The sequence below is a fragment of the Bidens hawaiensis genome, unplaced genomic scaffold (genome assembly GCF_021521415.1).
Source record: "Bidens hawaiensis isolate Kalapana, Puna unplaced genomic scaffold, B.hawaiensis_p1.1 tig00021689_1, whole genome shotgun sequence".
Taxonomy (NCBI): domain Eukaryota; kingdom Viridiplantae; phylum Streptophyta; class Magnoliopsida; order Asterales; family Asteraceae; genus Bidens; species Bidens hawaiensis.
Genome location: NW_027493373.1, coordinates 278,079 through 350,167, shown reverse-complemented (window position 1 = coordinate 350,167; position 72,089 = coordinate 278,079). Strand labels below are relative to the sequence as shown.

General features: G+C 36.4%; 1 protein-coding gene and 1 pseudogene across 2 annotated transcripts; both read right to left on the bottom strand.

Moving 5' to 3' along the window:
* Nucleotides 1-50,715: 50,715 nt before the first annotated feature.
* LOC143564035 (uncharacterized) lies at nucleotides 50,716-53,701 on the bottom strand (annotated as a pseudogene). Its single transcript, XR_013140775.1, has 10 exons — nucleotides 53,531-53,701; nucleotides 53,349-53,443; nucleotides 52,520-52,577; nucleotides 52,225-52,416; nucleotides 52,070-52,146; nucleotides 51,687-51,824; nucleotides 51,392-51,607; nucleotides 51,192-51,300; nucleotides 50,898-50,964; nucleotides 50,716-50,806 (listed from the first exon to the last, which is right to left on the bottom strand). The product of XR_013140775.1 is annotated as an uncharacterized LOC143564035 (transcript).
* A 2,498-nt stretch (nucleotides 53,702-56,199) lies between these two features.
* Nucleotides 56,200-57,524, bottom strand: LOC143564033 (uncharacterized). Its single transcript, XM_077051430.1, has 5 exons — nucleotides 57,381-57,524; nucleotides 56,694-56,849; nucleotides 56,531-56,608; nucleotides 56,377-56,442; nucleotides 56,200-56,277 (listed from the first exon to the last, which is right to left on the bottom strand). The coding sequence occupies exons 1-5, from the start codon at nucleotides 57,522-57,524 to the stop codon at nucleotides 56,200-56,202; spliced, it is 522 nt and encodes a 173-aa protein (XP_076907545.1).
* Nucleotides 57,525-72,089: the final 14,565 nt, after the last annotated feature.

Genomic DNA, 72,089 nt, shown 5'->3' with positions numbered 1-72,089 from the left:
TGTATCTATGAAAACTACTACTCACAACTAAGCTTTAAATTAAAACGGATTATCCTAACTTAAGCTCACACAACCGGCAAGTGTACCGATTGTATGTAGTAAAAACTAAGGAAGTCCGAGTATCGAACACAAAGACACGTGAAAGCGGCTCAGATAATCAACCCTAATCTAAGTCCTGCCTGAATAATATATATCTTTATCTTATTTATTTAAAACTAACTTAACTATCTTAACTAACTAACGGTGATACTTAACGGAACTAACGATAATAAGAAAATGAACCACCTAGGTAAGATGACTTAACGGGTATAGGATGGATGAGGTGCTAACAAGTGTTTTGAAACTGGCTTCTAAAGATGAACTAAGATAGATGAAATCAAAGCAACTGGGTCCCACGATCAGTTTTACCAGAAAACCCTAACAACGTCTACATAGCTTTTAATTCACGATTGTTTGTTTACGTACCATAATGATTTATTACTTGGTCCATATCAAAATCACAATCCTCACTAAGGCTTGAGCTAATTACAAACCTAGGAAGAGAGGGGTAATTCAATAATAAGGTTAATATAACTCAACTTACAAACTACGCTAGTCGATAGCTAGAAAACCGCATGTGGTCTTGCAACGGGTAACTAAATTAACTAAATCAACGGGTAACTAAATCACATTCAAAGTTTGGTGAAGCAGCCGATGAAGGAATCTTAGTTGGCTATGAAGTTGGGACTCCCAACAGGCGTGTCTTTAATACAACGAACGGCAAGGTTGAAGTGGTATGTAACACCGACATTACGAGTTACAGATCGCCAAGACCGAGCATCGGACCTCCTGGGATTTTCGACTATGATAGGCTCTTCAAGTCTTTTAACATACCTGATTTGGTTCGTACAGAAGAAGAAGAACGTGTTGCTACGAAGATGTTCCTAGATGAGGAGGAAAATTTGGCACATAGACAACTATTTGATGATTGTCAACCTTCCTCATCAAATTCTAATGGTTGAAGTGGTATGTAACACCGACATTACGAGTTACAGATCGCCAAGACCGAGCATCGGACCTCCTGGGATTTTCGACTATGATAGGCTCTTCAAGTCTTTTAACATACCTGATTTGGTTCGTACAGAAGAAGAAGAACGTGTTGCTACGAAGATGTTTCTAGATGAGGAGGAAAATTTGGCACATAGACAACTATTTGATGATTGTCAACCTTCCTCATCAAATTCTAATGGTTCCCCTGCTGTCTCTCCTGAAGATGAGTTTATCAATCCTTTTCACTCTCAGCCAGAAACAACCATTGATGAGCTCTCTACTAATTTAGAAGATAATTTGCATGTCGGTGCTGTGCCGACCACGAGAATTCACATAGATCACCCTTTGGAAAATGTTATAGGTGATGTGTCATCCGGTGTACAAACCAGAAGTAGCTTGAATGAGCACACCTGTGTTTATACAAGCATTAAAGAAACGGGTATAATGAACGAATGTTTGTACTCATGCTTTATTAGCCAGATTGAACCGAAAAATTATCAAATGGCTCTTCAGGACAGCTCGTGGGTCGAGGCCATGCAAGAAGAGTTGGCTCAATTTAAGAAGATGGAAGTTTGGACTTTGGTTGAAAAACCAAGGAATGTGCATGCGATAGGCACAAAATGGGTGTTTAAGTGCAAGAGAGATGAAAAGGGGATTATTATAAGAAATAAGGCGAGGCTGGTCGTTAAAGGATTTAATCAGCAAGAGGGGATAGACTATAATGAAGTGTTCGCTCCGGTGGCCAGGTTGGAAGCGATACGATTGTTTTTGGCGTTTGCTGCTTCTAAGAAGATGAAAGTGTTTCAGTTGGACGTGAAGAGTGCGTTCCTCAATGGGAAAGTTGATGAGGTTGTGTATGTTGAGCAACCTCCGGGTTTTCCTGACCCAGACTTTCCTGATCACGTATACAAGTTGAGCAAGGCGCTGTATGGATTACATCAGGCACCTCGTGCCTGGTATTCAACGTTATCGGACTACTTGCTAGAAAATGGTTTTGAAAGGGGTTTGATCGACAGTACTTTGTTTGTGAAGAAAGAAGGAAGTGACTTCCTACTAGTTCAAGTCTACGTGGATGACATCATATTTGCTGCATCAAGAGTCTCCATGTGTCAGGATTTTGAGGCCGTTATGAAGAAAAGATTTGAGATGAGTGCTATGGGTGAACTAACGTTCTTTTTAGGATTGCAGGTTGATCAAAAGAAGGATGGGATGTTCATTCATCAAACAAAATATGTTCATGATGTCCTCAAGCGCTTCAAGATGGAGGACTCTTCTCCATTTGACACTCCAATTTGCGTCAACCACAAGTTGGGAGCTGAAATAGACGGTGACGCAGATGTGGACCCAACTCAGTATCGGGCTATAATAGGTTCTTTGATGTATTTAACTGCTTCTAGGCCTGATATAATGTTTGCTGTTTGTCTTTGTGCTCGTTTTCAGGCAAACCCAAAGGAATCTCACATGAAAGGTGTGAAGAGGATTTTGCGGTATCTCAAAGGCAAGCCGAAGCTAGGGTTGTGGTACCCGAAGGGAGGAGACGTAGAACTGGTAGCATACACAGATTCTGATTATGGAGGATGCAATCAGAGTCGGAAGTCGACAACAGGAGGATGTCAGTTTCTCGGTGGAAGATTAGTTTCATGGCAGTGCAAGAAACAGACGTCAGTCGCAATCTCAACGTGCGAAGCTGAATATATGGCAGCATCCAACTGCTGTTCTCAGGTTTTGTGGATTCAGCAACAATTGTGCGACTATGGTCTGAATTTCTTACTCACTCCTATTTTAATTGATAACACTGCTGCCATCTCAGTAATTAACAATCCCGTGAAACATAGTAAAACTAAACATATTGACATTCGTCATCACTTCATACGGGATTGTGCTGAGAAGAAACTGATCAAGGTCGAAAAGGTCGATACGCTGGAAAATTTCGCTGATTTATTTACAAAAGCATTTGATAAATCCAGATTTCAAAACCTAATTGAGCTAAACGGGATGATCAATCCCGCGTAACCATTTTTTTTTTCTGTGTGTTTATTTAAAAAAAAAAAAAAAAACGTCACTATTGCTTAAAATTAGTCGGTTACCTCAGTTTGATGGACATATCCTCGGATATGTTTTGGTCCTCGTTTCTACTTAGAGAATGAGGGTCGCCATTAACCAGATGACTGAAAGTGACCGGGGCAGTTAAGATGTGTTTTCTTTCTGTCGCTGAAAATTAGTCGGTCATTCTTAGTGAGAAGGACACATACTTGTATGTGGTCGGTCCAGTTGATCCATTGGATCTTCGGGATTGCCGTTTACCTGAAGACTTTGACGTGATCGGGGTGACTGAAGTCAAAATTTTTTTAGGGAAATGAAATTACTTTTCAAGTCTAATACTTCGTAAGAAGTTCTTTGCTATGTTTAACAGAAAATTGATCCAACCTTGGAAAATGATATATATACTAACTTTGTGTGCTTAACTAGTGAAGTTATTAGGCTTAAAAGGCTTTAGGACAATCATTGTATGTCATGGTAACTTTTTATGGTGCGTAAAAGTAGATGTGATACAAATTAAATTTTACTTGATTTTATGTGGAAACTCCTTAAGAGTTTTGTGTGTCTTCATGTATATCTTTCCGAATGATAGGCAGAAAAGTGATTACCCAGTCATACACGAGCCCGTAAGTGTTCTGATTCCCGTTAAGAAGGTGTTTCAAGACACTGCAGTGATCCAGATTCGGGACTTGCAGTTGTTTATTACTCAGAAGTCTATAAGTTGTTTGTAAAAAAAAAAAAAAAAAAAAAAAAAAAAAAAAAAAAAAAAAAATTTGGTACTTATGAAGTTATTGTAACATTCGAGAGTTAAAGATATCGAGACTTCTCAATCATGGAGCAAGAATGAGTACGGGAAACAGATCAAGAATATTTACAAGTTAATCAGACACTATGGGTCGAAGTCAATTCGGGGTGACTTGGGGAAAGCCAAATACGCTCTGAGGATAGATAGGAGGCATCAATATTTCTGAGTTGTTGCCCACTTAAATTTTAAGGATTAATTGAACCTAACTCGTATCACAGAAACGATGAAAACCATCTTAAGTATATTACCTGCTTACAACCTGTCTCTATATGTCATAATACAGCTAAACACGGATCTATGTAACAGTCACGTAGTTAGTATGATTCCTGTTAGGATCTTTTCTGAAACGTGGTGTCCCTGACTAGACTGAAATTTGATCCCTTATTCGTTAAATTTTTATAAGTTTTTCCTATTTTTGTAGTTGTATTATTTTATAACTGGTTACTTAGACATGATCATATTTGTTTAACTCTTTTTGGAAGTTTCAAATGTTAATTGCAAAATTTTCAAACTTAAAGGTTTGATTTTGAAATTATAGGCGAAGTTGTTGAATCAGGTTCGCCTGAACTACACTGACCTTATATAAGGATTTTTAAACAGTGAAATTCATTATTTTCACATAATCCAGCGAACTTAAGCTTAGCTTTTCCGGCGAACTTATCATCTTTTTCCGATTTCGATCTTCGTTTCCAGTTTCTATTATCTGTTGAGGGTACGTGTTGTCGATATACCTCACAAACATGTTCTTTCATGGTCGTTTTTACCCGGTTCGAGACCTCGGGTCGTCGGACCTTCAAAACCGAAACTTTCAAAACTTGTGTTAAAGTGTGCATGGACATCCTTCTCATCTAAACATCCTTAATATCATGTGTTTTGATGTCCTTGATCGTCGAACTTAGCCGAAATCACCGGATTTCCGGTGGTTGGAATCCTAACAGTCGCCGATTCAGATGTAGGCGAAGTTATCCGCAACTTCGCCTGGGCTTAATATCGCTTGAGGCGAAGTTATTCGCAACTTCGCCTGAAGCTTAATTTCGCCTAACACTTATCTTCGCCTGAGGCGATGTTGTGATAAGGCGAAGTTAACATCAACTTCGCCTAGACCATTATACTTAAAATTAATTAGACGAACTTACAGATGAAGCGAAGTTGTTCCCAACTTCGCCTCATCTTTAACTTCGCCTATACATGTTTGATCACAACTTCGCTCATGGTATAAAGCGAACTTGTGAGTTGCTTAACGGTTATCTAACTTGGTTCGTTTAGTGCAGATATGGCTGCTGTTGGAGGAGCTGGTGGTGATGACGGTGACGATCAGAGGCAATTCTTTCCAGCTCATAACCAGTTCATCACTCTAGATCCAGATTCAAAAGGCGTGGAGGACTACAGGGAGATTATTACTTTTCTCCTGCGCTCAAGAATATTTCACGCTATCACAACTACCCTGCCTATTTCACTACCGAATATTGAAGACTTTTGGCAGACGGTAGAGTATGATTGCCGGGTTGAGCCCCCGGTGATGCGAGCCACCGTTAATGGTCAAGTTGTTCAGTTTTCCTCTGAACACATACGGGTGGCGTTGCAATTTGGAGAAGAAACAAGAGATGACCCAACGGAGTTTGTTGCTCCTTTTCGTGATGGCGCGTTCCTAAGGATGGGGTATTCAGGTCTCTTAGGGGATACACAGCGAAGGAAAGGATTTTTATTAGATCAGTGGCGCTTCCTAATGCACGTCATGATAGTATGTATGTCAGGACGGAAGGCGGGCACTGATGGAATGGGTGCGACGATGCAGTCTGCTATGACTGCCCTGACTTACAATAAAAGATATTCTTTTAGTCAGATGATCTTTTACGAGATCGATCGTCAGAGGAGGGCTGTGGCGCGTGAGCGGTTTACAATGTATCCACGATTCCTACAGATGATTTTAAATCATGTGGCTCCGTCGCTACCTCAAAGACGCCCTATTCGATACGTGGAATGTGTGACGAAACGTATCTTTGGTCAGTGTCGCACTTCCAGCGCACGAAGCAAGCCTGAGCTGCGTCCCAGGCATACTCCGCTTTTTGGGTATCTTATAAACCCGGAGTATGTGCCTGCGGCTGGGGACGAGTTTAGGGACCCAAGACAACAACAGGCGGCAGCACCCCAGGCTGTATCAGCTGCGCCTGCTGTATCTACTGCTGTATCTGCTGCTGTGCCAGCTTCTGAGATTGATCTTGACGCCATGTTCGGCGGGCAAGGGTTGTTTGATATGGACCGATTTGATCCACATGAGAATATTCAAGTCTCGGGTCCACAAGCTGATTTTGATGATGTGATGGAAGAGGCCAGACGGATGATGGTGAGGCATGAGAGAACGATGGGTAAGCAGAAGAGAATTGTTGATGACGACGATGAGGAAGATGATGAAGAAGAAGCCGTGCAGCTGGTAAGAAAGCGCTCACGAAGGGAAACGACAGGTATGGATGTAGGAGCCGGAGAGACTTCAAGGTTTGCACGTTTTGCTCCACCTGCCTTGTCTGGTATGTCCCTTGTTCCTACCTCTGTGCAGGTATCGAGTACAAGCGCTACGGTTGTTCCCGTAGTGGCTACATCGTCGGCTGACATTCCATCGGTCACGGCCGTCCAGACGTCGGCTCTAGCAATTGTGTCTCTACCACCTCCAACGCTTACTCCATCGGTGGTAGTAGCACGATTTGTTGAGTCTACGGTCACCACTACTGCAGGAGTATCGGGTACGGTACCACCTGCGGACACGCCCAGTTCTTACTCTGAACGTATAGCTTCACTAGAGCGGATTGTAGCTGAGCAGTCCAAGACTATTCAAAGCCTAGTGGAAGCAAATCAACTGCAGGCATCCCTCCTGGCTGAGCACGGGAAAATAATAGATGCCTTGAAGGTGTTCTTGGCATCTCAGGGGGAGATGAGCTGTAGAGGAGATGAGTTGAGGACCAAGCGTCGAGAAGACCGAGACGATGATCCCAATGCACCGGAAGGTGCAGGTGGTGAGCTGCCAAGAACTTCTCAAGCTCTTGGGGCTTCCACAGCTGAGGGGGAGTCTACCGAAGCGGCTGGTGGTGATGATGTAGTGATGGTGGAGGATGACGTGATCGATGCGCTGAAGGAACTTGATGATGACATGTTCAGCGACGATGTGTTATTTGATGAAGATGTTCTGCCAATCAGTGAGATTGAAAAGATTGGTGCAGAAATTGTGGTTGAGAATGTGATAGAGGAAGGAGAAATTGTTGAAGAAAATGTCGAGCATGAGATTCCTGTGGTTGAACAGTCGACTATATGTGAAGATGCTGAGGTTGACAACACTGAGTGGGAAGAACAGCTAAACTGGAAGGAAGGCTGCGCTCAGTGGTTTGTAAAGACGAAGAAGCCTGCAGTACCAACGATGTTCAAGAAGTCATACAATATAAAGGGATATGCAGAGTCGAAGAAAGGAATCATATGCTGGTTGTACGATGAAGAGTTGAGATTATTTGTGATCAAACGTTACGACGGCATTCAGTACTTCAAGAGGATGTTAAGATCCCTGAATACCTTACCGGAGTGTGAGGTGAAAGACTTAGCGAGACTGGGGCTGATAAACAGAAGTAATGATAATATGGCGAGGATGATTGGGAAAATTGTTTGGAAGGAGGCCATCAAAGATAAAAAGTTTGAACTTCTGAAGCCTCAAAAAGGGAAGTCAGTGGAAGATAAAGATAGAGGGATGAGGGCAGACGGCAAACCATGGATGGTTATGAAGTATAAACCAGTCCGTAATTTAAAAGAAGTGCCGATGAAGGTGATGCCCAAGAATGTCTTAAAAGATTTGAAATGGTGGTACGTGGACTGTGAGACTGCTGAAGCGGTCATGGAGGATGAAGATGAGCAAGAGATTATGAGGGTGTATGATCCTATGCACTTGGTCAATCTGTCTCAAGCTGACTTGCAGGTACTACAAGCTAAGAAGATTTTCTACATTCCTGCTTGGAAAGAGGAAGCTAAGAAGTACCAGAAGCTGGTCTCTGTATGTGTTAGACAGGGAGTGCATGCTTGAGGGGATGCAGAGAGAAGACGAGAGATTACAAGACACAAGCTATGAAGATCAAGATATGAAGCTACTGCCAAGGGGGAGTCTGTTGGTACATAGATGTCAGTAGTTCATAGTCTAGCGTTTGTAATCGAGTCTGTAATGTAATTGTGTTTAAGTTTATCTTTATGTATGTAAGCAAAGTTGTCAACAAGTTCGCTTAGGCGAACTTGTTGAACAAGCGAAGTTGTTGACAAGTTCGCCTAGGCGAACTTGTTCAACGAGCGAAGTTATTGACAACTTCGCCTGAGGCGAAGTTGTCGTGTATTTAAGTAACCTACGGGTTACTGTTTTAGAGTTGGTTTTTTTGGAGAGTTCGTTTTAGAGTTCGTGATAGTGTGTGATCATTTCACGTGTCAAGTGTCTGTAATAGACGTGGTTTGAGTTATAATATAACGTGGTTTCGTTTGTATCGTGTGTTCGTGTTTTACGTATTCTACGCTCGTAACTACCTACGCAGGGATTCCGCACCTGCGCAGATAGCGATATCCCGTGTAAGATCCGTCCGGGAACCTACATAAGGTTTTGGTCCAACTCAAAGAGGATGATCCTACTGACCTAAAAGATTCAAGAAACATAAACCCTAATGGCACGCGTCTACCACAATCAATCAACACACTCAGTATTAACCGAACTAGCAATTAATGACTACACGAAACAAATTCATGAAATAATCAAATAATCGGGGCTCATGCAACCTAAAATACATCTAATGGAAGCAAGGTTCATGGAATAGTATCACAAATTATGAACTTTACAATAACTAAACAATCAAACACGAAATTAGCACCGAAAAGTGATAAATCAACCGTTAAACACCAAACCTAGGTGATTCAAACAAGTTTAGCCAAGCATAATGAATGAACAGCAGATAAAATAGATAAATATGATAAACTTGTTCATTAGAATCTTATTACAACTTGTTTGAATGTCTAAAACTCAAAAACGAACTCACAATTGTTAAAATACTCAAAACCGACAACCGTGTGATGAAATAACGAACCGGCTGCTCCTCCTCCTTGGTATTTCATTTGGAATAGATCTTTGGTGGTTGGAATCGTGATTCAAAATCTTTCATAGGGTATAAACCCTTTATATATATGTTTAAACACCTCCTTCCTAATATAAAATAAGTTAAAACAGGCCCACAAGGTCCACTAGAAGACAAAATAGACGGGGTAGCTGATTCTTGAACATTTTTGGCAGCCTTGGTGACATTTGGGACGCCGTGTAGCGCGAATAGAAAGGCCGGGTCATCGTTTTTCGTTATTCGCTTATTTTACTTGTTAAAACTCGTATACGCGCATCGTCTTCGATCCAATCCTGGGGTGAACGATATCCTTCACTTGAAGACTTATTTTCCATGCTCTCTTCACCCATGATCCTATATCAAACATAAACATGTAAGCACCATCGAAAACAAATGTTAAAACACAATGAAAATTATGACAAAACAAGCTCGAATATGTGTGTATTTCATAGCACATCACACGTATAGAGCCACATGAATTCATGTTTCAGGCACATAAATTTTATAATAATGTGGCCAATAGGGTTGTGTTAAGTGTGCATTGTGACTTATACCGTGTGGATATAGCAAAGCAATGGCCACTTAAATTTAATAATAGTGTGGCTAATTATATCATATGGACACTGGATATTACATTAAAAGTGGCTAAAAATGTTTACTTGCCACTCAAACACTCCTTTGTAGATTATAGTGTGGCTATTGTCTTACCGTTTGTCACATATAATGCTTTTCGTAATTTAAAGTGTGGCTATTGTCAAACTTTTCGTCACACATAGTGAGGTATTGTGTGGCTAATCATATGACACTGGAGGTTATTGTCAATGTGGCTAAAAATGTGAACTTGCCAAACAAACACTCTTTTGTAGTTTGTGGTGTGGCCATTGTCTTACCGTTTGTCACACATAATGCTTTTCCTAATTTAAAGAGTGGCTATTGTCAAACTGTCATCACACATAGTGATGTATAGTGTGGCCAATCATATCATATAGACACTGGAGATTATTGTCAATATGGCTAAAAATGTGAACTTGCCACTCAAACACTCTTTTGTAGTTTGTGGTGTGGCCATTGTCTTACCGTTTGTCACACATAATTCTTTTTTAATATAAAGTGTGGCTATTATCATACTTTTGGTCACACATAGTGATTTTTCCAATGACGTTTGATCTCGTTCCGCCGCACAAACAAAAACCAAGTGATGAAAGTGTGGCCAATGGCTAGTGTGGTTATTATATGCCATTTGGTCATACTTGGTGATTTTTTTATATGGCGTTTTATATGATTCCATCACACACACAAAAAACGAAGCAAGCATGGTGTGGGTAATGGTGATATATAAAATCACGAGTTTTCGGTGTGGCTATGTCACACTTTTAGCCACACATAATTTGTTATCTCAATCAACTTTGCTACCCTTCTGTCACACAACAATGTTTTTGTTGTGGCTAATGGTCATTTATAGACTCTAATTTTTGTAATTTGAGGTGTGGCTATTGTCTTACTTTTGGCCACACATATTTAATGTGTTCTATGTGGCCAAATAGTGTGTAATTAGGCAATATATAATTATTTTAATTTTTTGTGCAGTAATATAAAACAGCTGTAAGCAAGCATGACAAAACAAAATTAGAAACAAATTATATTAAAAATAATATTCACTTTAGCAAATATATATCTTTTTGTAAGATATATGCAAAATATCTTACAAAATACAAAATAACGACTACCTATATACTAGCTATGGCGTCGGTTTTCTTGGCACTGCTCCTTGTCTTCTGTTTGGTCACCTTGTCTATCGTTGTGTACTTTTCCTTTGGCTTCTTGCCAGCTCTGTCTGGTTCTTTTGAATATGGGAGTGGTGGTAGCTAGAACAACATAATATGAAAAACAAATATGTATAATTAATGTCATATTTTGTAATTGAATAGAACAAAATAGAAACAAACCTCCTTGTCACAAAAGATATGATCTCTTGTGATATTTTGTAATTGAATAGAACAAAATAGTAAGCCTGCAAACGAACCGAACGTTCATTGAACTGTTCGTGAACCGTTCGGCGGGAAGTTCGTTTATGTTCATTTATTTAATAAACGAACGAACATGAACACATGTTCCGTTCATTCATTTATGTCCATGAGCGTACGTTCGTTTATGTTCGTTTATCTTTGTTCAGTTATGTTAGTTTAGGCTATAAACAAACGAACATAAAGGAACACAAGTGTTCATTTTTTAAAATAAATGAAAATGAACATAGATATTTTTTCGGTTAAGTTTTCGTATATGTTTAAAGTTAAAAGGGAAAAAACTCCCGGTCTCATAAGATTAGGTGTTCTGGCCAAGCAACAAAAGTACCAGTTGCGTTACCAACAGTCATAATTTCACCAGCTTCACAAGGAATAATTGTTTTTTCCTTTATGGCTTCATCAATACTAACTTTATAGCAACCCTCCGGGATTGCTTTTCCATGCAACTATTATGGAACCGGTGACAAATGAACTCCACCATGTGCCACCTTGTTACGCTTGTCATTCAGACACAAACGACACTCATACACCTATAAACAAGCATGGGAAATTAAGATGGCTTAGTTGAAATCAATATATAAGTACATACCCATGGATATGCCATGTTGGTGGGAAATTAACAATGTTTCGCGCAGTACATACCTTTATTTCAGGAGGTGGGGAAGCTTCATCCGTAGATACATCAACTTTTCTTTTACGGCTTCTCCGTTTTACCTAAAACCATTCAATGAATCAACTTATGGATGGAAATCAATCAACAATTAAAGGGAAAACTCGGAACAAAAAATATGAAACTGTCAAGTACTGTTGGTTTTTTCGAGCCGGTACTATCCGGAGTGTGGTGTAGTTGTGTTGATGTTTGGTCAACATTACAGGCTTCATTGGTAATATACAAGAAATTGTAATTGTTAGACTTATTAGGGTATAAAATATAAAAATTGAAATTGCCAAATACTTATTGATGTCGCGCTATGGGGATCGACTACCATTTGGTCAACATTTTTGTCCACGAACTTGGCCTGCAACTCGGTAATAGAAAATGAGCACACTCACATTGGAAACGAATTATAAAAAGTACCGAAATTGTCAAATACTTACTGATGTCGCTATCTGGGGAGCGAGTACCGTTTGGGCAACTATTTTATCCACATACTTGGCCTACAATTAACTTATGCAAAATCAGCACACTCACATGGAAAGTTAATTATTAAAAAAAATCAATCAAACTGTCAAATGCTTACCTGAGGAGTGGATTCTTGTTGCACAGCCTCACCTGAGGTAAAGATGTTTCCCACAGAACTGGCCTACAAATCAATTTATTAGGTTATGTAAAATAAAAAATCACATGGAAAGTTATAATAAACAAAGAAACTGTCAGATACTTACTGGTTCTGGCATTTTATTTTGCCCCACAGCACTAGTACTTTGGTTATAACCAACCTGATTGGAAACAGGATTTACCTACGAATTGTGACAAAAACAGTGCCAATTATGTATGTTGAATGCATTAATTGATATGTTTATATGTAACATACGTCACTTACTTGACTTGCCGACAACATTCCTTCAAGATGTCTGAACCTGGCCTCAAATGCTAACTGTTCCTTCTCACGGCTTGCTAGAATAGCATTCGTGGATTCAAGTAGAGACGTCAACTTGTTCACCACTTCATCTCTCTACACCACCTCATACTCAAGTTGGGCAACTCGTTCCTTAAACGAGCCTTTTGCCTGACTCACACCCCAATATTTACCTGCTGTCAATCCGTACCCAATCCCTTTTAAAAACCCACATTTCTCTTTGCCGAGCACAAAGGTGACAACATCTGTGCACGGTTCAAGTGTCAGGGCTCTGGAGGCGATCTGCTCCTCATGCTGAACCTGCAAGAAAACAAATATTCTAAGACGCTTGTAACACGCTTATGTACAAAAACATATATAAATATTCTAATACGCTAGTAGCACGCTTATGTATCCACATCAAGTGTTGAGACAAGTTAGACAGACTCAAGTTTGTTTGACGCCAATATAAGGCTGTGTGTGTGGTAATGAATTGACTTGAACATGATTTAAAAAGTTTAATACTAAAACTTACTAATTTGGTTGCCACACCTACGACAACAGCATTCTTGTATGCACCATCTTTGTCCTCCCTTGATTTCATCCACATTAATGCACGGACGAGGATCTCATCCGGTGCAAGTTCCTTGTTTTTGACCTTGTAAGATATTCAAGAGAAAGCAGCTGACGGTAATGCATTAGACACATAACCAACAAATCATTGAACTAGAGAGTGAGGTGATTACCAGTTTCTCTCGAAGGTAGGTATAACCTCCTCGTCCCATGTGATGATCAAAAAAATTGTTTGCTCGAGCTCTCTTTGTTGAAGCCGAGTGTTTCTTCAACCACACATTTTATTATATTTTAAAAAAGACATAAAGTTCTCTGATAGTGTAGAGGATTTATACATGAAACTTCTGTGAGAGTGTGTACTCAACAAAGCGATCCCAGACTTCTTGCCTGATCATCGTCCTGTGTCCCTTGGGTATCGCCTTCAGCTTTAGAGGTTTACCGATGTTCGGCATAATGTATTTGACATACATTTTTCTTCGGAAATTCCGAAGAAGGTGTCCGAGCCGATTCATCACAGAAGGCCTGTGACACGCCTCAATATCAAAATATTTCTGCATAATATAATACAGTAAAGGTAAATTACTTCTCAAAATATTTCTGCATCAAACAACATATATAAAATGCATAAATAAAAATAAAGAATAACTATTATTTGTTCCTACAGTTTATCTCTAAGCTCCTTTGTGACCTCCCTCCAACTTAAATGTCTCAAGCCAACTATTTCCCTTACAACATCCCCTAAAAAACTTGCAAACTTTGATCTGGTTTGGCCAGTGAACCTACCCAGATTATCAAACTCCACTACCAGTCTGACACCACCAGAGTTTGCATAATCGGTACGTAGCTTAGGTAACATCGTCAACCCCCTTGTAGGTTTTTTCGTAATTTCCAAACTGTTGATGGGTTTGATAGCCGTCGTCGCTATATCATCGTCGTCGTTGGCTTCCTCGCTGGAGTAGCCTTCAGTGTCGCCTGATTGAGCATCGTCGTCATTGGCTTCCTCATCGGAGTATAAAACATGTTCTTCTTCGATTGTTTCATCTATAAGCTTCATCTTCAATTTTTTTCTAGAGTAGCCTTCTGTGTCATCTGATTTGTGGAGTGGAAAAGTTTTTTAATAATTTGGAGCCTAATTTTATTTTTGGAGTGTTAAATAATTTGGAGTTTTTGAATATTTGGAGTCAATTTGGAGCTTTTTGTGTTTTGCCTCCCTTTTAATTAAGAACCAATAGATTATTGGCATAGTTTTTAATTTAAATTAAAGGAGATAAGCGTGTTACCAGCGTATTAGGATATTTATATATGTTTTTGTACATTAGCGTGTTACAAGCGTAATAGACTCGTTTAAAAAAATATATAACATATTTTAACCTAATCGTTTACAAAGTGTTTTTTGTTTTATTTTTAAATTTAACAAAGTGTTGTTTACGATGTAGATAAGCGTATCATAAGCGTTTTTAACAAAGAAATAGATAGCCATTAGATGATCCATAAAACATGTTAAGAAAGCATTTTAAGATAATACATTACAAAGTGGTAATAGAAGACTAGAGATCTCCATAAGTCCATATCATAACATCTAACAAGTATCTTAAAGTATATAGCAGTCAGTTTTGAAATCATTCAAATTTGTTGTTGCCTTTTCTTAAGTTCAGCAATCAACTCTTTTCTGGTTAAAGAAGTGTTGTTATTTTCATGGAATACTTGTGCTTTCTTGAAAAGAGTATTTCTGTTTTGGTTTACATCCGAGAGGAGGATTTTGCACAAATACTTTGACCACAACCTATTTAGCTGTTTTTGTTGTTTACTGCCTTCCTTGTAAAAATTACACCCCCATGGTCTCTTCCCATCATATTTCTCCATGTGTCTCATAGCAAAAATACCACAATCTATTCCATTATTTTTTTTCTCCATCCCATCGTCACTCTATTGATTGTTGCTACTTGGATTTGCTGAGCAATGGGGTGTTTGATTGTATTAAGATACATGCAAAAGACGTTTCTCTAAACAAAATAGAAAGCAATTTAAGTATTTTGACAACTTTTATAACAGGTATGTATGTTTTTTGGATTAAAGGTATATATGTTTACCATTATATCAGGAGTCTTTGCGTATCTTTCTTCAAAATTCTCTCTAATTGCTTTTGATTTGTCTTCTAAGCTTTTAAACTTTGCATCAGCTGGTGTTTCTTGATTTGCACTGTTCTCAAGTAATTCTATCACTCCTGTTTGAAGATTGAAGGTAACCACAAAGAAATGATCGTGTTGTAGAACTGGCACGGGCACTATAGCAACCTCCTTGAGTAATATGATTCCAAAAATTGCCATTTGTTGTCTGAAAACACATCCAGTCTTTCTTTGTATGTGTAACCCCTTGACTCAACATAATGGTCACTTGTCTTTATAATAATTAAAATGCAGATGATTAAAGCGTTTATTGAGCGTTTTATATTAGTACAAAGAAAGTAGATTAATTTGTACCAGCACAGTGCTTGAAGCAAAGAATCTGAACAGTGATGCTGCAGATTTTTTCTTTTCTTCATAGTTCATTAGTTCAATGAATGCATCCATTGCATTGGTGGTTATATAAATGCCAGGACAGTAGCTTTCAAAGATCACCTTGAATGATTCTGTGGAAGGGGACTTGTAGACCTCCTCCCAAATGTCTTCAATGTAAAAAAATTATACTCTGAAATTATTTCTTCATCTTTTGTAACACTAGTGGATACGTCAACCTCTCTCAGAAGATATGGAGATTTCAGTGTAATGAGGTTATCACTTGTTGACAGTCCGGTGTCAACTGTTAAACATAAAACAAATCATTTTAAATTTTACTGAAAATAATTGTAACTATAATTAAATACCTTCAACCCCTTTTGTTTTTCATTTATAATTAAATACCTTCTTTGACCCACTCAACCAATGTATTAACAACTTTATCAATATTTGCGTATGAGACATTGTTTTCTTGACCTGCATCACCTGCATCATTTTTTAAAATAGCCAAAGATGTAATATGTTCAAAATAACAGCCTAAGCGTTTTATGAGCGTTTTTAACTGTGATTATAATTAAGCTTGTACATATACCTTTTTGAGCAGCCACTAGACCACCAACACCAACATCTGAATCAACTGCATCACACAAATGTAATAAGTTTAATATAACAACATAAGCGTTTTATGAGCGTTTTAATTATACTTATAATTAATTTAGCCGAAATAACTTTTTGAGTAGCCACTGGATCACCAACACCAACATCTGAATCAACTGCATCACACAGATGTAATAAGTTTAAAATAACAGCATAAGCGTTTTATGAGCGTTTTAATTATACTTATAATTAATTTAGCCGAAATGCCTTTTTGAGCAGCCACTGGACCACCAACACCAACATCTGAATCAACTGCATCACATAGATGTAATAAGTTTAAAATAACAGCATAAGCGTTTTATGAGCGTTTTAGTTATACTTATAATTAATTTAGCCCCTTTTTTGAGCAGCCACTGAACCACCAACACCAACATCTGAATCAACTGCATCACACAGATGTAATAAGTTTAAAATAACAGCATAAGCGTTTTATGAGCGTTTTAATTATACTTATAATTAAATTAGCCGAAATGTCTTTTTGAGTAGCCACTGGACCACCACACCAACATCTGAATCAACTGCATCACACAGATGTAATAAGTTTAAAATATCAGCATAAGCGTTTTATGAGCGTTTTAATTATACTTATAAGTAATTTAGCCCAAATACCTTTTTGAGCAGCCACTGGACCATCAACACCAACATCTAAATCAACTGAATCTATAGTTGCAACTGTATAAATGATGTGCTAAAAACAGTCAATAAATATTAACTAAATTAAACAAGTAATAAAAACAAGACCTAAGACTCAACCAAACAAAAAACAGCAAGTGAACCGGTCAATTGTACTAAGCTAAGTAAGTCCGGAATATCGAACCCACAGGACTCTATAAATTACGTTAATTAACTAATTAGACTTGACTTACGACACGACTATTTATTATTAATGTTTTAAGGGGGATTTTTAAACTAATATTAAACTAAGATTAAACTAAGAAAGTAAATAAACAAGTTAACGAGAAACAAGCAACTAAACACAAGATCAAAACCAATCAGAGAAGGAATCTACCTAGGTAAGAATCCCATGCGTCAAAAATCATCAAGCAATGGACAAATAACATGATTATGGAAACTGATTTCTAAACGTGTTCATCTAACAAACCCTAAGGACCTTTGACTGAATCAAATGAAATCCCAAAGAACAATTATTAGATTATTAAGCAATCAGTTGAATTGATTTCCGCAAAGTCATCAATTAGGGTTAATTAATAGTATCTAAAGCAAGTAATCTTACGAAACACTAAACCCTAGATAACTTGATAAGCTAACATGACATCATGAACATGGATCAACACAATAAGCAAGAATATTGTCACTAACTATCCTAGCATTCAATTGACCAAGACACATGAACAACTCCTCACCTTGCAGCTATTGGAATTTAGCAAAACATTTAAAACCTTAACCAACTATCAACAAGCTTCTATGATCTAATGGACCCATTTTACCATAATAATCAAAACACCAAGTAATTGATTAAACATAAACCCTAAATCTAAAGAACACAATCAAAAGATAAAAGATCTACGTGAAGCAATAGTTAACAATCAATCAAGATAATAAATACTTATACGCATCATGAAAACAAAATCAAGTCTTTTACTATTAAATCAACGAAACCATAATCAAAGCATAAGTCCAAAACAAGAATCAGGTCTTAAACATGTTCATCAAACCTAGGTAGACATGAAGTCTAGCCTAGCATCATTATTAAAAACAATCCTAAATAAGTCTTAAAAACAAAGAGGAAAGACATCAAGAATTATGAACAAGGAACGAAAGTTAGAGCGATAAAACCCTTTGCGATTAATCCTCGAACACCCGGATGAAAGCTCTCTCGATCCTCCTTGGTTCCTAGCTTCAAATCACCTTCAACACTTGGTTATACTTCTCAAAATCGGCTGCCAAAAACTCCCTATTCGTTTAGGTTTGCATCCATTATATAATAAACGAGCTGGGCCTTGGTTTAACAAAGTTTGGCTGGTCAGGAGTCCCTAGGCGCCCCGCGAAGGCATCCTAGGCATTTGCCAAGGCGCGGCGTGGCGCCCTCTTTAGGGAATTTTCGTTTTTTGCTTTTTCTTTTTTATTTAACCATGTTAGATCCCTTTCTTGAACTCCAAGTAACGTTTAGAACCTTCTAGACCTTCTTTTCTTACAAATCACCATCTACATGAAAACAAATCGAAACGCTAAGTGGAACAATCATGTAATCATTAACGAACAAAACGTACTTAAACTTCGCATGAAAAGATAGAAAGAATAAGTAAAACATGCAAGACACCAAAAGAGTAAAAACACGATAAATATATAAAACTTGACTCAAAACCTAAATTAATAAAAGATAAACAAAACTCGAACTTAAACGAACTTAAAACATTACAGAAACACAACTTTACACGGCATTCGAGATGTATAAATAGATGTATATCAAATATCCCCACACTTACTCTTTTTTCGTCCCTGAAAAAGTCTAATACAGTTGGATCAGAATCGGAAAATATAGTCTAACAAACATATAGGTTAAATTTTAAAGCTTAGAAAAACACAAAAACCGCGATCACCGATATTGTTGTCCACTTAAACCCATGCCTTAATCTTTACCGGGACAAATAAGATCCGACAATAATAGTACTCAGTGGTTTCCACAATTAAGACCCGCTTATTTTCAGCTTTTACCGGACCAAACCACCCCAACTTGACTTAAACCTCAAAATTAGCAGATTTAAAACTTTTGTTGCTCTATTTTTTTTTTCATGAATAGTTAAGACGATCAATGGTATTATTTATCCACTTAAGCTTAAGCATCAAAGTCTACCAAGCAGCCATTAGATATTTTTAAGGTTCAATTAATTCATAGCTAGTGTTCCCCACAACATGACATACCCTTGTTATCAAGCAATACACCGAACCATTACCATAGGTGACTATGCAAAATTTCATCTGTAGGGCTTACATGTGGCGTGTCCCTTGTGGCCCGTTTCTTAATGGTAATGAGACGCGAGCAAGGTGCCCCACATGACTAATAGCGTGGATGATCAAGTCTGTAATGTATTTGTACTTTTGTACTTTTTGTGATCATCTTTAAAGACTTATAAGGGTTTGCACTTTTTTTAGCTTTTATTTTAAATATTCACAACCCCATTTGGAATCGTGAATACCCAGATGAATAGTCGGCATACAGACCCATGGTCTCCGGACCGGGGGCATCCCATCAATACAAGATTTAAGGTTATAAAACCATACGCCAATGAGGTGAAAAACACTAAAACTAACAGTTTAAGATTTATATCACAGGCTACACGTCATACTCTAATGTTAAACCTACCCAAGCATCATATGATAACGTATTCAAATTTTTTTAAACTTTTCAAACTTTATGATATTTTCCACTTTTTCATACTAAGAATTGAGGCTTGAGTATGGCTGACCTTTCATTACTTATTTTCTACGGACAAAACGCTTTACCCACAAGAGATTTCTGACCCATTTTATCAAATTGCCCTTTCATTTTCAAGGCTGAGCCTACCGACACATCCCGAGTTAAGTGCGCTTTCTTTTATTTATCTCATATTATTAGTAGTTTGAAAAACCAATTTCTGATAAATATCATCATCTCCCACTTTAACGCAAAAAACTAGATTCAAGAGACATTTTTAAACATTTTAAAATTTTTTTTTTCCGAACAAAAACTCAATTTAAACTACGACTCAAATATCCTATCCCCACACTTAAATTTTGCATTGTCCTCAATGCAAGGATAAGGATGACTCGAAATAAAAATAAAATTAAAATAAAGTCGGACTACAAAAACTAAAAACCTAAAAATAAAAAAAACAAAAAAATAAAAAGTTAACAAGATAGATAATGGAAAAGACTTAGCTGGTAATATACGAACGAAACATGATGCCAAAGTCTTCTTTCCATGAATTCCCTCCAACTACTAACGTGCTCAACAAATGGTAACGCCTTCTCTTACAAACGTAAGCGGCAAAACAAAACAAACATATCTAAAAATGTATCTTATCGTAATGATAGATATTATGCAATTAAAGTACTTCAATCAACCTACAAATATATAAAACATGAATAATCAGCAGTAAATAATAATAAAACGTAAAGTATACGGCTCGGCTGCTCCATCCCCACACTTGTTCGTTTCATTATACTCAACCTCGGGGATCTTCTCTCTAGCTCACTCAATCTTCAATCTAGCAAAACTCAAAAACACAAAACAAAGTCGAACTACAATAACTACGTTAGGGACTCAAAGAAAATAAAATAAAAATAAAAGAAAATAATACAAACTCTACACTTGAGTTTTCACTCAAGAACCCATGCTAAGCGAATCACGTGGCGGACCGAGTGGAGCTTCCTCCACCTCGGTAGAACTCCAATGCCCTCAAGGATTCCAAATTATTATCCGACCATCCATCAACCTTTGTCTTTTTCTTTCTAACTCCACGAACCCTCTCAACCTTACGCTTTCCACCACCCCGTTCTCTAAAATACTTTACCATTACCCGAGAACTTGAAACCTTTCGCTCCTTCCCCACACTTAAACTCACCGAACGGGACTCATCAAGACTTGGATCCATGCCCGAAATAGATGATTATATCGAGTAAACTGGGTGACATGGATCAATGAGACCGTCTTGACCACTCGGATGCCTCATGGACTTCGCCAAATAAGTGGCACTATCATCACCGGCTCTAAGGGTTATCTTACCTTCAACACATCATTAATTTCCCTAGCAGTACGTAAAAACGGACGACCCAAAATAATAGGAACTCTCTCGTCGGCCTCCATATCTAAAACAACAAAATCCGCGGGAAAAACTAAATTATCTACCTTCACGAGCAAATTCTCCACGACACCCCTCGGATACTTAACGGAACGATCGACTAAAGACAATGTCATACGAGTAGGGGTGAGCTCTCCGAGGCACTTTTCATACAAAGAATATGGCATGAGGTTTATGCTAGCTCCAAGATCGGCCAATGCTTGACACGTCGTATCACTTCCGAAAAGACATGGGATGGTAAACACACCGGGGTTGGGTAATTTTTCTGGTACTTTATTAAGAACTACTGCAGAACACTCTCCATTCAGCGGTACAGTCGATAGCTCCTCCAACTTATCCTTTCTTTTAAGAATATCTTTCAAAAACTTGGCGTACTTAGGCATATGTTGAAGGACTTCGACGAACGGGAGGTTGACATTTAATTGGCTAAAAATATTAAGAAAATGTCCGTAATCCTTCGTATACTGTTGATGCTTTAGACGAGCGGGATACGGGACATAAGCAGGGTTAATGATGTGTGGTGGTGGCCGGACTCCAACCGGATTCTTTTCAACTAGTGGCTCAATAATTGGTGTTTTAACTTGTGACTTACCCGGAGCCTCTACCTCTATCTCCTCATCTACCAATTCATCGTCCCCATCTTTCTTAATTTCTTTACTAACTACCTCCGGACCAAAAACCCTACCACTACGAGTGGAGATGGCTTTCAATTGAACAGCCGGATTAGTTTGAGGAATACTCGAAAACTGACATAGGTGCCTTTCTTCTAAACGACGAGCAATGCCACCAACAGTCCTTTGAATATCGAGAATAGAAGATTGTTGGTTTTTGAAGAGTAAGTCATGCTCGGCGAACTTTTTCTGTGTTGCTTGGTCTCTCTCCAAGATTAGCTTCATCATCTCTTTCAAACGCCCAATCCCACCGTTTGAATCCTGCACAATATTTTGAAAATTAGTAGTATTGGTATTATTATCATTAAAATACTGACCTTGTGCTGGAGCATAAAAATTTTGAAATCCGGGTAGTGCGCCTGACGGACGCCAGTTGGAATTATTCTGATTCGGGTTCTTGTAGGTGTTCAAACTCTGATTATTGTTGTTGTAATTATTGGGAAACCTATTATGACCAGCAACAAAATCGACTTGTTGATTCATCACCGGGCACTCCAAAGTACCATGTCCACCTCTACAAAACTCACACCTATCCACCTTGGCCTTCAGCTCCTTCACCTCTCGAGTTAGTGATTCAAAAGCAGCTGCCACACTAGTATCCAGATTAACCTGGTGTACACCTCGAGCGGATGAGGATGTACTGCTAACGGGATTGGAATTCCCGCGATGTGGCACTTTGGAAAGGTCCGATTGAGCAAAGCTCTCAAATATCTCGTTACACTCAGTGACGTTCTTCCTAGCCAGTAGACTTCCTCCTGCGGCCGTGTCGAACCGAACTCGGGTTTCGTAGTTCAGCCCATTGTAAAATTTCTCCACGAGAGCCCATGGTGTGAGACCATTCTGTGAGCATCGAGACAGCAAGTTCTGAAAACGCTCCCAAGCATGACAATATTGCTCATCCGGCTCCATGTGAAACGAGTGAATCTGATCGCGAAGAACAGCCGCTTTAGCCGGTGGGAAGTATCTCATGATAAATGCAGAACGTAGTGCTTGCCAAGTGGTGAACGTGCCAGGTGGCTGCGTGTCAAGCCAAGTAGCTGCTTTACCTGTAAGTGAAAAAGGAAAAAGATGTAAGAAAATTGCATCTTCAGTAGCACCTTGCAATTTAAAAGTTTCCAAAACACGGTAAAGTCAGTTAATATGAGCCGGCGCATCCTCTTCATCGTTCCCATGAAACTGATTAGTTTGAACGATGTTGTTGATGACGTATGACGGAATCTGCCACGAGTTGGGGTTGTCGATCTCGGGAATGACGATGCATGATTGGTTTCCGGTTAAGCCATCGAAGGCTTGAGCAGCAATTGTCCTATTGTCGGCCATTGGATCTTGACTTCTAGGACTTTCGGCTGGTGACGAATTTGGTGTAGATACGGGTTCTGACGGTTGTTCTTCTACTGACGAACTAGCCTCGGTTTTCAACGGAGAAGATCCAAGATTATCCAGCGGTGGTCCTTGCGAACGAATATGTGGCATAAACCTGAAAAACGCAAAAGACGTAGTGAGTAGACTCGAATACTAAAAAAATAAACTAAAATAAACTAAAACTTAAATTAGACTCCTACGACTCAAACAAAAATAAAACAAATAGCACTTATGTAGCAATTAAGTCCAATTAAAGCAAATAACGCAATTGCCAAGAGTCCCCGGAAAAGGCGCCAAAAACTTGATGTGCTAAAAACAGACAATAAATATTAACTAAATTAAACAAGTAATAATAACAAGACCTAAGATTCAACTAAACAAAACCCCGGCAAGTGAACCGGTCAATTGTACTAAGCTAAGTAAGTCCGGAATATCGAACCCACATGACTCTATAAATTACGTTAATTAACTAATTAGACTCGACTTACGACACGCCTATTTATTATTAATGTTTTAAGGGGGATTTTTAAACTAATATTAAACTAAGATTAAACTAAGAAAGTAAATAAACAAGTTAACGAGAAACAAGCAACTAAACAGAAGATCGAAACCAATCAGAAAAGGAATCTACCTAGGTAAGAATCCCATGCATCAACAATCATCAAGCAATGGACAAATAACATGATTATGGAAACTGATTTCTAAACGTGTTCATCTAACAAACCCTAAGGACCTTTGACTGAATCAAATGAAATCCCAAAGAACAATTATTAGATTATTAAGCAATCAGTTGAATTGATTTCCGCAAAGTCATCAATTAGGGTTAATTAATAGTATCTAAAGCAAGCAATCTTACGAAACAGTAAACCCTAGATAACTTGATAAGCTAACATGACATCATGAACATGGATCAACACAATAAGCAAGAATATTGTCACTAACTATCCTAGCATGCAATTGACCAAAACACATGAACAACTCCTCACCTTACAGCTATTGGAATTTAGCAAAACATTTAAAACCTTAACCAACTATCAACAAGCTTCTATGATCTAATGGGCCCATTTTACCATAATAATCAAAACACCAAGTAATTGATTAAACATAAACCCTAAATCTAAAGAACACAATCAAAAGATAAAAGATCTACGTGAAGCAATAGTTAACAATCAATCAAGATAATAAATACTTATACGCATCATGAAAACAAAATCAAGTCTTTTACTATTAAATCAACGAAACCATAATCAAAGCATAAGTCCAAAACAAGAATCAAGTCTTAAACATTTTCATCAAACCTAGGTAGACATGAAGTCTAGCCTAGCATCATTATTAAAAACAATCCTAAATAAGTCTTAAAAACAAAGAGGAAAGACATCAAGAATAATGAACAAGGAACAAAAGTTAGATAGATAAAACCCTTTGCGATTGATCCTCGAACACCCGGATGAAAGCTCTAGCGATCCTCCTTGGTTCCTAGCTTCAAATCACCTTCAACACTTGGTTATCCTTCTCAAAATCGGCTGTCAAAAACTCCCTATTCGTTTAGGTTTGCATCCATTATATAATAAACGAGCTGGGCCTTGGTTTAACAAAGTTTGGCAGGTCAGGAGTCCCTAGGTGCCCCACAAAGGCATCCTGGGCATTTTCCTAGGCGCGGCGCGGCGCCCTCTTTTGGGAATTTTCGTTTTTTGCTTTTTCTTTATTATTTAACCATGTTAGATCCATTTCTTGAACTCCAAGTAACGTTTAGTACCTTCTAGACCTTCTTTTCTTACAAATCACCATCTACATGAAAACAAATCAAAACGCTAACTGGAACAATCATGTAATCATTAACGAGCAAAACGTACTTAAACTTCGCATGAAAAGATAGAAAGAATTAAGTAAAACATGCAAGACACCAAAAGAGTTAAAACACGATAAATATATAAAACTTGACTCAAAACCTAAATTAATAAAAGATAAACAAAACTCGAACTTAAACGAACTTAAAACATTACGGAAACACAACTTTGCACGGGATTCGAGATGTATAAATAGACGTATATCAATAAGTATTTGGATCTTTCAACTTAAACAAAAATAGTTTTGGAATGGGAAAGAGAAACTTGGAAGAAGAAAATATAATTTTTTTCTCACCTAAATTAAAGAGTGATAAGCGTTTTATGGTGTCAGTTTCTTGTGTTTTAGGGACCACATTATTAGTGAATCTGTTTTCCCATTCACAACATCTAGCAAAGATATTGTGATTTGATGGATGTCTATCCTTTCCTTGACGAACCAACTCGTTGATCTCTGAGCAAATTTTATCAAGTTTCTTCAACTTTTTATTCATTGCCTTATTCCAAGACTGTAAAAAGAAAATCTAGTTATTGTTAATTCAAAAACATTTTCAGTTTATCCCAGCCAGTTGTAATGGAGTTAAATAATAGTCAACCAGCTCCTGTGTGTGTTCCCAATGGCATTTGCAAACTTAAAGGTGAATAAACGCTTACGTAATCATCCAAATCTTATTCAGCTGTTTGATCGACATTATCTGTTTCAGATGCACTTTGACCATCTGTTTTTGATTATATATAATGGTGTTATATAAACGTTGCATTACATGAAATACATATAGAAATAAGAGATATGAGAGTTTTTTAGAAGAAAATAACAAGTTTCTCATCATGTTCTTGTTTCTCCTCAGCTGCAGTGTTTTCTTCAACTCCAGGCTTACAGACAGATGCATAACCATATGTACCACCACATGCAGTCTCATCAAGCACCTTCTCGGCAGCACTAACTTTCACAGGAGCAGTAGCAGCAGCAGCCGCAACAACAGCTTCATCATGTCCCTTCCCGGCAACACTAACTGTCACAGCAGCAGTAGCAGCAGCAGTCTCATCAAGTCCCTTCCCGGTAGCACTAACTGTCACAACAACAGTATCAGCAACAACCGCATTAGCAGTCTCATCAAGTCCCTTCCCGGTATCACTAATGGTCACAACAGCAGTCGCATCAATCCCCTTCCCGTCAACACTAAATGTCACAGCAGCAACAGTAGCAACCTCAGTAGCATCTGCAACACCAACTGTAACATAATACTCATCTTCTTCTAAGAAGGGACCATTATTCTCCAAGTATTTTTCCATCTTATTAAGAGTAGTTGTTGTTATGTAGTTGACTGCAGGCGTTGTGACGGGAGTCCCAAATGGACCATATTTTATCTGGTATTCATACGTATAAAGCATCACAAGGAAGGTGATCTGACCGTTGTATTGACTGTTGATATCTCTCCAGTCTTCCTTTGTCATTTTCATGTTTTCAATAACATAGCTGCACCGGTCCATATTTGGAATATCCGAGGTTTTATCAATTGCGGTGATGAATCGTTGATTGGCTGTTGTTGATTTTGTGATAAATCTTATACAGGTGTTGAACAACACAAGGAAATTAATCTTAAACAGTTCACCAACTCCTTGATCCGCGGCCAGTTTGTCTCTCACATGCTTTATACTTATTCTCTCTCCAGTCGGGAATTGATTTTTGAACAAATCTGTAGTAACATCTTCCCTCAATCTTGGTCTACTCTTGTCTAAAACAGGAATCTTACCCATTGGTATCCCCAACACTTCATGTACTTTTTGTGGTGTTATCTTAATAACACCGCTCCCAATGTTCAATTCATTTAAACGGTTATTATAGTTCATGAGCAACCAATATCCCAAAGTTGTTGGAGTTTGGGTTACTAGAAGTCTTAACATTGACCTGAAACCCATTTCTTCTACACAAGTTTTTTGGGCAGGGGTCATTACCTTCACTGCATCAACAATATTATAAGGTGCACACCTATTCTTCAATTTTTTGTCTACAAATTCAACAAAAGGTTTTCTTGATGTCATCTCGGCTGGCTTCTTTTCTTTAATGGCTTTCTTTTTTGGACGCTGAAAGTCCGGGTAAGAGGTGCTGTTTTCCACCTCTTTTCGCTTTGACAACAACCGTTTAATTTTTGTTTTAAGGTCTGAATCAGAGTATGCTTCCACAACATGTTTTGTTTTCACCTTTTTCACCACCGGAGCGACTTTTTTAGTCTTCCTTTTATCTGTATTTTCATCTCTCTTCTCATTTAGATGCTTAGCTTTATCAGTCTTGTTTTTTCGACAACTGAATCACATACATACAATAAAACATCGGGGTAGGGGATAACAACTCGAATCACAAGTAAACAGAAAACGCTTATCAAACATCACATTGATAATTCTCATACCAAATATATAACACGCTTAGCATACGCTTATAACATGCTTTAATATTACACATAGATTTTAAAAAAAACAAAGATATGTATTACAACAACAACACCCTTATAAAACGCTTTAATACATGATGGTAGCTTTACATAAGATGATTTAAACAAATGCTTTGCAAAACTCAATTACTGATGCTTAAATTCACAGCGGTTGCATTTTAAGAACAATTAAACCTAAAACGCTAAAAAAATCATAAATTAACACATGTTCCATCTTTATTCTGAGACCTATCGTGCTTGTGCTTCGTCCTTGGTTCCGTTCCAGAAGTAGATGAGTTAGGGTTCTTCATTTTCTCCTTATGCTTGTGATTGTGCTTGTGCTTGTGCTGTTCCTTCGACCTTGTGCTTCACAGTAGAAAGAATCGTCGACGGTTTTAAGGAATATTGACTTATGAGGTTGTGCTTCACAGTTGAATTTTGGGAATAATTATCGCCGTTAGGGGGTAATTATTTGACCCTTTTAAAAGAAGCTGAGGCGCGTGCTTTTAAATTTTAATCGTACGGTTAGGCATTATCGTACACTATATATATATATAATATTAGTGGGTGGTGATGGGTTCAGGCGGTCATGATGGTGGTGGACGGTGGCGAAGGTGTGGTAGTTCGTGGTGGCGGATGTGTGGTGGTGGGTGGTGGTGGTGGGTAGTGGGTGGTGGTGGCGGAGGTCGGTGGTGGTGGTGGCGGAGGTGTGGTGGGTGGTTGTGGTGTGTGGTTAGTTGTTGTTGCTGGAGGTCGTTGTGGTTGGTGCCAGTGGTTGTAGCGAATGTGGGCGGTGGATGGTGGCAGTAGGTGGTGTGTAGTATGATTAAGGATATGTAATCCATGAGACGATGACGGTGCTATCCCGTATGATGACCATGATGATTGGCCCGATTATGACGACGAAGATGCTAATATAATGATACCCACATGAATACATGGATATGATAACCTGGGTTGGTGGCGATTATCATAATAATGCTGCTAACCTATATGGTACGGTTTGCTTACGCTAACCCATACGCTGGAGACTATAGCTCGTACGATGATCATGATGTCTATGATGATGTTCACGCATATTTATGATGATGATCAATTATAGGTACCTATATGACAATACACCACACAGACGCGCGCGCGCACACACACACACATACACACACACACACACACACACATATATATATATATATATATATATGTTGATGATGATGATGGTGACAACGATGTTTAATTACATGTAACCCGTATTATCGACGACGACCATGATAACGTATACGATGGTCATACTGATGGTAGCCTGTACGAATGATGATGTCGTTTGATGACGACAACAATTCATAAGATGGTGCCGACCGTGATCGCTAATATTAGGCGTTTTGTTTACGATAACCCATACGATGCTGACACATCCCGTACATGGCAATAGGTCATATATATGTTGGTGTTGATGATGCTGTTGACGATGACGATGACACTGATAACAAGATATATGTTACCCGTATGATCGACGCCGACTACGATAGCCTATACAATGACCACGTTGATTACCCGCACGTCTGATGATTATGCCGTTTCATGGTGACTGTGATCGATGATTATGATGATGATAACCACTATAACACATGATAATGATGATAACTTTATGATGTTGATCATCATCATAACACATATGGTGATGATGATAACATAGAAGATGATAATGATACAAAACTACATACTTATTCATTATGATAATGATAACGCTAGAATGTTATGAGCTTCTCTATTACGAAGTTGTAAATCTTATCTAGAAAATCTTACTAATGGTTAAGATAATATAGTTCAATAATGGATAAAATTTTGATTTTATTTAAAAAATACGATTTTTTAAATGAACTCAATTTTTAACGAAATTTATACCGGAATGTTCATAAATAAAACTAAGACTATGTTTTTATATTTTTTTTTTAAAAAGTTAAATATAATGAGTTATAAAACAAAAGCCAACATATATATATAATTAAATGTGTAGAAAAAAATAGAAAAATAAAATAAAAATTCAAACCAATCTAGATTGTGATCACAGTCCCACCAATCTCAATCTTATAATTTCAAACCATTGATAAAACCCCTTTCCTAACTTCATAACCCTGAATCAAGAATCCATTCTAACTTTCTAACTTCGCTTTCTGGTAAGAATAATGCAATTTATGTTTCTAAACCTGAATATTTGTAATTCGTATTTACTATGATTTATGTAGTCAATGATATTCGTAGACATCGCTTATCCTGGTTAATTTGTTCTGAACATACAGACTCTTCTGACATAAAAATGCCACGTCTCAATAATGGAGTTAAGTTCCTGATAGATATCGACAACGATTCCATGAGTAGGATGGTATGTTAATGTTATCAACGAATTTTTTTTATGAAACATTTTACAGTTTTGCAACATATACATTCTAAGAACATTTTTTTGTTACTTATAGCTCATTCCTAAAGCTGTTTAACCAATGTTTGCTGACATTAAATCGAATACCGGCTGTTGTTTGATTTATGATCAAAGTGGTAGAACATTTTCTGTAGTTCTAATCAAAGTACTTGATGACTTTTACTTTGGAACCGGTTGGACTGAAATAATCAGAGAATGTTGTATAGAAGCTGGAACATATGTTGTTTTTGAGCTTAAGTCAACATCTATGTTGAATATGTTTACTTTCAAAAGAAACGTAAATGATCAATCCGGTACTATATGTTATGTATTCCAGTCAGAAACCGGCACGTCCATTACTTGGTAAGTTTTAATTGTGTTTTTAATGATTGTTTTCAAATTCAAATGTCTATTAATTAACATTTTTAACAGGATTTTCCTGAGTGGTACGTGATTCAAGAATTTGGTGAAAACTGCATGAATTTGCTTTTCGAGCTTATTGCTCCTGATAGATTTATGTTTAAAGTTTCATGTCTTTGGGATGGAATGGGTTGTAGGCTAGAGGATGGATGGATTTAGGTTTTTAAACAAACCAACTTGAAAGGTGGTTCGTTTTTTGTGTTTGAAATCATATCAGATTTTACATTTCATATTAATGTATTTCATGAAGATGACATAGAATTTATCCTTCCTGGTCCAAATCAGCTGTTTCTCAACTTTCAATTAAGCAATCAAGGTAGTTCCTCCCAAAACCCAATTCATCTTGATGACTCTAAAATCGTCTTCACATGAACGTCACCAAGAAATTGGTAAATTGAATTTTTAAATTTCTTTTTTATTTACAAGTATATTCGTTTAAATTTTAACAATATCATCTTAACTTTATAATATATTTGAAATTTGCTTTTCACAGCGTCTTCCGTGTCACATTGCTACCAAGATTGATGCCTATGTGGAATGCTAATCACTTTGGTCAATCCCGAAGGTCGTAAAAAACAATGAAACTTCATGATGAAGTGTCGAATCTGACCTTCAGATATTATTTACCAAGATGGAATGATTTTAAGGAGGCAAATAAATTACAGATTGGCGTAAGTGCAGATTTGAATATGACTTCAATGAAGGTACTTTGTTAGTTTCAAAAGTTGATTATTGCAAAAATGGGCGTTGTGTTTGGTGATTTTTGGAACATTTGTGATTTGGTGACTATTTGTATGGTTTATTTTCATGTTTAGATGGTTGTATTAATACATTTTTTAGTTTATTATTTTGAATGTTGGTTGGTTAGTTTTTAAATGCTTTACTTTTATAGTTTTTGGTAACATCTATTTTGTTATTTACTCTTCTTTTGTTTCATGGATGTATTGTATTGGTGTCTTTTGTATGAAAACTTTTAATGAATGGTAATTATGGAGTATCTTAAAACAAATCGTAAAAACAAAAAAAACACTTTGTTAAAAACGCTTTTGATACGCTTATCTACATCGTAAACCACACTTTGTTAAATCTAAAAATAAAACATAAAACAGTTTGTAAACGATTAGGTTAGAATATGTTATATATTTGCTCAAACGAGTCTATTACGCTTGTAACACGCTTATGTACAAAAACATATATAAATATTCTAATACGCTAGTAACACGCTTATGTACAAAATCAGTTATTGAATAATTGATGGTTTTTGATTAATTGGAAACAAGAATCAAAGTCTATTACGCTTGTAACACTCTTATGTACAAAAGCATATATAAATATTCTAATACGCTAGTAACACGCTTATGTACAAAATCAGTTATTGAATAATTGATGGTTTTTGATTAATTGGAAACAAGAATCAAAGTCTATTGCGTTTGTAACACGCTTATGTACAACAACTCCTTTCTAAACCCTCCTATATATATATACACACACACACACATATATGTAGTTTTGTTTTCAATAAAAACTCCTTTTTCACCCCATAAACACTAAAATAAAACATTTAAAAAACCACAACATCCAGTAACAGAAGCAATCGATCTTAGGTTTATTGTTTTTGTGGTCAAGAAGCCATTCTAAGAACATCAAGGACCACCAAAAATCCAGGTCGGAGGTTCTACAATTGTGCATCTCAGGTTAGTGAAATTGCAAATAAAGTTGGAATTCATCCCGTCTTTATGTTTATTGTTGACCCTAAACTCTATATTTTTTAACTTAGGGCAAAAAATGTGATTTCTTTATATGGTCTGATTGTGTTTCGTCCACAACATCTGATGTGTGAACAAGATGTACAGACATAATTCCTATCTTGATAGGGGCAAATAAGTCATTAAAGGATCAACTTGCAAGGAGTGTGGCTTCATGGATTGAATCTGAAAAAATAGTGAAGAAATTGTATTTTATTTGCTTCATGTGGTTTTTAGGGCTTTTAATTAGTTTTGTAATCAGAGTAAAAAAGCTAAAAAACTTTGTTATGATCTCAGACCAGCTATTATGATGTATTTTTATGTTTCTAGACGGATTTAAAGGCCTTTTAATGAGTAGTTTAGTGTTTGAGTGTTTTCAAAATGGGATATTTGACCGTACACAGTGTATTTATTTCATTAAAAAAAGGTTAATATAAAATTTTAATAAAAATATGTTCCTCCTGAGTTTTGAACCCGCGATATTTTCAATCCATGTTTAATCACAAGCGCCTCAACCGTTTGAGCTACTCCCTGAGAACATAATAGAACCTCTTCTAATATTTATATAACGAAATTTCGATGTTAAAATTTTCATTTTTACCCGCCAATTAATCAAGTTATCTTCTTATGGAAGATAAAATCAATTATTGAACTAAATAAAATCTCACAATCTCACCAACTAATCGAGTTTTCATTTTCACCAGTCTTTACTTTGTACTTATTAATTCAAAGTAAACATATTGGTTGTTTTTAATACTATTACTACTTATACAGGCCGGTTTGTTGAATTCATTTCATTAAAGTCTCAGTCATTAAGTTCAAACAGACATTAACTAAATACACACATTCAAACATCAAGTGTAACGCTGAAACCAAATAAGCAATAAATATAAAATACAACATCATGTTGTCACAGTTAATCCACTTTATTTCCATGATGTGACAGTCATCATTTCTCCGCCTGCTGGTTTTGTTTCTTGCACAACCTTTAATTGTTCATATTGTTCTTCTACTTCTAATTCAACTTACTTACAACAGTTGGTTTTCCTGCAAAACATTATCAACTCATTTTATAAAAAAAAATACCATTATGCCCTTCTTTTCACTAACCTGCATACCAAAATTGTACCCTCCATACTCAGATATTTGACCAAAGCATATGTGGGTCTTAGACTTTGAAGAAGCCTTTGAACAAATAAAATTCAGTTGTGAAAAAACCCTTCCAAACTTGTTGGGCCTAATTTTGTATGGTTTGTACTTGGTCTACATGTATTGGGCTGGGCTACAGGTTTACTATGTAAGCCGAGAACTCTTTAGAGTTCTCGGTGGGCTTTTGGGCCTAGGTGTTTTGGTTTCCCTATATATAGTTCATGTTGTGTATAGGGTTAAGGTTGTTCATTCACTTGGTTGTGTATCGTGTTTTGGCCGTCTACAAGTTATTAGACGAGCAAGTATTGTAAGTGCTTAAGCACCCGACTTATCTTAATAATACGTGTGTTTTGAAGCAATCTTGTGTTACTTTCTTGTGTTTACTAGTGTTATTGAATCACCAAGTGTTTGTATTCCGCACCAATACTCTGCTGTTGATGTTACTGAGGTTCTCACATGAATGGGTTACGAAGGCACCTATCCTCCAGCAATCAAGAAATTGTTTCACCCGTATTTGAGATACCTATTACACACGTTCTTTACATGTATCTCAGGGAGGAAGGGAGGATCAGACGAAATCAGCCACACTCAGATGTCAGCCATCGTTGCTCTGATCATGGATTGGAATTACAATTATTCCAAGTTTGTTTTCAATGAAATGATGAGCAATTTGAAAGCGAAGAAGAAGGAGATGTTCCTTATGTATCCAAGATTTTTATAGATGATCTTCGATTCTCATTACACCGACCTGGTCATATCTGTTGATACTTTGGATATGAAGTCAATGAGACCCAGCACCTTTGGGTTATTGAAACAGTCCAGAAAAGGGTCCAAGGTTGTATATCGGAGCCTAAATGCTCTGGTGAAATTTGGATGATTTGTTGAGGCAGAAGCTGAGCCAATCATAGCTCAGGTTGCTGATGAACATGCGGCACCGATTCAACCATGTGCTGCAATTTTCGAAATCTCTGATGACGAAGAAGAAGAGACAGAACATCGTCAGTCAGTTACCTCTCCAAGTGCTGACAAATTAAGTGCCTTTGAAGCTGCAAAAGCGTTATTACAGTCAACTGCACTGAAACCTCCTCAGACAATTACTGAAAACATTGATGAAGACGTGAGTGAAGAACCAACCGCTGATCTCATCCATCGTAAATGAAAAAGGGTTGATCCGAGATCCAGCGAGTTGGACAGTGAAGCCGAAATAACAACCACAACACCAACAAAAACAACAACCACCAGCCCACAACAAATTGCTCAACCTGAGTCACATGCTCCAGAATCACAAGTTGAACCAGATACATCTACTATAGAGCCATCATTTCAAGATTTGTTGTTTAGTGATTTTTTTAGTGAATTTGAATTTGAGACAGATATTCCACACACCGACACTACAGATATTCCCTCTGGTTCATCTGGCCCAGCTGTTCAGGGTCAGTCAAGCTCAGGTGCATCAGACAAGATTGCCCAAATTCTTGCTATGCAAGAGACCTACTTTCAAAACAAGGGTAAAGGTGTGGTTCTTGAAGGTGCCCCTGTAGACATTCATGCATTACAACGTCGAGTCTTTGAACTCGAACAAGATTCGGTAGTCAAGTATGTCCGCATTCAGGAACTTGAAGCGAGCAACTCAGACAAGGATTCCAAGATTAAAGAGTTGCAGTCTGGTATTGGAGGTTTAATAGCAATGTATCTTGACCTTCAACAAAAGTTATTTCAAAAATTTGGAGATGAGTTTAAAAGCAACGATGATGTGGTATCTCAAACTCCAACTGTTGATCAAGATAAAGACTCTCCTATTCGTCCAGCTAACAACATTGATGAGTCGGAATCACTGAAACAATACATGGATGCACCTCCCATCACCAAAGAGAAATCGGACAGAAATCAAAAGAAATTACTTGAAAAGGGAAAGAAGAAACTGCTGGTGATGAAGAATTCAAATCAGAATGTTGAATCATCGGATCATCTAGACAGATTCGTCGTTACTTTTCAAAAGGCGTTCTTTGACAAATACGGTGATCAATCAGGAGTCTTATCATGGGGTTTCGATGCAGACAAGAATATGTGGTGGGTAAAAAGGAAGTCAGGAACCACTGAATATTACAAGAAGATGAAAGATTTTGGTTTCTGGACTAAAGTGGATCTGAGTGACTTAATAAATTCTCCATTCACCAATCCAACGAATGACAAGCGTGGTATAGACTTCTGGAATTTTCTGAGAAGTCAAGTTGATCGAGGCTTCCTAAATATGACGACTGCAGAATCTTTCTTGAAGAAAGCAAAGGGGGTTCTGGAACCAAGGACAGGAAAGACGATGGTCAATGTTATGTGGCCTGCTACAAAGAAAACCACTCATATTCCTGTACCAGATGCAATTCCGGATGGCACATTAGATAACAGGAGGTTCTGGTTCTATGACGCTTTGACTGCCATCGTTATTATCAAGTTACAAAAGGGGAAAGGTCAATACCGCTTCATTGATCCTAAGGATTTATTGAAGTTTGGAGAGAGGGATACCAAGACTCTCTGTACATTCCAGATAGTAGTTGATCCAGTCTTTGAAACTGCCGCCAAAGAATACACGAGCATGGTTGCATCTATTATCAGGTGCAAGTTTTGTGCAGGCGCGTTAAAGGATGCAGATATTGACTACATGGAGCATGATTGAAGAAAAAGCTACAAACCAAGGGGGAGATTGTTGGGCCTGATTTTGTATGGTTTGTACTTGGGCTACAGGTTTACTATGTAAGCCAAGAACTCTTTAGAGTTCTCGGTGGGCTTTTGGGCCTAGGTGTTTTGGTTTCCCTATATATAATTCATGTTGTGTATAGGGTTAAGGTTATTCATTCACTTGGTTGTGTATCGTGTTTTGGCCGTCTACAATTTATTAGACGAGCAAGTATTGTAAGTGCTTAAGCACTCGACGTATCTTAATAATACGTGTGTTTTGAAGCAATCTTGTGTTACTTTCTTGTGTTTACTAGTGTTCTTGAATCTCCAAGTGTTGGTATTCCGCATCAATACTTGTTGTGTTGATATCATAATTGTAGTGATCCAGATTCGGGACATACAAAACTCAATGCCATCACTAGCAACCTAATTTAAGACCTGGTGATGGCATCGAGTTTTGGAAGGGATTTTATCAAAATTTAAGATCTTTGGGAAGTTTAAGATCTGTGGAAACCTTATATGTTTTCTGTTTGGCCAAGTTTGGAATTCACATAACATATATATAAGCGTAATAAATTTCAGTCAGATGTTTTATTGCAGTCATTAAAGTCAAAATAGTTGGTTGTTGAGTAACTGCATACTACCTGCCAAAATGGTATCCACACGCTTTGGAAACGCTCGCAAGCTAATGGAAATTAATTACATTTATGCCTACTACCTGTTAAAAATCTTGGAAATATATTTATGTAATGATAGCCTACATTAAAGTTAATTAAAATAAAAAAAAACTATATCTAGTACGCTTTAAAAACGCTTACTAGAAATATTGGTTGTTTTAATACTATTACTATATCTATTACGCTTTAAATAAGCTTACTAGAAATGTTGGTCGTTTTTAATACTATTACTATAGTACGCTTTAAATACGCTTACTAGAAATATTGGTTGTTTTTGTTTTAATACTATTACTATATCTAATACACACATTCAAACATCAAGTGTAATACAGAATAATCAAAAATATATTAATTATATTTATAGTTAATACTTAAATTACATTACATTATAAAAAAAAACTAACACCTAGCATCAGATTCCAGTTCTAAATTTACATCATCTGATTCATCTTCTGAAATAGTTCTTATTGTACGAGAGGGCATGATCCTCTCCCACATGTCGTCCGAAGTGTAGGTGGAGTCCTTAAGCCTTTGTAGGTGAAGGTTCACCTCAGTATGGAATGTCCCATAAAGGGACACAGCCTTGAAGTCCTCTATTCCGTCCAACCCAATCCAGGCAACCTCGATGCCTGGGACTTCCATCACATAGCTGAAATAATCAGCAGTGGTGTACCCAAGAAACCTAACCATTCGGTTAAGTTGTTGGTACGTGAAGGTTTGAGGGTAGACATAGTCCACAAACCTCACCCTTTGATTCTTCCGGACGACGCCGGAAGAAAAGTGGAAAACAATGGTGAAGAAGCTGGTGGGGTCATAGTAGATGGGGGCATGAGTACCCGGTTCACGTACAACCCAAGTTGAAGCCATTTTCGGAAATCGGAAGGTGGACTGGAAATCGGAAGGTAGATTGTGAATAATATGGTAGAATGTGAAATGGGAAACCAAACGATGCTTGGTATTTAAACCCCATCGGAATCCGGTACATCTCCCTGACAATTTGAATTTGGCGGCACAAGAAACTGGAAAGACAATGATGACCTAGCCACTTGTCAAATCAAAGTGTGGCCATTAATTACGTTTTGACACACTTAGAAATATTTAAGTGTGACCATTTATCACTTATATCCACATAAAATAAGTGTACACGTGACAATAAAAAACTTAGAAAAAATAAAACTAAACTACTCTTTGGTCACACAACCCCGTATAAGTTACCATATATTTTAAGGTTTTAGCCACATTACTAATAAATACAATGGTTGTTCGTCATATTTCGCCACATTATTAAAAATGTGGCTAACAAATATGACATTAGGTCACACAACGTAATATAAGTGGCTATATCTTTTACCTTTTAGACACATCTCTTATCAATACAGTAGCCGTTCGTCACATTTGGCCACACTATTAAAACATGTGGCTAGTTAAATTTCACCGTTTTCCCTTAGAGTGTGGCTAATACATGTGTTTTTGGTCACATGTATCAAAGATCAAACAAACTATGACTGTAGGTCATATTTCGCCACACATTTTTATAATGTGGCTAGCTTATGTCACAGTTTTTTTTTAAAGTGTGGCGAAAAGTACCTGAGTAGGTATAGAATGGTCACATGAAGAAAAACATGTGTGGCCAAAACTAGTCTGGAAGGTTTTCAAACGTGGTCAAATACCTTTTAGCCACACATTTAAGCAGAAGTGTGGCAAATCGCCCAGACCACATGTGTGGCTAAAAGGCGATTTTCACGTAGTGTGTGCTAATATGTTTCCATGAAATATGGGGAAAAATACGTCAGCGATATGCTGGTGAATCGTCGACTCTAAAAATATTTATTAAATCTTTGACTGACTGACAAGATAGTTTTCTGTACAAGGCTACAAGCTCAGCAGAAACGTCTCTTATTTCTGGGATTTGTACCACTTTCCATATACACCCAATTACGATTCTCCGAGAACCGATGCCCATCGAAGAACTTTATTATGATTGCTAGTATGCGGCCACGTAGCCTTGATTAATAGACTAGATAGATTATGTTTGGATCCAGACATATGTGTACTCGGTCTGAGTTGCTTTTATTTTCTATCTTGTATATAATAGGGATCACGTAATCCCTTAAATCTTTATATGTTAGAGATAACGTAATCTCATATAAACATTTGATTGACTTTGTTAAGATAAACAATCTGTTTATCTTAATGACTGATCGTAAAAGGTTTAACGTATTCACCAGTGATTGTCTGTTCTGAAATGATCTGGTGATGTCATTTGAAAACCTTTGCAAATGAATGATGATTAACCTATAATAAAAAATAGGTTTATATAAATATGCGAATCGTCTCTTGATTCGAATACAGACCTTTAGTTTGGTTTTAATAGCTTTAAACCTTGATTGATTATTTGTTTGAATAAAATATATTTAGACATGAAGTTTTTACGTTTATTTATCAATCATGTGCTAAGTTTCTTCTTCATGAAGAAACTTCTATGATAGGTTTCTTCTTCAAGAAGAAACGTCAATTGTCCATAATCTTTGTATATTAATTCTTATGTTTCTTACTCATGAAGAAACACTATTTTAACTATACTTATTGTATATAAAAGCATATGTTTCTTAATCTTAAATAAACAATATTTTAACTATATCCTCATGTATATAAAATTTTATTTTTCTTCATTATAAACAAACATTATTTTAACTATAACCTTTGTATTTATACTTTTGATTAAGGTGTAGGCTATACCCCCAACTAGAGTTTGAGCCATGTAATAAAATAATAATTTAGTCAAGCACCTACCTTACACAGGTATCCGGAGTTTATATGCCTAATCTTGTACGAGCAACACTTCTATTCTATATCGATTACCGGAGTCTATACCGTCAGAACTTTGGAGCTTGACATGCACTACGGTGCTCGACACGCAAAATGATGCAAGTGTGTGTAAGTGAAGTTGTTTTGGTGTGAGATGGTATGTGCAGTACGCGAAGGAACAATGCTCTGGTCGTTCGCGTAGCGTGAACCGTCATCAATAATAATGAGTCATCGCTAGTGTTGCCACGTGACGCCACGTGTTCTAACACGTTAGGCCACGTGTCCACACATGCATAATGGCTACTTCGCGTAGCGCGAAGCAGTCCCGGGTTGATTCTTCGCGTAGCGTGAAGGGACGAGATTTCAAATTCTATTATTTTGGTCCATTAACTTTCCAAATACATTAAGGCGACTCGCGGCGATGCAAAGTGCAAAGGGCACCATCAAAGCGCCGCATTGCGCCCATAGCCCGAGCCTGTGCGTGTGACATATAAGAATATTACTATGTAAACTTTTTTCTTTATAAAGAGCATCCAAGTTTTATAATCTTTCAATGTGGAATGAAATTCTTTTTCCTATTTATACCTATATAAAAGGCTTTCACTTTTTTCCTTCTTTCCATATGGGATGAACTTTCTCATGAAATAATTCTATTTCCTTATCAAATTTTCCCATTACTTATTTTTGATAATATTTTTGATCCTTCAACTTTACTAAGTTGTCAAATTTAAATCAAAATTTTGAGATGTTATAATATTAATTATTCTAATTTTGCTATTTAAATCACTTGTCGAAAAACCTAATAAAATAAAAAATTACCTAGTGATAGACATGTCGTAGCTATATATCAAAATTAGTTTAATAAGGCCTCTTTTATTTGAATATAATGATAACATATCATTGATGTAAATATCAAATATTTTAATAAAACATTTTTTCTTATTTAAGAGAAATATATAACGATGGCAAATCGTCGAGATATATATAATGATGACAAATCATCATCATAAGTCTAAAATAATATTAACTAGGTGACATACCCGGCGTGTTGCGCAGGTTGATGTTCTTGTCAGTCCTATAGCTTATCAACCTGTGTAGTGCAGCTGGGAGTCGAGGTGAATCCGTGCGGTGCAGGTTAGGAAACCGTAAACCCAAAAAAGAATTCGTTAACGACTAAATACAACAAATTAACATAATAAAAACCTAGTGTTTCAGTGGCGAACTGACGTGAATTCGGTCAGTATTAAGTTAGAGGCTAACGACACCGAAAGTAAAGTAAAAAAATAAATTCGTCCACACTCATATAGAACAAATTAACATTTTAAATGAAAAGAACCCAGAGGAAAAAAAAACCATACACACACGTTATGGCCGCAAACTGACGCGAATTCGTCCTGAATCGACGACAAGAAACCCACGTCAAACAAAAGAATCGCATGTTGCGGTAGGAAGCTAAGGTTATTCCGGCCGAAATCAGTTGATAGTATCCACGGTAGAGAATAAAAATGTGCATTTTTGCAGTCGCAAATCGATGCAAATTAAAAACAAAGAAAAAAAAAGCAAAAAATTATAATAAAAGAAGCGGACCAATCTACGTCACCTTGCCATGTCTTTTAATCTGTAGTTACAATAAATCCTTTTATTTTTATGGCGACGATAGGTCTAAAATAATTATAATAAGTCCTTTTATTAGGGATATACCAACGAAAAGTTATGCAATATTCGAGCTACAACAATTTCGCTATCAATAGCGACGACATGTCGTCAGAAACCTTGTGGCAACAACATTTGGGGTATGTAGTGACAACTTCAGTCGTCGCCATGTAGTTTCTTGTAGTTCGAGTTCCATCAATGGTGGTCGGGGTCTTTGTGTCTTCAATGCAAATTGAGTTTTGGTCATTGACTTTTCTGTTGATGCCTGATGGCTGTTGCTCCCCTCAATAGGTACATCATATTTGCTAGACAATTATAACTCATTTCCATCTAACCAAATATATATTGAGCATCGGTTAGCACAATATCATATACACCTAAAAAGATCAGAGAGAACTTATACGTGTGACCACTACCTTTGTTACTGAGAAGATTTTGTATCTAACACTATCATATGATTAGTAAGATGAGAAGAGATTATCTCTACCTTATTACCGAGAAGCTCATGAATATGACTACATTAATGTTGATAAGTGTTTAATAAAGAAACCATTGGTTGATATATACCAAGGAGTAGACTTTCTTCAGGTTTTAAGTTCGTAACATCTTTATCACGCATGTTAATTTATTTGCCTTCATTACTAAACATATTTCACCAAAGCCATTTCATGTTGTTCTAAAAACTAATGTTGTAATGATGTTAACAGGTTAAACCAATGCAACAGTAATGTGTTTATGTTTATTATATACTAGTTTCAGACCCTGTTCATTTCACGGGATGATTCAAATAATAAAAATGCAAATAAAGTTGGTCGATAAGTACATAATGTATGTGGGGGAAAATGTATTACATATATTAGAGCCGGCCTTAGAGTGTGGTTTTTTTTAATATAAGATGCATTGGTTTTCAATACAAACTGAACCAAAACCATTTAAAACTGAACTGGATTTTCGAGTTCAAGATTCTCAACCTGGTTGAAACCGAATTCATGTATACCCAATTGTGATCGAGAATAGCCTAGACCGGTTTGGATGCTAGAGTCTGTGTAACTGTTAATAAGATTAAACATGTGTATAACGAAATGCAAAGTGAGGTTGGTGACTAACAGTTGATCAGGTTGAGTGTCTCGGACGGTAGGTGAGGCCATAGGTGGGGTGTCGGTCGAAAGCAGAAAAACGTATCCATCGACATGATTGCTAGTACATACGTATCTACCTCACAATATGATTAAATGAAAGAAAGGTGGCAATATCAGGAAGCAATAAATGAAAAGAATCGACATCATAATAAACGGATGCAACAAAAGATAAATGTACTAGTTACAACGATCAAAAATTGAAAATATACACAATTGAGAGATGAAAGTGATTTGGTGGTTTGGCTTAATATGTATATAGTATTAATAATACTTGAACAATTTTACAAACATTTTAAATATTTTGGTATATTGTGGTAACTTGTATTAAAATCGAACTAATTAAGTTGTATTAACTGTTATGGTTTTGATATTTAAATCATTAGTTGAAAAACCAAGTAATATATATATATATATATATATATATATATATATATATATATATATATATATTAGATTAGTTACCCGTGTAGCACACGAGTTAGAATAAGTAATTTTTTTTAAATAATAACATAATGTAAAATACAAAAAAATGTATCACATATATAAAGATATATTATCCAGTAAAAAAATTACACATTATGTAATTTGGAAATAAAAAGTTGTTAGAAAATTCATAAATCATAAATTATTTCTTTGTATTTTCTATATAAAAGTTAATTGTAAATGACAACTTTTTTAAATCAACTCGTGGACCAAAACTCATTCTAATCTTAAATTATTTTGACATGAACAATGTTTGATACTTTAATCGGTTAAAGAAACCCACCCGTTTCGTATTGGTTACTTATAAAAATCTAATATTAACAACGACTGCAATACATTTTATATTAAACAAATTAACATATTTATGATGGTATTAATTCTTTTAAATTAAAATTGAATTATTAAAAATTGAAAATTGAATATTAAAAAGAGAAATGTAGTTAATATGAGAGAGATGATGGAAAATTCTGTAATGATCAACATAGTTAATATGAGAGAGATGGGGGGGAAACTATTGCACTAAAACCGCAGATTTCAACAAACCATAGGGACGAAAACCGCAATTCACTCAATAATAACAGATTGAAAAGAAAACAAAGAATAAAATATAAAACTATTAATAAGAAAAAGAAATATATATTTAACATGAGATAAATGGAAAAATTTTGTAAGGATCACTCATGTGTAATGGCATATGGCATTAAGACCCGTGTAGAACACGAGTTAGAATAAATAAATTTATTTAGATAATAACACAATGTATATATGTTCAAATGATTGAAAGATATAATATATGGTAGAATAGATTACATATTACACAATATGGAAATACAAAGTTGTTAAAAATTCATAATCTCTAAATATATTTGTGTATACAATATTTGTATTTTTGTATACAATATTTGTAATTTTGTTTATCTTGTATGATGTCATGTGGCATTAAGAACCTTTATTTATTATATAGTATATATATATATATATATATATATAGGGAGATGATCATGAGAGAACTCCAGTTTATGGAGAGAACTAGAGAACTAATAAGGAAGTATTTTTAATTTAATTAAATTTTTTTTTTAAATTCTTTTTCTTTCATCCTTCTTATATGTTGTTATTCTTTACCACAAAAAAATATAAAAATAAAAAAAATAAAAAAAAAAGCCGTTGTAATGCATATATGCAATACATCGATTTTTTTTATAATAAATATGTGCAATAGTGTGCATGTTGATATTTGAAATAGTGTTGAATAACATATATATAGTTGTTTGTATTGTATATTTGCAATAGTGCTATATTATATACAAAAATTAAAAAAATTTCGATATAGTGCATATGTGCATTAGTGTTGTATTACATATATGCAATAATGTGTTTTGCATACAATTATTAATGTAGTATTTGCATATATTCAATAGTGTGTATTAGATAATGTATTTGTGTTGTATTATATGCAATAAAACACTATTTTATATATACAATACACATTAATGCACGTACGCATTACATCGACGGTTTTTTTTATGAGCAATATCATCTTATTAAAAGGAGGAAAGAAAAAAATCCCAAAATATTTTTTTAAAAATAGTTAAAATAAATTTTTATTAGTTCTCTAGTTCTCTCTTTAAAAAAAGTTCTCTCTAGATCTCACCCCTATATATATATATATTACTCAGCGATAACATGTCGTAGCCATAGATCAAAATTAGTTTAATAACGCCTTTTTTTATTTGGGATATAGCTATAACATATTGTTGCTATAGATATCAAATTATTTCAATATACCCTTTTTTACTTATTTGATATATGTATAGCAACGACAATTCGTCATCTTAAGTCTAAAATAATATTAACTAAGTGGTATACTTGGCGCGTTGCGCTGAGCTGATAGTATTAACAGTCGTATAGCTTATTAACTCGTGCGGTGCGGTCGCAAGTCTAGATAAATTCGATCGTGCGGGTTACGAAACCCAAATAAACTCATTGTTAACGTACAAATATAACAAATTAACATAATAAAAACCGCGTGTTGTTGTGGTGGATTGACGAGGATTCGGTCGGTATTCACTACTACACAAATAGGCATTTGCCACGGATTTTTTGCTACGGAAAAAATTGGTGGCGATTTTTGCTAAGAATTAGCAACGGATTAGCTAGGAACATATTTTGCTATGATTTTACTACGAATATTCCATAGCAAAAAAAAAATTTGTAGCAAAAGCCGTAGCGAACTTGAGAAAATAAATATTAAAAAAATGAACTCATAAAAATGGTAGCAAAATACGTAGCAAACTTGAAAAATTAAGTATTATAAAAATGATTTCATATAATCGGTAGCAAAATCCGTAGCAAACTTGAGAAAATATGTATCAAAAAATAATTTCAAGAAATTGGTTGCAATTCCATAGCAAAATTAAAAAAATAAATAAATATTAAAAACCTTATAAAATGAAGTTTAGTAAAATCCGTAGCAGAGTTCGTAACAAATTTCTAAAAATAAAATAATAAAAAAAATGTACATTAATTACGTTGCAAAATGAGTAGCGAAAATTAGTTTTTGATATATTGTAAATAACCTTATTCGAAAATGTTATTCAATATTCAAAGAGTTTTTGATGACATAAATAGAGACTATTCAGTATAACATATTTGACGCATATTATACTATGAGAAAATATACTAAAGACTAAAAATTAGTCATAGCAATTACCACTTTATTAGGCCAAGCGTAATGAGTGATTTTTAGGATGAACATCCCCGTGCAGTAAAAAGGGCGACTGGAAGGGGGTGGGACGCCTTTTTGTCGCCAGTTTGTGTTTGTATATTTATTTTTATTATATTATATGTGCGTGTGATATATGTGGGGCTACAAACCCATAACACCCTAAAACAAAAAACCCATCATTTACTGAGTGGACGTCATATGTCACAAAACGTCCCATTTTATAGCCCCTCCACTACACATAACCTTTGCACCATAACTCATTAAATAATGATTTCCAGTCTCTCATGCGTTTTGGTCAAATCGGGGAAAATGGAAAAAAGTAAACTTAAAACTAAAAGCGCCACCACAAATCGATCACAAAAATATGAAAAGAACAAAAAATAATAATATAACGTCATTTATAATGCCAGTTAGTGCATGCTGGGTTAATAAGGGAAATCATGGTCGGTTGCAGTTAATTTGGGTTAATAAAGTCAATCGATACAACTAAACTGAGATAGGGTCAAACAGGATTAATATAGAGTAATTAGGGTTGATAATGGTTCTTAGTCTCCGATTATGATGAATTTGAGGCAAATAAGAGCTTATAATGGTTATTTAAGGCCAATATTGGTCGATGATTGTCATACATAGGCCGTAATGGGTAATAATGGTTAACTCACTATTATGGCTCGTTTTAACTTGTTACGACAACACTAAATTCGGTGTCTACGTGATATTATGGTTCGTTAGAACTTGTTTCGATCTAATATAACTCATTATTACATTTAGTATCATATATAGATTCCATTGGCTATAATGATTAATATCAGTTCATTATGGTTAAATATTAGCAACTGGTGTGTATGACATACCACAACGTCTGTATACATTACAAGACAACTAACGACTGCATGACATTTAAATCCAATACGACATGTATGACACACTATATGTTAGTAGATCATTACTAATTCAAATTTTATTATAATTAAATATTATATATATATATATATATATATATATATATATTTACAATAAACTATTTCAATATATTTAAAACTCCTAACTAGAAATTATTTTTACTTCTTGAATAATTAATATGAGTTCATATTATACCATATCATAATATTTATTATTTTGAATAAACTTTTTAATACCAAAACTATATATATATATATATATATATTGATAATTTTTCTTATTTCCGTATGGTAGTTTCCCTCCTATCCAAAAACAAGGCTCAAATCCAAATTTCAAATCCCCTCCTTAGCTCACTCCTAAACTCTAATCTACCGCTCACACCCATCTACTCCATCTTTCACCCTCTTTTTGCCCTATTCTCCCACCTTGAACCACCATCATACCACCAGACGACGTGAATCACCAGCGCTATTGTTGACAAATCACCACGAAAGGGCTTAAACGCTTGTTTATTTTTGGTACACCTGTTACGAATTACATTGGTGCTTTGTTTTCCCTTGATTTTCTTAATGCTATGTTTTAACAGACTCGTTTTTTTGCGAGTTTGAACAGGTTAGAAGATGCACACCAACTGTTTGATAAAATGCTTCAAGGATCTGCAGTGTTATAACTACTTAGGAATTTCCGAACAAAGGTAATGTTGTGAAGCATATTTCCTTAGGATTTAAAGTTTGTTAAGTTCGCGTCTATAAAACTGATTAGTATTATGTCTATCGCATTATGCTCATATTGACTGTGATAATAATATTGTGAATATGGAAGTTTGGCTCACTATTATATAGAATACATTACTCAAGTCATGAGAAATAAACATGTATATGGTTTCAGTTATGACATGTATGTGGCTTATTTAGTTTAGATTTTTGTTTTGTTGCTTGGAAATTTTTGTATATTCCCTTTAATTATAAGTTATTGTTATCATAGTGCTGTGAATTTAGTGCTATCATAATGTTTTAATTAAAAAAAAATAATTGGGGTTTGGAGTTTTATTAAAATCTTGTAGGTCTTTCTTCCAATTAAACGGAAATTAATGTGGTTACAAGGCTTGATTTCAAATAAAATTCTCTCTTTTTATCAAACTGCATGCAATCATATTGACTTACCTTTTGCGTTTCAAGTGCGTGTTTGGTGTCGGCATCACACAACAGATATGACCGAAGGACGCAACAGGGGGACGGTGTCCTGCAAGTTGCGCAAGTTGTGATAAGGATAGAAATGTCTGGTTGAAATCATATTCTTAGAGGGTGACATATTTTTTTAATTTTAGGTAGTAGTTGTGACATATATAGTGAGGATGAGCGACCAACGAAAGGATCCTGAAGCGAGCAAAATGGAGAAATGTGAACGACCAAATAACCCATAAATCGTTGTTGTGTTCTGCCATGCTATCACAGTCATAGAAATAATATTTTGTCTTCTACGGTTAGTTAATTTTCTTTTAATTTTCAAGTTTCTAATTACAAAGTAGTTCGTTTTAGAAACCTTGACTATGATGTAAGTGCCTTGTTTTATTATTTGTGATTCGTCGTAGTTTGTTGTAATTACAATGTGTATAACTTAATAAAGAGTATAAACATTATTAATCATTTTTTTTTCTTATTACAAAGACTATCAGTGGGGAAGATGAGGAAACACATTGAAGCGACGCACTAAGTTTGGTAAATTATTGTTACAAACACATACAAAGAAAGGGCCAAGACCCCTATATAAGTTGTCAGTTTGTAGCGAGTTATCAGATGTGGATTTAGGAGAAGCTGATGATATGGAAGACATTAGTCAAGAGAAAAATGTGGATTGGGTTGCCACAAAGCCGGGTAAAGCTTATGTAAATCTCATTACTTTGTAAATGTATGTTTTTTTTACTGTTTAGTTATATAACGTCATTACGTCAATGTATAGTTATTTAGTTATATAACGTCATTACGTCAATGTATAGTTATATAACGTCATTACGTCAATGTACTAATTGTTAATGTTCCTATTATAGGAATTATATAAGAAACTAGTTGTAAAGATTAAAGAAGCATGGAGATGACGCTCGCTTACACCAAGAATTCGTTATGCAATTATGGTCAAGCATTGTATGGGGAGGAAAAAACATCAGCTGTATGTGACTAGCAGCATCATCGGCGCGTATGTCATGTTGTCGTGTAGACCATCAAAGCTAAGTACTGGTAGTTTCTTTCCATCGGAGAGAAGTAATAAGGTTTGTATTCTCTATTAAAAAAATACATAAAGTTCTGTCTTCTATTCGTCCCAATCAGGAGTGTGCATTGGGTATAACAGGGAACTAGACCAATTACACATGGGTCGGTCAGGTTTTCGAAATGTGCTTTATGGAACGAGTTCATGGGTTTCACTTGTTTGTTAAAAACTAAAAACCGTGACATACAGTTTGGTTTCTGGTTTATACCGAAGCCGGTCATATAAAACCAAACCAGAACATCGAATATTATATAATTTATATAAATATCAAATAAAATAGATAACTTACAAACTAGTTACACACATTTACCAACTAGTAGTTTTTTATGTACAAGTTTTTTTTTGGTATATAGCATCAAACATTGATATGTTTTTAACAATGGTGTGCAAATTTAATATAATTGCAGGTGCAACAGTTGAAGGAAAAAATAACTGAGCTGGAACGGGAAAATGGCAGAGTTGGAACAAGGAAAAGTGGAAAAACATGCTATGTTGGAGAAGATTGAAGAAAATGCGAGAAAGATTACTCAAATAAAAGGGAAACTTCAATTAAAATCAGCTACAAAACTTTCCACCAAGTTAAGATATATGAAAATCACAAATTTTGTTTTATTACTTCTTGAATGATTTGGATATTTCTTGTATTCATTTTGATATTTATGCTATTTGGTTTGAATAGTTATCTTTGGTATGATATTTTATATTTTGATATAATGTTTACATGGAAGAAATATAAAAGAATATAAAATTTGAAAAAATATACAAAATGTATAGCTAAAACCTTATATAATACGTAGCAAAATCATCCAAATTTTGGCAGCTACATTTGCAGCATAAATCATCTAAAATTTGTTGTTAAATTTCATAGCAAAAACCATCGCTAAAAAAATCCATAGCTAAAAAAACGTAGCAAATTCCGTACCTAACAATTCGTAGCTAAAAATCCATAGCTAAAAAAACGTAGCAAATTCCGTATCTAACAATTCGTAGCTAAAAATCCGTAGCAAACAATTCTGTAGCAAAATTCGTATCTAAAGTAGCTAAAATAATGACGCCTCTTTTGGTTGCTAAAACCGTAGCAAAATTCTGATTTCGTAGCAAAAATCCATAGCAAATAAGTTAGCTAAGAGACTTGTACTTACGGACCAAATTCGTAGCTAATCCATAGCAAACACCATGTTTGTTAATCCGTAGCAAACACCATGTTTGCTACGGATTTGATCGTAACAAATACCTATTTTTGTAGTAGTGATTTGGTTAAAAAATAAATTTGTCCACACTCATATACAACAAGTTAACATACTTATATTAAAAGATCGTGTAGAAAAAAGAACATACACGCGCGTTCGTCCTGAATCAACACACACACAAAAACACAAAAAACTCGTGGCAAACAAAAAAATCATGTCTTGCAACCGCGAGCTGATATAAATTCGGTCGAAATCATTTAACGGTAAATAAATGCACGCTTTGCAGCCGCAAACCGAGGCAAATTAAAAAGAAACGAAAAAAAACCGACGGGTCATGAAAGATGTGATCAGGCCACGTGGACCAATTATGTGGTTGCGTCGCCAAGCCATGTCTTTTAATATATAGTTGTAATTACAAGTATAATAAATCCTTTTTATCTTATAGCAAAAATAGTTATAATAAAATTTTCTATTAGAGATATAGCAACGAAAAGTTGTCGCATCGTAGCTACAACTTTGCTAAAAATGGCGACGACATGTCGTCGGAAAAACTTGTGGGCGACACCATTTGGGGTATGTAGTGACGATTTGAGTCGTCGCCATATGTCTTATTTCTTGTAGTTCAAGTTCCATCAATGGTAGTCGGGTTTTGGTGTCTTAAATGCAAATTGAGTGTTGGTCATTGACTTTTCTGTTGATGCTTGTTGCCTCCCCTCAGCCGTTACATCATATTTCCAAGACAATTATAACTCATTTCCATCTAAACCAAATATATATTGAACATCGGTTAGCTCAATATATAATTTATACGACCACTACCATTGTTAATGAGAAGATTTGGTATCTAACACTATCATATAGTAAGGTGTGAAGAGATTATCGCTACCTTATTACCAAGAAGCTCATGAAACAAATATAGATGTACTGCCGCCTAAAGTAACATTTATTATACATGTTACAGTAATGTTTATTATATATGTTACAAAAAACAAATATTGACAAGTAACATTTATTATATCATATGTTATATAAAACAAATATTGATGTACCGCCGCCTAAAGTCTACACTCGAACAGCTTCCTCTGGTAGAAACTGGTATGGTTGGTCGGAGTTATCATTTTCGAGTTCTGGTAGCTCATTGGTATGCTTCTCCCTTTAGAAATTACAATTAAAGTTCCATATTGGCATTCTTGAGTATAGATGTGATCAAACAAAATAATAGAAATCGGTGTGACCAGACTTACGTTTTCGAATATATGACGAGACCGATTCCAACAAATAAGAACGACACATATAGCATAACCAGCTCACCTGCAACCATGATATTGTCCAGAGACATGTAAAAGGAACAAAGTTACCAACATTTGAATACACGAGTTTTTTCTTCTTTTTTTGTTACTTTTAATATCATGTTTATCTGTAGATATTATTCTAGTTATCAGTTATTTCAGTGTCAAACTTATGTGACCTGACTCGAACCAATCCCAATAAATTATTAGATCAACTTGATAGGCATCTTAAGACCAAAACATAATAACACTGGGTTGTGCCAACGATTACCTTTTGGTGATATAAAAACACGCGAATGATCATGGCCCACAAAACGGCTGTGAGTGACGAGAGACTGAATAGCGCGGATCCACTTGCCTGTAAAAACTCGATCACGAGCTTGTGAGATTTACAAATATCCTTTTAATACTCTTCTTACTATTTTATTTATATGGCACGGGAAACGAACCTGCAAAACAATCGGAGTCAAAGAACGGAACGCAAAGCCTGATATCCCGAAACCAACAAAGGCTAATATCTGAAACATGAAACCGAAGGCTAATCCATATGTACCATGTCTGGTTTTTCCAGTTTTACAACAATATACACAAAAGACTAAAACAATACATTGCAAAAATGAGATTTCACTTACAACTTCTGGAGACCAAGATATCGATTCGAGATTCTTCAACTCAAATATGACCCTAAGGATTGGGTTAACGAAAATTGACAAATTGTGTTCTTATTTATTCATAATTACATACATTGACGAAGAATCCTAGTACTAAGAAAAAGGATACATCTCAATTAAAAGCATAGGCATTCCAAATAAACCCAGGCATTCCAAATAAACCCATCATCGCTATTACTTCAACCCGGCCCCCCCTTTTCACACAATATTCCTGCATATTGAAACTGAAACATTAAGCCTAGAGGTGGCGAAACTATAGGCTAGGTGTGTTGGATAACGGGATCACAAGGTTTCATGTTAATATGGATCCTATTAGTGCTGGTCAAAATAGGTAGGGCCAACCTAAACCACTTTTGTCCCACCATGTTCGTCGTGGCACTATCTGACAAGACTCACAACATGAAAATAATCAGGTTTTTGGTTGACATATCTCAATGCAAAAAAATGAAAACAAACCTGGCCAACATTTCTCAAAGCAAAAAAACATGTCCCTGCAATCACTAGTCCATCACCGAGAACAGGATTGGAGCCACCTGAAACACCAAAACAGTAATCTCATCCGTGCATTTATCTTAACCGATCATTTTACTATGAACTAATTTGATTGTTACCTCCACCACCCACACCAGAATCGGAAAGTAGCACTAAACACAGCCCTGAAACACATAGAGCTGCCCCTACAAACTGCCATAAAGAATACTTTGTGCCCAGAAACAACTTAGTCAGAATTATGACCCAAACAACTGTCCAACATTCAAGTATTGCGACACTTGTAATTGACGAAAACTGGAATGCTTTATTAACTGCAGCCAGCCACAAACAATATCATTCACATATCCATTTAATCAACCAACATATTCAAGAATAGACACTATTCATCACTGTGGTTTTAGCAATAATACTAACCAAGATAAGTTCCATGCACAGCTACAAATGCCAAGAGGACATACCAATACCAACAAACCTGCAAAAATATTTAAAAATATTATGAAGGCTAACTGACACTCATCAAAGTTGATGATAGGTGAACAATAAATGAACCGAAAAGCGACGAAACTGAACCAAAATTAACCGAACTAACTGAAAATCGGTTATCGGTAATTATTTGTGTACCCTATATTTTCATATATTTCTAGCTTTTATATATTCATTTCATGTGTTTATACTCAGAAATATATTTATACTTTCATTTCATGTATTTTTAAGTAAATGTTTTAGCTCAAATTAGTTTTAGTGATTGGCCGAAATTAACCGAGCTGAATCAAAAACCGATTGGTTAATTTGGTCGAGACTATAAGACCCAATCCTATGGGGCGCGGTGGAGGCAATTTTTGGGGCGCCGAGGGCGATGAACACCGCCAAGGGGCGCATTTGGGGGTGGGCGCGGTGATGAAGGATCGTCAGAACGCCGGGCGCCTTTGGTAATTCTTGTGGGTCCTCTCTCTCTCCATCTATCTCATACACACATACATATGCACAAGAATTACCAAAGGCGCCCGGCGTTCTGACTTCTTGTGGGTCCTCTCTCTCTCCATCTATCTCATACACACATACATATGCATATATGTATAAATGGGCGCCCTCGGGGCATTAAACCATAGCGGGACATTATTGGTTGGGGCTTTAATGCCATGGTGTTTACGTGGCGCTGACGTGGCACTGCGGAGGGGCTTCGAAGCCCCCACCATAGAGAATGGTCTAATAACCAAACCATGCACACCCATTAGTCCATTACATGTGGCTTTTGACGGCCATACAAAAAGATGGTTCCATAGACCAAGGTTAAAGACAAAGCAGCTGAAAATGCAAGAGCAAAGGGGGCATGAACACCTACCAAAACAAATCAGATAAAACTCAATAATTAAGAACAAAATAATTAGAATCATAACATTGAAGGGAAACTATATATTATGCAACCTAGTTTAGCAGATAGAGATGCACAGAAGCTCATAAGGGCCAATGAAAAAGACGCTAATTGACCCAATAACACCACATACAACGCCCTCCTAAACCCTCTAAATGTTACACCAACACTGTTCATAGCCGGATTGATCATAACCATGCAGTTGGCCGAAATCAAATACTTTTTTTTTTGAAAAACTTTAATATGTGCCAAAACTTTAACAGTGTGACACACATATATTGATCTGATCTTGTAAGACTTTAGCACCGCTTCAGAAGAATAAGGCCACGCAATCATGTTTTAAGCAACAGATGGCAATGGTATAAGATGGGTTTCTCACTTTAGTTACCCAAAAGTAAGAAAAAAACGTTATGATACAAAAATATTCCCTCGTGAACATAGCGGCAATGATTTATGGAAAGATGTCAGAGAATGTTCATATGAGTGGTTAATATCCAAAACTAAACATGCTAAAAAGTAAAAACCATTCGTCTAGTTTTAGTCATAACTTCATGGTATTTTAAGCAATCAAATTCTGTCACTTGTTATAATAATGTCAATTTGTTGTTAATTTAAGAAAAAACTCAGGTCCAACCTTAAAACAAAGTCGTCTGCTAAGAATATATGTAATTATATATGGTCATCGGTTGAATTTGTGCATCCTTTGCAAGTAATTTTAGAATCATCGAAATGGTTACCTGACTATAATAAAAAAAGGAAAATGATCTCTCTATTATAATTGAATCATTTTATTTTCTATTAAAAAAATTAAATAATTCCAACTATATATAGTCAAACAATAGTAGTCCCACTCACGAAATATTTTATGTCGGTTCTACCTTTTAACATATATTTGATGGCGGTCTTACCTTTTTAATGTCCCAAGGCTATCTTGACTCACGTGTCTCAGAGTAAATTGGGTGGTGCCACGGTTAACACCAGACCTCCACAATAGATACATACCTCTCTACCACTAAGGTAACATCGTGAGACTATAATGACGTTTGGTTGTATCACTCCTGATTATTACTTTGATCAAACATCCCTTGAATTTCCTTGCACATTATTTTGCAGATTTATCTCTTCATTACAATTATAATTTTTAATATCTTTTATTATTTTATGTTTATCTTTTCATGTCTAGTATAAATAGGGTTATTATATTTATTGTTTAATTAGTTTTTAAATAAGTTTAATTTATAAGAACATTAGGTTTAAATGTTTTATCGTCTTTGATTAATCATGAGTCTCTTGAGCCATTGCTCGCTTCCGAAATTGCATCATATTACTTCTCATTCAATGTGGTGAGAGAATACGATAAATTCTGACTTGTATATATATGTCTCTAGTTATAGGAACTGAGAAACACGCAGACGATAGTGATAAGCAGTCACCTCAGAAGGTACTTTATTTTAAAACTAAAACCATTTCGATTCGACTGGATTGACATTTTCACTCCCTTCATATAACATCACTTATTGTGAGTTTATTGTAACTTGATACATTATCTATTTTGTGTTCTTACACTACTTAATTAGTTCACCAGCCCTCTGGAATCATAAATTCATAATCATACCTTACAAAACTTTTCATGCATGTGTTAATACACATTGTCCTGTCTTATGAATACCTTTGTGAGATATGTAACTTGAATAGCAAAAAACCTTTGAAATTTTGTAGATAACGTTCACGGACGTCGACCACGTTTACAGACACCAGATGTTCAGCGTAAGGGATGAACATCGAACACTGAACCGCAACCTACCAACCCGCTTATTAAACCTTTGTATCTAGCACTTATAGATCAAGACTATTAGTCCACTTTCTCCAATACTATATATATGACAAGCAACAAAACCACCAGTCATCCGCAACAACGCGTAAAAAAGTGGTTAAAAAAGACTGCATACGATCGCCTTCGCTTTTCTTTGTTCAAGTAATTTCTTTGATGCATCCTTAGATGGCGGCAATGAGCATGGTTCTTTAGCCTCATGACCTGTTTTCTCCTCCTCCGGGCCTCGGCTGCCGCCACTATGTCGCCTAATCTCTTACCTGAGCACACAACTGGAACTTTGTGAATTTTGTGAATATCTCCTACAACCTGTTTGTTATCACCAACTTTATTAGTATCATCATGCTCAATAAGTAGTTCTTCACAACTCACAAGGTTAGTTGTCGGCCAACCACCGCCATCTGGAGGGAAGCCATCGCTAACAGGGAAAAATTGTTGGCATTCACAAGACTCCTTTGGTTTATCATTTAGATTAAAAGAATTAACGCGGTGATGGTTCTCATTGTTATTTTGCGGTAGAGTAAAAAGCCAAGGGTACGGGAGTAAATACACTGGAGTCCCTGGCCCGTTGACTGTCAAGGAACTCGCTTCACAAGATGATGAATCGGGCTTACTGGCATGCGATGGTGAGATTGGGATATGAGATGGTAAGACTATTTGGGCTGGCGGGCCACACTGTAATTGGACCGAATTTGGCCATACGACTGGCACAAAAGACGGTTGGATACAATTGTAAAAAGGGGAGTTCGTAGAAGATGCGGATATGCTTGGTTCGTTCGTCGTGTTGGACTCTCTTCGGGTTTCCTTGGCTTCGTTAGTCACAATCTTCATCTATAGAGAATATTATATTAAACGAGTTATTATAAACAATTAAACGATTATGTAAAATCATTACATTCTCACCTGTGTTTTCAAACATTCGTTCTTCGCCTTCAATGAATCAAAATGCTTTGAAACCGTTTCCTTTTCCTATTCAAAGAAACAAACCATATTCGGTTTAGCTGGTATGTTGGATATATAAAAATGCAAGCAAAATATTATTTACAGAAAAGAAAAATCAATCCAAACCCTTTTCAAATTCTCATTCTCCCAAGATAGATCGACCGCCTTTCTTGATAGCTCCTCAAAAACCGCCTTGCAAATTTATCACAAAACCTCAGTAAACCGTGCTTGTGTCTTAGTATCTCAACATTTGACAAACACAAATCAAAATGAATTATACCTGTCTCCTACGGATTGTTTGTCTAGCTGACTCTCGGTTTGCCAGCACCCTGCGTATTTTACGGGCTTCCATTTCAGCCTGTTAAGTTTGAACATTAGCTTAAACTTACGAATCAGATACAGAACGGCAACTTATAAAAACATATGTGATATGTTTTGAATACCTCTGTTAAGTTATGTCTAGATTTTCTCCCACTTGTCACACAATTCGTGGGACAAACAGGATTCAATCTAAGGTCAGTGTTGTGTTCATCTTTGAACGACTTTGCAGTCAAGACAACCGGTTTCTCTGTCTTCTTTGCCGCCAAATTAGTCGCCACCTGCTCGTTAACAAGAAAAATCCACAAGTTGATTAATGATTCACTCGTTTATTATTCTGAAGTGACCCTTAAGGACACAAATTTGAAATCTAAATCCTAAACGCTTAAAATCATGTAACCAAAACACGTTACATTTGAATTAATGAACTCAAATTGCCCTACAAATAAAATCTTGTAACCAGAACAGAACACGACATGTGTAACCATGAATCAAATGGGTTGTAAACAGGTCGGGTGGGATGTAAAAGTTACCGATGTACTTTCAAGTTAACCAAACATATTCTATGCATACACAACAAAAGTAACACCAAAACTGGATCTATATATGCTGATAGTGACCTAACAAAGTATTAAAAATACTACTAGCATTATAAATTATTCTACCTTTATTTAACGAACCTCAAATATGTCTATAACCGTTAAATCACAAATTATATCTTCCTACTTTTCAACTACTTATAACATCCAAATTGCAAATAGAAACATCAACAATAAATTCACAGATATTATTGTTAACAATTAACAAAGTACCTTGTAAGAATTGCCGGAAGAGGAGTTCCGATCGTTGGAGTCGTCCTTAAGTCGTTCAGCAACCGACTGACTGCCACGAGAAACAGCCGGAACACTGGCTAATCCAGCCAAAGCCTCCGCGGCTTCCAACTCAATCTTCACCATGCGGTCATCCATAATAATAATAATGGGGTTGAGGGAAGATTATATGATGGTAGAGAAAGATGATAAAGTAATTGAAGGAGGTGCAAGTAGGCATTATAAGATGGCACATGTCCTGCCATGACGACGGGGAAGGTATGAGGTGGTGACACGTATCGGTGTAATCAGTGACGGATTTAGAATTTTTTTTTATCTGGTTCGCTATTTTAAGATGCTCTAAATATATAAGAACGCGTATAAAAAAATTGGGTCGGGTTGACAATTCGGATTGGTTTAACGGTTCGGGTCAAGTAAATGCTCCACTACGGTTCGAAAAACACCTGGTTCGCTAAAAAAGTCGCTATTAAATGCTCCACTACGGTTCGAAAAACACCTGGTTCGCTTGACCCGGTACTCGATTAAATAAATCCGTCCCTGGGTGTAATACAGGCCACGTTAGTATAGGTGGTAGGCGACTGGGTAACGGATGCAGCAGAGACACGTGGGCCAGACAAGTGGCCTATCTTATTATTCTTATGTTATGTTATATGTACAATACAGCAGCCACCTTCTTTCCTTCATACCGAGGTTTGTGTTGTGTTGTCACACACCGATACTTTTAAACTATCATATCTTCTCTGTCTTTGCCAATATATGACACTTTTTTTATTACTATTATTTTTTATGTGATCTAGTAAGAGTGTAGTGTTAATGTTTTGGACATGGGATCGGTTACACTAGGATTAATCGATAATAAGTTAATTATTGGTTGTTTTGCCATTAGGAGTTCATATATTTATCTTTTTATTTTCTGGACGTAAACTTTCTTTACCATTGTTACTCACTTAAGCACATCTAGCTGTGAAGTTCTTCTTTTATTCATGATTATTGCCTCTAGAACGAGTTGACTATATTTTAGGCATGACATTCCTTATGACTTAATATCTCTTGTGTACAAAACAACTCTTGTGTACAAAACAATACTACGTAGGATTTGCCTAATGTGTCACAAATTAACACCCTAGTGACTCATCATCCCGAATGAGGTTTGCCCCCACCATTATAAACAAAACATGAGTTGCTATAATGCTCTTTGTAACATTTGGAGTATTAAAATCAACCAATATTGTTCCCTTATTTTGCCAATACTATATGGTCACAAATTCTTTTTATTACCGAATGGAACTTCACAGGAAATCACTCATCTATATATTTCTCTAACTCGGGCACATCCCCAGTTATTCCGCTCAAAATGCATTGGTGAAATTTGAGGTGATATCTTTCTTATGGTATAACATCTCTCTTGTGCACCAAACAAAATTATGCATCGATGACATATAAGGCAAATCATGCATCATTCAATGACATAATAGGCAAAACAAGTTTGAGATTTAGACACGTGAGTAGATTGCATGTTAAGGATGTGTGAGTGTCTGATCAATGATAGACCAAAAAGAAAGAGCGGGACGTGCTAGTGGTATTAAGGGGCTGTTTGTTTACATCTGAATGAAACCATTCAGATGTAAACATCTGATTCATTCAGACTTCAGATGTTTGGTTCTAAATAGAAAAAGATCTGAATGGTTAAAATTATGTCTGAATCATTCAGACTTGTTGTTGTTGCTGAATGGGACAGAGGTTCATTCAGATCTGACTCATTCAGATCTGAATGAACCAAACAGCCCCTAAGTTTATATAATAACAAAATGAGCAAATGCAAGACAATAACGAGCTTTTGAGTCAGGTGGAACCATCGAATGAGTCAGATCTGAATGAACCAAACAGCCCCTAAGTTTATATAATAACAAAATGAGCAAATGCAAGACAATAACGAGCTTTTGAGTCAGGTGGAACCATCGAAGGAGTTATTCGAAGATGTGTTGTGTGGTGAATACACCGTCAGAGTGATCATGTGTAGAGTACGTAGAGGTAGTAGAAATGGTTATGAGTAAATGGATTCGACTCCATTCGAGTCAATGGAGGAAAATTAGCTAAATGTGTTGCAAGTCAAGAATCATAGCATGTTGAGGAGCGGCGGTAGCTTTGGTAGCATCTTGGTAGGGTGACTGTGACGGGTGAATCATGGCTTGTGGAAACAAGGAAGGATGATGCTTGACAATGTGTAAACCAAGAAGCAGAGACATACATAAGGTATCCTAGACCATACATGCAAGGAAGCATATGTCACACCTTCAAATTTCGACCAGTGGGTTTTATAGTGAGACACGTAACATACAAGGATCTACCTATGTGTCATATTGAACAACCATTTAACAATAAAAAGTTATCATTTAATATATTACTCATTAATAATGAGAAGATACAGTTACAATATCGTTTTCGTTTGCTGAAGCGTAAAACAAGTATAAGTTACAATACACAAGTGCACAACTAGGCAACCAGACATAAAAATTCATGAAAACCCTAAGCCATGCTTAAATTCTTGATGAAATTCATGCAACTGTGATTCATCCTAACTTCTGATGTGCATGACCTAAGAAAAACATGCTAAAAAGTGTCAATACAATGGTGAGTTCACAAGTTTATAGATAAAAACAAAGTTCTTTCAACGCGCAGATAATGTAAACAAAGTTTTATCACTAGTTAAGTACTCTAGATATCATGATACAATAATGTGGGGTTCCATTGTGACCGAAGCTATCATGTGTTTATTTGTGTGCCTCCCGCCAAGTCTTACTAGAACTTGGCAATGTGTGTATGTCAATGTAACACCTGTTCGACCTCGAGTCGAGTTAGCGCGACTAACGCGGGCGAGACATTAATTTAAACACTTAGGCATAATTATAAATGGTCAAATGTAAACAAATGGAAAGTTGGTTGATATTGGAGAATATGAAAAGCTTTAAAAGTTTGTTGGTATTTACTCAAATTCAGTATTTAATCGAAAATAAATATGTTATGAATATTAATTATTTATTAATTAAGAATAAATTAAGCAATAAAGGTTATAAATTATAATTATATTTTGGTTAAAATACGTATTTGAAATCATTAATACTGGAATTCGGTAATAATGCAGGAACATATTTTAGGCATAAAAATGCTTTAATTTTATACTTATTTAATCGTGATTAATGATGTCATTAATATTAAGCAAAAATCATATCGCACCCCATCTTAGGCCTAGGCGTGTGACCCATACTTGGTACCATTTTTGTAAATAAATCAGAGTTATGGTTTTTTAGAGGAAATTTAGCGTGGATATAATATTAACACACACACACACACACATATATTCAAAACACGGGATTCAAAAAATACCCGTTAAAGTTTACAAAAGATTTCTTGTTCGTTAAACCACCATTTACATATATTTATCAAAAATATTATTTGAGGTATCAGATCGCCTAATGACTACTTCGTTCCCAAGCACCAACCCTTCATTACCTGTAAAACAGTTTAAAAATACGTCAGTAACACATGCTGGTGAATAAGCTGACGCAAAAATATTTTATTTACTTAATTATCCCTCGAGACATAACTTGGGTCTCGGCCCATCGTGGCTTAGGTATAATCAAGTTAAAAACTAAATCACAATTATAAACTTAAGCTCAACTCAAAACCACTCAGCAAACACACCGACGTTCGAGATTACTTAGCTACCATCAGGTATACACATGATTATCCTCTCTCAGACATAACTTAGGTCCGGCCCGTCATGGCGGAGGCATAACCAGGTGTGGTGCGGTGTGTCCATTGTCTAACCACATATGTAAGGAACCAGACAAACGTACATGACAGCCTGAAGGCCAATGATTACTTTTGTTCATAAGGTTTTAGAGATACGTAATCTCATGTAATCAATTCAATTTGACTCGATTAAACTTGGTTATAAAAGTTTGAGGCGTATTCATCTATTTTCTTAATCTGCTTTACTTCACTGATTGTGTTCGTCTTTCTCGTTATCTCGGACCTATAGTACGAGTATAACCATTTGTTATTACTAGATCAACGATCTAGCTTAAGATCTTTTGTCTTTTTCGTATAATCTTTACCTCGATTATATTTTCTTTTCGAATCTTAGTTCAAATCATTTTTCGTTATTAAGTACGTTCAAACTTTTAGTTCGACTATTTATCTTTCTAAATACTACGTTTCTTTTTTCGAAGAAACGTATACTTTATTTATTTTATTTATTTAAGAAACTTAAATAATATATTTATTTAATAACAAAGAATTATTTTATCTCAATATCTTATATTTATATTTTTCTTTGTTTACAATTTCGAAGTATCGAGTATACCCTTGACTATGGTCTAAGTCATAATAATATTTTATTTGGACAAAACCCCTACCTTAATTGGCTTAGTAGTCCTAGACTCTCGGGCAACACTTCCAGGCCCGCACGTTTATCGAGGTATAAGCTTCTTTGGCACGCAAATGGAGGCGACGTATGGTGGTCGCCGGGTTGCGCACGTACTTCGAGGTGGAGCGTCGGTTCACCTTTTGATGGCACACACTTCAAGGAATCATCAGATTTGGGCATGTTTTCAAGGTGGAGGTCGTCGGGCCGTGGCACGGATTACGAGGTAGTGAGAGAGTGATTTCTAGATAGAGATGATTTGGGATGATAAAATGAGAGGGCTAGTCGCCCTATATATAGGGCTGATCAGTTCACCCATCGCGATACGCGATGGGTGTTGAAAAGATCCATCGCATATCGCGATGGATCAGGCGGCATATTTTTGAATATAATAAACCATCGCGGTACGCGATGGACCTTTGGTAGGCCATCGCGTATCGCGACTAGCCATGTCGCGTCACTAGTAGCCTGGCCACGTATGCCACGTGTCCTGACACGTGGTGTCACGTGGCGTGACACGCGTCTTAGTTTATCAGACCACGTCATTGCAATACACGATGACGTTGTGTCTTGGGGGATCACGTATCGCGACATCGCCCATTTCTGGGAGTTTGTGACATACCCATCGCGATATGCGGTGGGTTGTCTTTTGATCCATCGCGTATCGCAATGGGTTAGGAAAATTAGAATTTCCATTTTTGATCATTTACTTTGAATACTAGGCATTTCTTGATCTCGCTTCCACTTTCCAAAAACATTAAGGCGGATCGCGGCGATGCGAGCGTGCGAAGTACGAAGTGCAAAGTGCTCCATCAAAGCGCCACATTGCGCCCATCGCACGAGCCCGTGGCCATTCTCATGCGTGTCGGGTGCTTCGCACATTCGCTAGGACCACTGGTGCATGCATAGCATAAAAGAATATTACTATGGAAACTCTTCTCCTTTTAAAGAGCTTCCAAAAGTTTCACACTTTCCTTGTGGGATGAAATTTGTCCACCTTATTTATACTCATGTGAAGGAGTTTCATTTTCTTCCTTCTTTCCATTAGGACAGAATTCTTTTAACTGTATAATCTATATATCATATTTATTATTAAAATATTTTCGGTCCTTCTATTTGAAAATTGACATTTTTAACCCAAATAAAAATATAGTATATTTTTTGAGATGTTACATCATCCCCACCTTGGAATGGGTCTCGTCCTCGAGATTCGTTAAAATAGGTGCGAGTATTTCTTTCTCATCTTAGATTTCAATTCCCAAGTAAATTCTGGTCCCCTTCCATAAGGCCCCGACCTTGGTGCCCTACTTTTACGTTAGATTTACTCATAAACACAGTTCTAAATATCAGAGTTAATTAAAACTTTCGCGGAATAATAAAACTTCGTTCATTTATTACAAACATTCAGCTTGTCCTTGAAAACATAACATAAAATATCTTATTTAACATCATGACAAATCTTTCTGTATATGCCAGCTTCTTCAGATCCTGCCATGTGTCTTCAATTAAGCGAGCTACCTCAGTCTATTAACATGCGTGCATACTAAAAGTCAGCTACGCTGAGTGAGTTCTAGTTAATACAGGTAACATACAATACATCCATATACTTACTTATATACGCATTCGAAGATACGTATAACATACTTAGCCTTTTACATTTCTTCATACTTTCATTCTTTCTTTCATACATACATATATACATACATTTCGTCCTATAACATTCGCAAATATTATTAGGATCTGTTCCCTACATTCGCAGATATTATTAGGGTCTTTTCCCTACATTCGCAGATATTATTAGGGTCTGTTCCCTTCGTTCGTAGATATTATTAGGTGTCGTTCCTATCATTCGCAGATTTATTAGGGTCTGTTCCCTACCTTCACTCTACCATACTTTCAAACTAACATTCATACAATTTCGTACATACCCTGCTTTATCGTTCGTACATACACAATTATATATGTTCTAACACTTACATTCCTTGGCGATACGTGCAATATCCGAAGATCATTCTCGCACCAACAAGCTTTCATTCATATTCACAATATAATATCTATCACATGTATCATCCATGCATACACTTACCACTCAAGGTAAGTGTATTAACTAATCACATTGAGTATGCACACAGCACCGAAAACATAACAAGGAAATGGGGCTAGAAACTCACCTGAACTCGGTTCCTCTTAGAGTTAATGGTAACTCCTTTCTTTAGCTGGGCATGGCTAACCGTATAACAATTACACGTATCACTTAACTATCGCTACCCATATCGTATTTCTAGTTTATTATAACCCTCAATGAACGGGGGTCAGGGGGGCAGCGCCCTTGGCAGCGGGGTTTTAGAGGCGGCAGCCCCTAGCGGGGTCCAAGGGGCAGAGCCCTTAGCTGGGGTTAAGCTGCCTGGTCAGCTTGGAAATATTTTATTTCCATAAAGGGTTCTTAGAAAAATTTTCATTAACATTTCTTAAATGATTATCTTATTCGTTACTCATTTACCTTTAAATGTACCTTTGTTTAATTCATAAAGTTCGAGGGCTTCTTTTAATTAATCTATTTTATTCTAAGTCCATGGACCTTTCTGTCGTTTTATCAAACTTCATTCGTTATCCAGTTCCTTAACGAATGGGGCTCATTCGTTGCTTCTTAATGAATGGGGCTCATTCCTTAATTTTTAACGAGTGTGTTCATTCATAATGAATGGACTCATTCGTTACTTCATGACGAATGACCACCTATGACTAATGGACCTTCATGACGAATGAACTTTTATAATGAATGAACCTTATAACGAAAGAACTCTTATAACGAATGAACCTTTATAACGAATGAACCTTCATAGCGAATGGACCTTCATAACGGATGTGGGTTCATTCGTCATTTCTCTGTAACGAATGACATAACGAATGGCTTAACGAATGGGGTTCATTTGTTATTCTTCCCTAACGAATGAGCATCGCGCGCCTAGGGTTAGGGCACAGAATGTCAGATCATTCCCTGACATCCTTACCTCGTACGACGCCTTTCCGGTGTCGTCGTGCCGGAAAAATGGGTGGTGTCCGGAAAAACGTGTTTCTACACCGTTTTTCGTCCTGATCGTTCTGGATCCAAGCTAGGGTGACCCCTAAGCTCGTCATTCGATTTGCTTATACCCAATTTCATCCGAACTTCATGACTTTAACGGTTGTGGGTGTCGGTTCATCGGTTTGCGACTAGATATAGTGGGTTCAGATCCATACAAGGTCATACTATTCGTACCTCGGATAAATGCTTGGTTTTCCTTCTTGGTTTCGGTTAGAGAAAAAGAGAAAGATGAGAGAGAGCTCATGTGTGTGTTTTGGGTGGTGTAAGAAATGAGTGGAAATGAATGGATTAATGAATAATTATGGTTTATATATTTGGTCCATGGGCTTATGCCCATGGTCTTTCGTCCTTCCTAATTAATCCAAGTCCATTACCCACATTTAGGTGCTGTTGGTTTTTCCTCAAAAGCTCTTCCTGACCACTTTTGTCTGCGTCGCGCAGACCACGTGCAGACATTGTGGTCTGCAGTGTGTTTGTTTTCCCGAAGGCATTTCATTAAAAAAACCTCTTCGCGCCCTCTTCTCCTAGAAGTGTTGGTATTGTTACTTCTCACCTCTTCTACCCGATTTCTAATTCCACCGCTCTTCTTCATCAGAGACTCCCAAACCCTAATCTTCTCCTCCTCTCCATTGCCGCTCAACTCCTCCACCACTGCAACCCCGCCGGCGGCCTCCACACCCCCGCCGCTCCACTGATCCGCGCCGCCACCGCTCCAGGGTCGTCGCCGCTCCGCCGTTTTAGTCATCCACCACCGCCGCTCCACTCCTCCACTCCTCCACCGCCGGCATCTCTTCTCTCTGTCCAGGTTTGATACTCCTCCACCACCACCACCATTGCTATAATCTAATTACATTTTGTTTTAATTTCATAAGTGTGTTAGATTGTTAATGTTTAGATTGTTAGATTTTGTTAGTTTTGTTGGATTTTGTTAGATTGTTAAAGTTTTAGATTGTTAGTTTTTTGTTAATTTTGTTAATTGTTAAAGGTTTTTGTTAATTGTGTTAGATTTTGATTAGTTTGTAGAAAGTTTAGGTTTGTTGAATATTGTTACTACTTTTTGTTGAATAAAGTTTGTAGTGTTTTGTTAATTGTTAAAGGTTTTTGTTAGTTTTGTTAGATTGTTATTAGTTTGTAGAAAGTTTAGGTTTGTTGAATATTGTTATTAGTAGTTGTTGAATAAAGTTTGTAGTTTTTGTTAATTGTTAAAGGTTTTTGTTAGTTTGGTTAGATTGTTATTAGTTTGTAGAAAGTTTAGGTTTGTAGAATATTGCTATGAGTTTGTTGTTGAATAAAGTTTGTAGTTTTTTGTTAATTGTTAAAGGTTTTTTTTAGTTTTGCTAGATTGTTAGTAGTTTGTAGAAAGTTTAGGTTTGTAGAATATTGTTATGAGTTTGTTGTTGAATAAAGTTTGTAGAAAGTTTAGGTTCGATGAATTGTTGTTTTAATAGAATTGTTGTTTCTTGTTAGTTGATCATAAAAATGGGAGAGAAACAACAATGGTCGAATGAGCAAATAAAATGTTTATTAGAAACTTGCATTGAAAAGATAAACACCATGGGTAAAGCGTTGAGTTTACACAAAGACTCGTGGGCTAAGGTAATAAGTGTTCTTAAGGAAAAGTTTGGGTTGGATTTGTCTCAAAAACAAGTGAAAAACGCCTATGATAATCTTAAAGCCAAATATATAGGATGGATGTATTTGAAAAACAAAACCGGCAACATCTACAACCCTCAAACAAATACCTTTACCTTAACGAACAAAGAATGGGAAGAATTTAAGAAGGTATGTTCATATATTTTTATTTTTTAACATCTATCTCTACCTTAAGGTCCACCCCTAGTTAATTTTTTAACATCTACCATTAATCTTTTAGGGGCATGTGAAAGCTGCATCCTTCAAAACAACTCCATTAGCATTTTCGGAACTTTGTGCACAACTGTTTGGTGATAATATTGCCACAGGTAATCGCAAGTGGACCCCAGCCCAAACATCAGTGGTTGGATCATCCTCTTGTCATCGGCTCCAATCGGTCCAACCATTGATGATTATGGACAACATTTTTGCCGACACAGAAGATGATGCCGACACTACTCCTACTACTGGGACTGCTACCGATCCTATTACCGAGCCTACTACTGAGCATACTCCCGAGCCTACTCCCAAAAGGGCTAAAACCTCAAAATCATCATCATCTGTCACTCTTGAGGACTTATCACTTGACATGTAAAATGCTTTGCGACATTTGACTAGAGAAAACCCCCCCAAAAAAACACCCAACAGTTACAACAGTTATTGAATGTTCTGAGAAGTTAAATTTGGTTGGGTTAGAGCAGAGAGACCCTCTATATTTGGTTGCTTTTCATATTTTTGGAATGTCCTCGGACATGAGAGAGGCGTGGATGGCATGGCCAAATGTTCCCAATGTGTTAAAAGGGTGGATCGAGATGACGGCTAAAAATTTAGGACTTATGAAGTAGTGAAGAACATGGGTTTTGTTGAAAACATTATATGCTTTTGCTGTATGTTTTTTTTGTTTTGTTGAAAACAAATTTGTTTTTAGTTATGTTGAAAACATTCTATGCTTTTTAGTTATGTTGAACACATTGTATGTTATTTTATGGCTATATATGTGACATGGTTGTTTATGCTTTATGATAATGGTTGCTTTGTTATGGCTATGTGACATGGTTGTTTATGTTTTATTAACAGGTTTTTAATGAATAATGATGATAAAATACTTCTGGTAGTTGTTATGTACTTGTATATCCGTTTTTTTTGGAAGAGGGGTTTGAAACAAAACAAGACAATGATTCGGCAATGACGGGACATAAATACACGTTAGAGTTATTGCAAGGAAATCCCAAACAATGCATTGAATTGTTACGCATGTCCCGTGAATCATTTGTCCGACTATGTGCACATTTTAGAACAAATTATTTGTTAAAGGATAGTAAACATGTTTCGGTTGAGGAAAAGATGGCTATGTTTTTTATGATAATTGGCCATAACCAACTTTCCGTGGTTATCAAGCGTAGATTTCAACACTCAAAGCAAACAATTCATAAATTCTTTCATGAAGTGTTGGATAAAATGATGTTTTTCACCAAAGATATGATAGTACCAACTTCTTTCAATCCGAATCCAAACATTCCGGGACATACCAAGAGGCTACGAAAGATTTTTAAAGGAGCGGTTGGTGCACTAGATGGGACCTTGATACATGTTGTTGTTTCTACTAGGCAACAAGATTTATATAGAGGAAGGGGAAAGGGTGATTGTTATCAAAACGTATTAGCAATTTGTGATTTTAACATGATTTTCACTTTTTTTGTGGCCGGATGAGAAGGGGTAGCACATGATTCTAGAATATTATCAGAGGCATTATCAGATCCACACGCGCCATTCCGATTTCCACCATCAGGTATTTTTATTGTTTTTTAATTATTTCTATGTTAGTTTAATATTGTAACTAATTGTTAATATTTACATAGAAATACTATCTTTGCGACGCCGCGTACGCACACATACGAGGATTTATGGCTCCATATCGTAATGTGAGGTATTGGCTTGGAGATTTTCGACGGAGACGTGCGTTAACCAATAAAGAAAAATTTAATCATGCACATGCAAAACTTCGAAACGTCATTGAGCGTGCTTTTGGTGTCTTGAAAGCAAGATTCCCGATATTGAAGAGGATGACACCATTTCCATTGGAAACACAAAGGAACGTTACCGTTTCATGTTTCGCGCTACATAATTTTATTAGGAAACAGGGTTTGGACGATGAGTTGTTTACACAATACGATCAACCTTGCTGGGCAGTTAATGCAATGTACGGAATAAATGATTTAAAAAATGTTCGTGGTATTATGAATATTATTTCAGTGTTGTTGACTATTATTAAAATTTGGATGTTGAAGACCTTTTCTATTTATATTTCAGTTTATTTAAATTTCAGTTTACTTAAATTTCAACTTATTTTAGCAGTCTGTAGATGTTAAAAAACAAACAGTCTTCTTGTTGCAGACTACAGAGTTTTGGTCCACCTCTTCTGCTAAAGATGTTGGCAGATATGGTCCGCAGACGGCAGACATTTTACCTCTGAAAAAACAAACAACACCTTATTTAACCCAACACAAGCCCAACTCATAATAACTAATATTATTATTTTATTAATCGAAATAGGAAAAGGGTTGTTACAAATCTTCCATCCTTAAAGAGGTTTCATCCCCGAAACCTAATTATTACTTAAACAATCCCGGGTAAAACTTGCGCATCACTTCTTCAACTTCCCAAGTGGCATATGATCCTTTACGGTGGTTCCATATCACCTTCACCAAAGGGATAACTTTATGACGAAGCTGCTTTTCTTTGCGGTCAACGATCTCTACAGGCTGTTCAATGTAGTTTAACTGGTCATCAACCTCGATGTCTACTAATGGCACATGAGACATGTCATCAGCTAGACATATTCTCAGATGAGAAACATGAAAAGTAGAATGAATTTCTTCCAACTCTTCGAGTAAACCTAGCTTGTAAGCCACCTCACCTACTCGATCTAAAATATTGAATGGTCTGATGTATCTTGGACTCAACTTTCCCCTCTTCCTAAAACGTATGATTCCCTTCCAAGGAGAGACCTTTATGTAAAATCACGTAAATTTCGGGCCAAAAATGTCAATTTTTCAAAGTCAAGTGACCAATTCTGCCAATTTCTAAACTCCAGGGACCAAATTATAAATTCTGTTTTCTTGACCCTTTGCGCTAAGCGACAGGTCAAGAAAGACACCCATCGCGTACCGCGATGGGGTGTCTGACACCCAGTGACACGTGTTCCACGTGGCACACACGGTGGCAGCGTCTGCCGCCACGTGGCTCGGCGCGTGCCACGTGTAGCCACGTGGCAAGTCTAGGGGTGTGACTGGCTATGCCTACGTCGCGGTACGCGACGGACAAGACAGGGGACCCATCGCGTACCGCGATGGGACCCAAAATCAGCCCTATAAATAGCGGCCATGGGTTTTTCCCAAACTCACACCAAGGTTTCACACACTTACTCTCTCTAGCTTTCTCTCACTAGCTCGAAGTTCGCGCCAACAATCCGTCTTGATAAACGTGCCACGAAACCTCATTTTCCGTGGCCGTCATCTCGATTTCCGTGCCACTCCCCGATATCCCGAACAAGAAAGAAGTACTGCCCGATGACCCGATAATTTCCTCGAAGTACGTGCCATTGGTGTCTCAAAAAACGTGCCAAGTGAGGAGAAGGAGTTGAAAAGAAAAGAGTATCGATTGAGCGGCGTCGAAGTGCTGCCCAAGTGACTAGGGTGTTTCCAAGTCAAGCAAGGTAGACATAATGCCCGACCAAAATAATATTAAAATATTATAAAGGCTTAATGCCTAAGTCGGAATTATACTCGATGAATAAAAAAAAGAAAATAAATAACAAAGAAAAGAAAGAAAAGAAAATAAATATATATATATATATATATATATATATATATATATGAGTATATATATATGTAAGTAAATAATAATTCTTTGTTATAGAATATATTATTTAAGTATTATGAATATGCTTAAATAATAAAATAAATACGTTTCTTAAAGAAGAAGAAACGTCGGGTTTTTAAATATAAACTAAAGATTTATAAAGATTACTTTATAACTAAAGGTTTTAAAGTAAAAGAAATAATGAACTAAAGGTTCATCGATATGATAAGACTAAAGGTCTTAAGCCGGATCGTGTATCCGACTAATGAATGTTATACTCATACTATAGGTGCGAGATAGCGAATGAAGGACTAACGGACGGTGTTGAAAGCCGATCACATTGAAAAGGTGAATACGCCCCACTTTTACAAACTTGTTTTTAAACAAACAAACGTGTTATGTGTAAAACTTTACATGAGGCTTCGTGTCTCTAAAAACATTATAAATAAGAGTATAAGCCAGCCCTCAGGCTATGGTATACGTTTGTCTGGATCCTTACATATGTGGAACGCGGTGGGCACATCGCACCACGCTTGGTCACGACCTCCAGCCACGATGGGCCGGACCTAAGTTACGTCCGAGTGGGGAATGGCCATGTGTATATTTATGTTACCTAAGTTATGTCATAAACGCTGTGGTGTTTCGCTGAGGTGACCTAGTGCAGAGACTCGAGTTTATGATGATTTTTTTAACTTGATTATTCCTAAGCCAAGATGGGCCGAGACTTAGGTAGTCTCGAGGGGTAATTAAGTAAAGAAAATATTTTAGCGTCAGCATATTCACCAGCATTCGTTGCTGACGTATTTTAATAACATTTTGCAGGTAATCAAGATTAGAGCTTGAAGGACGAAGAAGCTCTAGAATCCGATGGCTCGGATAATTTTGTGTAAATATTAAAACATGGTGGTTTTTGTAAATTATAAACAAGTAAATACTAAACGAGACTTTTGTTCGTCTTTTGTAATGTAAGTATTTTATATAATCGATCCATATGTTTTTATAAAGACTTCCGCTATAACCCGTTACTCTGATTTATTTACAAATATGGTACCAACTATGGATCACACTCCTAGGCCTAGAATGGGGTGTGACAGGTTGGTATCAGAGCCATCGATCTTAGCGAATTGGGTATCATAAAACAATACCCAAGCTTCGATTCAAGCGTAGGAAATATTTACTTGTTAATATGAATAGGGATAAGATTTGTTGGTAACCTTTTCTTTCCCTCTCCACAATCAAAACTACCCAAAAGATGTCTTATGAAGAATTAATGGAATATTATGACAAGGAAGTAAGAAGAGCAAAGAAATATTAAAAATTCCCACAAGGCATCATGAGCAAGGACTACTTTGAATCATTCTTCAACGAAGAACACAAACAAAACCCCAACCCAAGTCCAATCTACCACCTAGACAACACTCTACATGAAGTATACCAACCCCCAAGGCATTCAAGCTATCATACATCAAGCCTTCCAATGTATCAACCATCCGAAATACCGACGTATCATCCTACTAAGATTCCCACTTATCATCCATCCGGAGGTCCAACACATTTACTACCAAAACCTCATCTTTCATACACTTTCCTCTCCAATTTTCCAATCAAGGAGGAACCGAAATCTTCTTCATCCGACTGGATGCAATGCCACTCCGATCAACGAAGGTGGTATAATGGCACTTCAACT

What these genes read in the sequence shown, in the direction of transcription:
- LOC143564033 (XM_077051430.1), bottom strand. Translation starts at nt 57,524, where the DNA reads ATGGTGAAGATTGAGTTGGAAGCCGCGGAGGCTTTGGCTGGATTAGCC. An exon ending in CTTCCGGCAATTCTTACAAG is followed by an intron (nt 56,850 to 57,380) that starts GTACTTTGTTAA and finishes GTTAACGAGCAG; the next exon opens with GTGGCGACTAATTTGGCGGC. An exon ending in CTAGACATAACTTAACAGAG is followed by an intron (nt 56,609 to 56,693) that starts GTATTCAAAACA and finishes CAAACTTAACAG; the next exon opens with GCTGAAATGGAAGCCCGTAA.